Below are 58,952 nucleotides of genomic sequence, written 5' to 3'. Positions count from 1 at the left end.
CAGATTTGTTGTCCGACTGCCCGTTTTCAGTAATGCTGAAGAGTTAGGCGACTCCAAACCTTTGGCTATTTCTCGTCTTCTATCCATGGAAAGAAAATTTGATTTAGATAAAGAACTTGGTAGGCAATAATAGGAGTTCATGCAAGAATACGAAACTTTAAATCATATGGTTCCAGTTGTTGAGAATGAAGAAAATAAGCAAGTATATTATCTACCGCATCATGCTGTTGTTAAACCAAGTAGCTCTACCACTAAACTTCGTGTAGTATTTGACGGTTCATGTAAACCTAAAAATTCAGTTTCTTTGAACTCTGTTTTAGGGGTAGGTGCAACACTACAACGAGATATATTTTCAATATTGCTCAACTTTTGTATACATAAAATAGCTTTTTCTGCTGACATAGAAAAAATGTACCGCCAGATTTTAGTAGATAATGAGGATCAACATTTACAAAGAATTGTTTGGAGAGAATCTATTAATTCAAAAATGCAGACATATAAATTATGTACAGTTAGTTATGGCACTGCATCTGCACCATTTTTAGCAACACGCTGTTTGTGGCAAATTGCTTTGGATGCAGAACAGGATCATCCTCATGTATCCTCCGTTCTTAAAAATGATTTCTATGTAGATGATTGTTTATCTGGAGCAAACAGTTTAGAGGAAGCAGTTGACCTATGCTCTAAGCTTTCACAGCTATTACAGAAACGTGGATTTAATTTAAGGAAATGGAGGTCAAACTGCTCAAAGCTTCTCGAAAATTTATCCATTGATAATCATGAAGAAGATGACCTGGAAGTTCACTCAGATGAATGTGCCAAGGCTTTAGGGCTGTTTTGGAACTCTACAGAAGAAGTATTTTTATTTAACATTTCTATGGATTTTGGGACTGAAATTACTAAAAGAAGGTTCATTTCTCAATCTTCTAAAATCTTTGATCCTCTTGGCTTGCTATCACCATGTACAGTCAAGTTGAAAATGTTTTATCAGCAATTGTGGTTTTTAAAACTTGACTGGGATGCCCCACTGCCTAAAGAATGGGAAGAGAAGTTGCAGCGACTTCAAAAAGATCTTAAGGCTCTCAAAAATGTTAAAATTTCGAGGTGGCTTCAAACTACGTCTAACCACATCTATCTGCATGGTTTTTGTGACGCGTCAGAATCTCCTTACGCTGCTGTTATCTACTGTGTTCAACCAACATCTCACGACAGAAATGAAGTCAATTTGGTGGTTGCTAAAACCAAAGTTGCTCCCATTAAACAAGTGTCCATACCTAGACTGGAACTCCTAGGTGCATTGCTCCTTGCCAGATTAATCAAAGCTGTTCGTAAAGCCTTCTCCACCACTGAAATTTCCTTTCACGCTTGGACTGACTCTAAGGTTGTTCTCTGTTGGTTAGCAGCTCATCCTCTAAAATGGAAGCTTTTTGTGGCAAACAGGACTTCAGAAATATTAGATGCTGTTCCCTATCAACAGTGGAGCTATATTTCGTCGAAACAGAATCCTGCCGATCTTCCTTCTAGAGGAATCGATCCTAAAGTTCTACCGAACATATCCCTATGGTGGCATGGGCCATCATTCTTAGCGTTCGACAGTTCAAAGTGGCCTCTACAATGTTCTGTCAGTAATGAGACTAACAGCGATGCAACTGTCTTAACTGAACAAAGGACAAAATCATTTTTTTGTACAACAGCTTATTTGACTAATGACACTCTGGACAATTTATTTCAGAACTGTTCTTCTTTATCTAAAATAGTTAATGTAATTTCTTTTTGTTTAAGATTTATTTCTAGGAGCAAAGAACGGGTCTTTGGTTCTGAAGATAATAGGTTAAAAAGTCCTGCAGTAGTACCTTCATCTAATGAAAGGCAAGCAGTTGATATGAAGTTGATCATTAAATGGATCCAGTTTGTGCACTTCCATAAAGATATAAAGGATCTCAAAAATAATTCATCTTTAAGTCCTAAAAGTGTTTTAAGTTCACTTTTTCCTTTTCTAGATGATGATGGTGTTTTACGGGTGGGAGGTAGGCTGCAAAATTCTGACTTGTCATTCAATGCTAAGCATCCCATAATTATACCAGGTCAACACAGGATTGCTTTGTTGCTTGTTAAACAATATCATGTAACTTATATGCATGCAGGGCCCAGTTTACTAGCTAACATTTTAAAGCAAAGCTATTGGATTGTAAATGGTAAGAAACTTATTCAGTCCTTTATCCATAAATGTATTGTTTGTCACAGATATAAATTGTCATCTAATAATCAATTAATGGCAATATTAGAGTTGTTACAGTGAAAACTGTTAATGGTTATTTTAAAATACCCGTAGTAAAACTTTTACCGTTGCCATTGCATCGGGAATGATCTATGTTAATGCAATGGCAAGGGTGGGAGTTAATGTTGGATGCATATTTAATATTTGCTTTTCTTTTTTTTTTTTTTTTTTTGTATATTTTATTTCCTCACTGCTTAATTTTATGTTATGATTTTTGCAATAATCTTGTTACTGGCAACGTGCTTTATTTTACTATAAAGTTTGTGTGAATTGCAACAGTTGTTCATGTTTATGTTTCAGTAGAATAGCGTTCTTAGCCGCACTGCGCTGCAGGCAATATTTCTCTTAAAGAATTTTATGTTTTAGAATAAGAATAAAGTTTATTATACAAAACTGATGCTTTTTAGTTCAAGGCAACTAAACGGCAAATCACAATACTACGGGAAAACCCCAGCAGAATTATTTTTAGGACGAAAGTTAATTTCGCCATTAGATAAATTATTCTTTGTACAACAAAGAGAGCAAGAATTTAAACAGAAAGATGTGCAAACACTTATTGACCAGGCGGTTAAAAGATCGGATACGGCAAGAAATAGGCAAAAGTTATACTATGATGGAAAACGCCGTGAAGCAGATTTTAAAGTTGGAGATAAAGTGTTGAAGCGGAAATTTTCTTTATCAAGTGCCCCAGATAATTTTACTGCAAAGTTAGCTCCAAAATTTGAAGGCCCATATGTAATTCAGAAAATCAAGGGAGTCGTATTGTACCTTAAGAACGAGAGAGGGGAAATCTGTAAAGCAAGTCCCGACCAGGTGAAAAATATTATAATCAAAATGATTTTGAAATCCTTAGAAGTTTCTTGCAGGACTCAAGCGTAAATGAAGTAGAAGGTCCAGAAGTAACGTCACCCGTTCCACAACCCAAGAAGCAGAGAACTGAAGAGAAAGCTAGCCCTTCTATAAGTTATGCGGCGGTACCGAAAAGAAGAAATGAAAACGTCAGACTCCAGCATTTAAGAAATACAAGAAAGCAAAGCCGCCGCGTAAAGACACTTTGGTAAAGAGGAAAACACCACTTACAACTTATCGCAGTAGAAATTCTACATCGAGTAGAACGCTTCCAGGGCCAGAGAGTCAGGTGCAAACAAGGCCGCCGTTCCCGAGAACAAAAACACAGCAGGAGGAACGAAAAGACCACCACCAACAGAAGAAATCCAAGCACGATTCCAGACGGGAGGACGCCAAGACCAGCCGTCCAGGGGCAGAACGGAAAAGACAGCAAACCGACGACTACCACTCCAAGAGGCCAGCATGCTCAGGGCAAAAAAGAAGAAGCAACGTGGACGACACTCGAAGGACCCTAAGGAGACGACTGACGTCGATGAAATCTATAACGTGGGAGCAGTTCTGCCAGAAGAGGATGTCGGAGTTACAATCATCGAAAAATCAAAGATAAGTTAAAAATCTTCTATAACATTTTTTTCTTTTGTTATGCGTAAATACAAAGTTCTATGTTTTGACGGAAGTCAATGTGTCTCGGTTGAGATTTAGTTTTCTTTTCTTTATTTAGCTAAGGCAAAAGTATTATTTTCTTTAAGTATAAAATCTAGGAACAAGTAGTTTCTGTTGGTCGAAAGACTAATTCTGTTATTTTAAAGCCAAAATTTGGCCGAAGATAAAAATAACTTCGTATTCTTGTATTAATAACTACTTTAGTTTCAGTTCCTCCAGCTTGGCGAAGAATGAGTAAAGTAAAAATTTATTTTTCTCTTATTCATTTTATGGTAAATTGTAAAAATCATATTTATTAGAATTTTGTAAAGATACGTAAATGCTTGAAAGTTATGTAAAAGTAGAATTTAGTCTAGAAGCATAAAACTTTAAATGCTAAAAGTAAAGGCTCAATAGCAATGAATTCAAATTTAAGTATTAAACTGTAGATAAAATCATGCTTTAGAGCGAAAGCCTGCATGTCTAAGGATAAATGAGAGGGAAGTTAGAATGAATGTGCTTTGCAGGGTTCTCCACCTAGACTTGAATTTTAAGAATGTTAAAGTAGCTCATCGAGTTGTAGAATGTCGAGTAAGGTGTGTCTATTTGGTCGTTGAATTCTAACAAATCATTGTGGTTAGGAGAAGTGTTGCAATACTAAAACACGAATATTCTCGTTTGACACCACACATGGTGGAGAGCCAGGGTAAAGTTAAATTCATGTTTGAATACTTGAATGTATGTGCATTAAGCAGTAACTAAGGAAAATAAATCGTTCAAAAACAAAAACTTATTCAGTGTCAAGAAAGTATAAATTATAATGTATTTAGAAAGATACTGATACTTATTCCTTCCAGATACTGGAAGGAAGAGAACAGATTGATTGCTGAAGTCCAGGAAAGGTTGCTGTAAGAAGAGAGAATTAAATAAGTATCTACAGAAATTTGTTCTACCTTTTATGAGATAACAGATTTTTTTTTTATGTCAACGAGGCTCTTAAAATTTAGATCAGAATTGTGGAAACTTTCCAACAGGTCGTTTCTAGGACCTGCTTCCAAGTTTACCAAATTCTGGCAGCGGCAAATGTAGGGTTTATATTTATTTTAACTAACATTTATTTTAAGTTTAAACTATCTTTTCTGTTAAACCTTACTTTCCCCTGGAATTGCCAATGCCAGAGTATGTAAATTCTAGTAGAACGCTCAAAGGATTCGAATTGTCAGCGGAAGTAATCTGAGTTAAATAGAAGGGAAACGAGTTCGAAAGTGTGCTTTCTTGCTGCACGAGCGTGGAGGTGGCTAGTTAGAAATTGAAGAACCACGCGTTTAGGCCTGTGTGCTTGCCTCGGCAGATTGTTAATTTTTCAACGTAATATTCAGAAGTTTGCTGAATTATCAGCGGTATCTTAGAACGCGGTGAGGTTAGTTACGTTTAGATAGCCTCGTAGCTAGTCACTTGTTATTATTCTTTTTTTAGTTTCTTATTTTTATTTTACCTCCGGGTCGGCGTAGTTTGCGAGCGTCAAGAGCACGCATTTGTAATTTCTAAAGTTGAATGAAAAGGGATTTAAACCCTTCTCAAGAATTTGTCTACTTTCCAGTTCTTTGCAGTCACCACTATTGTTGCGTGCAGGTAGGAAGCGCGCAACATTACAAGGGATATCATTAATTATACTTTGCATTATCATTAATTATACTTTGCTTTCCAGAATTTTTTTTTTTTTTTTTTTTTTGTATTCTTTTGTGTTCTTTGTTGCTCATTTCACTGATTTTAAGATACTGAAAAGTTTTGAGTGATTTTTTTGGAAACAAAGTTCTTAACCTCCTTTATACCATTTGAGTTCTTAAGATTTTGCAAAGGGAAGTTGGTTAATTTATTTATTAGGATCATTAATATTTGAATTAAGGGATATTGCTTATTTCATGGTAATTTTGTTATACGTAATAACTTTTTTGATAGTGATTTGTAGAATAGTTTAGAGGGTTTCGGCAGTGAAGACGATGGTTATTTATATTTAGATGCAGCGTCTAACAGTTTCTCCCACCTCAGACAAGATCTCAGTCTGTGTGCTTGTTTCCCTCGTTTTGGAAGCATCTTTGATAAGCTGGGTTGGCGCTTTTTGCTTTTTGTACATTTAGAAAACATTATCATATTTATTTTTACAACCATGGGTACAAAGAAGAAGATGATGTCTATTGAATTACAGCGTGAAATCATAGAAAACCATGAGCAAGGAGTGCAAGTAATTGACTTGGCGATGATGTACGGTCGTAGCACATCAATGATATGTACTGTGCTTAAACAAAAGGAGTTGATAAAGGGTATAACGCCATCTAAGGCCGATAAAATAATGTCTAAACTCTGGACCTCTCTCCGTGAATAGATGGAGAAACTACTGATGGGGTGGGTGAGAGAGAAGCAGCTTCAAGGAGGAACCTTAACATAAAGCATCATATGTGAGAAGGCACGAGCAATTTACGGTTATTTGCTAAAGAAGATCCCACACACTTCTAAAAATGAGGAATCGGAAGACTTGTTTAAATCCAGTAGGGCTGGCTTGACATCTTTAGGAAAAGGACCGGCATTCACTCCGTCGTCAGACATGGTGAGGCAGCTGAGGTTTACATCAAAATGTTTTCCGAACTGATACTAGCCAAAGGATACATCCCCCCAGCAAGTCTTCAACTGCGACGAGACAGTGCTTTTCTGGAAAAGGATGGCGAATAGAACTTACATAACGGCAGAGGAGAAGACGATGCCAGGTCTCAAACCCATGAAGGATAGATTAACTCTAGCAATTTGCGCCAATGAGATTGGCGACTGTAAAATCAAGCCTCTGCTAGTATACCATTCGGAAAATCCCAGAGTCTTTAAGTCATATAACATTTCAAAAGAAAATCTGCCAGTTATGTGGAGGACAAATCCGAAGGCGTGGGTCACCAGGAAATTCTTTGCGGAGTGGATAAACCTGGTGTTTGGCCCTTCTGTTAAAAAATACCCACAGAAAAACAACCTACCCATGCAAGCCCTTCTCTTCCTCGACAATGCCCCTACTCACCCACCAAATCACGAAGTTGATTTACTCTAATAGTTCAAGTATATAAAAGTTCCCTACCTACCACCCAACACCACTCCTATCCTGCAGACGATGGATCAGCAGGTGATTTCTAATTTTAAGAAATTGTACACCAAGCACATTTTTTGGGGCTGCTTTGAGGTGACGGAGAACACAAACCTTACCCTTCGAGAGTTCTGGAAAGGCCACTTTAAGATCGTCATATGCCTAGGAATTATTGATCAGGCCTGGCTGGGTGTTACAACGAGGACCTTAACCTCTGCACGGAAGAAGCTGTGGCCTGAGGCTGTTGCTGAAAGGGCCTTCGAAGGATTGGAACCCAAAGTCGCATAGGTAGTGGAGCTTGTTTCTCTGGGAAAATCCATGAGTCTGGAGGTGGATGGGAGAGATATGAACGAACTCGTCGAACAACAGTCTCAGGAGCTGACAACCGATTAGTTACACGATCTGTATTTGCAGCAGCATACGTTGGGTTAACGAAAAATTAGTTTTGAAGAGGAGCTAGAGGTGGACAAGGTTATCCCTACAAGAGATATAAAACAGGTCTTGGGAATGTGGGAGAAAGTTGTAGAGTTCGTGGATAAACATCACCGCGAAAACGTTGCAACTAGTCGTGCATCCTTGACACGGAGGAAGAAACAAACTTCCTTGGAAAGTTTTTTTAAACGATCTGCGGGTGGAAATAAGCAGATCATGACGAAAAAAGCGAAGACCAGTGACAAAAATTAAGCTCTTCCGTAGGCACTTCACTTTTTCTTTTAATTATGTTTTTATAGAATATGTATTTGTTATTTATAAATAAATGTTTCTTCTTGTTTTTGATTCTTATTTAAAAACACTTAAAAAACAACTGAGGTCGTGTTTTGGGATCTGGAACGGATTAATGGCATTTCGATTAATTTCAATGTGGAAAATTGCTTTGAGATACGAGCAATTTGACATACGAGCAAGGTTACGAAACGAATTAAACACGTATGTCGAGGTACCACTGTACGTAATTATCTAATCGTTAGCAAGCAGAGAGTAATAAATAATTTTAAAAGTCTGATGCTATCAATATATAAATTCTGTTGACTAGTATAATTAATAAAAATTTACGCCTACATATAATAATAGGATGTATGTTACTACAGATACGTATTAATATATACATATATAAGTCTGTGCATATATATGAAATCATAATTCTATTTAAACAAGTAAACAGTTAGAATTACTGAACAACCATGAAAGATTCCCCAAAAAATGAAATATGGTGTAACAATGAACACTTAGTTTAGAAATTAGATTCTATTGTATATTGTTGTAAAAGCCATTGTAAGAGTGAAAATTCTTCATTCTGCCTTAATGCGATTTTTTGCGTTTAATGCGTTGTTTGGAGATTTTATGATCCCGAATTATATTGATGTGATATATTAATACTGCATTTGTAGACATACGTTTTCTGAGAAACGAGTCAAGGCGATTGATTTTTTGTAAAAATTTGGATTTATCCTTATTTTATTGACGTGCACCAGCACTGAATTGAGAATGGCTTGTGCTATGCTTCGATGGATGAAAAAGCGTTCGTAAGTAATGAATATTATGAAAGTTTCAGCATATTTAAATGAATAGTATTAAAAGTATATATTTATTAACATATATCAATAGTTTATGGTGAATATTTCATTATAAATCTCATGATAGTTTCATTTCTCATTCTATTGCATTTCTATTGCGGTACATAAATTTTTTGGTATACATATTGTAGATTGCATCAATTTTGCTGCGCAATTTATTCCTCGGTATGTTACTTGTAGTGTTATTAGAAATTCCATTATTTTTGTATTTTTTCTGCAATTTTTAGTATCTTATTAAGAAATTTATGTTTTATTTCAAGATGTATATGAAGTTGGTTATATCAAATGTTAAATAAACGTTGTTATTCAGGCAATAGCGTTAGCTTTATCCAGATAGATAAATGCATTTCTTAAATACTCAAGATATAAAGACACACTCGGATAGTAGATTCACTGACTTTACGTTTGTTAAGGGTTATATATATTCATTAAGGGCGTGTTCAAAACAACCATTGACGGGTAGTCTTGGCGTAATTCGGATTCATACCAAGCTTATCCATTTCTCAGGGCAATAATTTTCGTTATTTTTGCTAAACCATTTACGAAAATATAATTTTCCGAATGCTGAACTCTTATGCATGAAAAGACAGAAGTTAAGATATTTGTTTTGCAATTTGATGCAAAATTCTTATTATTAAAACACTGATGTATATGTTCTTAATTTAAAACTCTGCCAGTATATAACATTATATAACATTATTGTGTTATCACCATTTATAGATGTCGCTTGCTGCACAGCCTGCTGAATACATTTTACTTTCTAGCTATCTACAATTACATCATGTTGTTTCGGTATGAACAGGGGCGAAGTATTCATTACTTAATTACATTTAAAGATAATTAATTAAATTTTTCTGATTTTGATATCTATATTATATAGACAGGATTACTGATAAAAAATTTCAGAAAATTGTAAATGAAGAAGTAAATAGAAAAATTTCGTTCAGGTATTGTGAGATGCTAATATAAACTTCATACATTTTACTAGAGGGCTGTTGCCAAAGCAAAATCTTTACTATATATGTCTACGAGCTCTATGTATACAGTGTGTTGCTCAAAGTAAACTTCCTGCATTGTGAAGAGTACTACGTGTATGTCTTGATGCGTTCATGAGAAGCTTGTTCCCTCGTATACGCTCTGCCACTTCGAACAAAAATTGTCCGTAAACTGCAGCGTCTTGAGTTGTTTATATAGGTTCTTGAGCTGTTCTGTTATTTCCTGTCGAATCTGACGCTGACGCGGAGAGTCTTGTATCCTTCGTTTACTTGCTACTTCTTCTATTCATCGCGCATGGTCTGTTGACGTTCCACTTGCCTAATGGGCCTCCGTTTCCCTTCTGCTTCCCTTTCCGGAGCACGCAGTGTTTCTTGGTTTTCTGAATGTCTTTTGTGTTTTCTACTAGTTTCTGATACAGTTTGAGCACGCGAAGTTTCTTGAGTTGCTGCTTGTCTCCTGGAACTCCTATTCGTTTCTTCTTCAGTTTCTTGAATGAGTAAGCTGTCTTGTCACTATGCTTGCCTGCTGAGTTTCTAGTTGTGTCTTCATTCATTTTTGAAGCTCGCAAATTTTCTTGTACTTGCCTGTTGAGTCTCCTAGTGTTTTTTACTTCATTTTTCTGTAGCTCGCTGTACCATTTGTGCTCTCTTCTTGCGTTCAAACATTTTAGTAAATTGGAAAAAAAAAATTATTTAACTGTAGTAAAGTAACATTGCATCTAAAATACGTTAAATATCTACAGATGTTTAAACTTCTACTCAGAAAGTAAGTATACAATAAAAGAAATTAAATTTTTATAAATAAATTTAGAATAGCATAAAATGCATAGAAACATTTCATTATGAAGAAAATGTATTCATTCTTTCCAAGCAACCAGCGATTCGTAAATACATTTTTCTTGCCAACTCAGGAAACAAAGACCTTTGACACTTCAGGTAATACATTGGAGGTTATGATTTAAATTTATTTCAATATAACAAATTTTCAAAATCTCAATAAAGGAATTAACGTAGCGATAGCATATCGTGTCACGTATCCAAAGGTGAAACATAAAAGTTGCCAAAAGCAGCTATTCATTTAAAATACTGATATTAACGAAAGATTTTCGACATACAATGACGTTATATGGAATCACGTGCTTTCTTCAACTTCAGAATATAACCGTAAATAATAATAACAATAAGTTTCACGTTTGGCAATACTATTTATTTCATATTTTTTTTAACTTAAAAATATCTCTTAAACAAACTCTACGATTTGAAAGTGAGAAGGGCCAACATTTTTCCAAGTAAAGCATTTTGATGTCCAGTGCGCTAGACTTCGGCCACTTGGAAAAATAAATACGAAAAATTACCGTTTTCCGAAATTTTATATAATATCTCGAGTGATAGTCGTAGGAAGATAACAATAGTCGGAAAGTTTAACCAAGAAGTTTTGAAATCCGGGGATACCTCCTTCCAAACTCAAACTCCCCGTTCCGGAGATATGATGTTACGAAGAAAAAAACAAAGAGGCAAAAATCCACAGATATTTATATTGTTGATTCCTGTTTACAATATTCAATTTCCTTTAAAAACATTAAGCTTCATTTAAATAAAAGGAAATTAAATTCAGGCATTTTTATTACCTTTCAAGCTTTTATTGTATTTTTAAATATTCTTTTTGTCACAGTTGCGCAAGTTTTCCTCGGCATCATTAGGAGCCTTAGGTGGAAGACATTTAAGAATCATTGCTGTAAATAATGATCATATGATAAATTGCAATACATATGAAGGAAAGGAAAGTATACATATGAAGGAATAGGAAGTGTGCCATTTATAAAGCTTAAATGTTGCTAGATTTGCAGGTTTTTCGCGCTCGCATTTTACGTGCTTCTTAAGAATCTCTGGAAATAAAATGGGAACTTTCCATGACTTGTTGCCAATCTAATTGGAGAAAAAATTTATTCTTTATAGGGATACTTGCGGGAGGTAACCGTCGAGCAATCTTCTTGTATCTGCCTCGTCCCATCCTGTTTGTTATTTTATTAAAACGTGTTTGGAAATTATTTCCCTCATTGCAAGTTTTGATTTGAGATGATAGATGTCAATCAGACCTTATAATATAGCATCTTGAGCTGCTGGTCCCAGCAACTTTATTTCCTTTTATACCTGTATATCCTCATAATGGAATTTAGGCTAATAAGAGGAATATTCATTTCCATATTTATTGTTTTTAAAAGATTTTGAATAAGTAAAGATATTTTCTTCGTGGAACATTGAGCGTTTAGAAATCTTTGACAATCTGTAAAAATGTTCGCAAACTGTAACTTACTACTTTTGACAAAAAACGTATAAGTAATCATTTATTAAATTAATTAATTCAAACATATGAATATATATATTTAATGAAATAAAAATATTTCAGCGCAAATAATTATCGACGTATATTTGAAGAAGAAGAAGGAGAAGCAGGAATATACTACAGTGATCAACTACTAGAAGAATTGGATCCCCAATGTTTAAGATTGCAATACGTGTCGGAGACGTAAGTCTTTTCGGAAAAAATAATAAAACAAAACATAATGTTTCAGGTCCAGTTTAATTATACATTTAATAATTTTTTGACAAAAACGCTGGTCTGGAAAATAATACGTTTTCAGATTTATAATGCTTAAAGTTTTTTTCATTCCTTCATTACAAAAATAGATTATAAATGTTTAAAATGGAAAATTACATTGTGAAGAATTCATATTTATTGTAATACCTTTTGATTATAAGGAAACTTTATTGCATTAACTAATGAAATATCTAAACAGAAAGCTAATATACAAAATACACGTGTTTATACGGCCAGTTTGTAAAATTTGTGAATGAGAAGTAAATGTCAAATAGTTGATATAATTAGAGTAACAAAGACAAAAAAGACTTTATGTTTATAAATAATATGCATATATATATATATATATATGTGTAAAACAAATTAAATAAACACTGAAATCCATCCCATACTCTATTCGGAACAAATCTAATATAAATTGTTCTCCTCACATTCTTTCTGTTAGACTATATATTTCTAGATTTACAGAGATTTATGATATTATTTAGCTCGAGTTTTGACAATGTACTCATCAAACATAATAAAAATTTCGAGATTCTAACTTTTCATTGCAATTATTGTTTTTAATATGTAATATTAAATGATTTTGAATTAATAGCAAATTAAAAAATAAAAATTAATTAATTAAAATATATGTTTATGTAGATATATATATCCCCATCACATGATTTTTACATAAAGATGATGACTTAGCTAAGTGGGAATATAAAATTTCCTGAATCAAATATTTCTCTTACTAAACCACAATATTGTCGAACTATGCACATTTTTTCTATCTCTGTCACCGCTGACACGGCGTCGTACTACTTTATTCCTATTCCAACAATATGAGAAATATAAATATTCTAGAAATAGGTAAGTTTGGAATTTCAAATGAACTGGGGCCGCAAATGTGAATTGAAATAAATCTGAATATTTTATCTTATTCATCTTTCAAATTTGCTCTGTATTATAGATCAACATGTGCGATCAGAATTCCTAACATTAATTCACACACACACACACACACACACACACACACACACACACACACATATATATATATATACACGTTTATCGTATATATGTTACGGTGAAACACCGAAATCTGGAGAATGTCGACTTTCACCGGTGAATGTCAATATTCACATAGTCGCTTGTTGTATGTCCGAAATATTTTCAAATACTCTTATTTCTGACTTACACCGGTAAATGTCGACATTCAACATCTACTAATGGTACATATATATATATATATATATATACATATAATCGTTTATTGCAATGCATTGTCGGAAACGCTTTCAGGCGCCATAGTGACGAGAGACAACACAAGAAAAATAGGGTACGAACAGTGTAAAGATATTTGTTTGTTATTCTTAGCGCGGCGGAAACTAAGAAATAAGAACAAAAACATTGGATCGTCATCAAAAAAAGTATTCGAAAGTTCCTTCGGGAAGTATCCTAGACATGGGTTTGGTAGGGGTAGTCCAGTGCATTGTTCAGCAAGATCACGAGCCCTCACTTGCATTATCACTTTCTCTAGGGTACGTCAAAACATTAGTGCACGAAACCCCCGTTAGAACTCCAACAGGAACTTGTGGCACATATCCTGTCAGCTGCTGGGAAAGTCCTGGGGGTGCACGGTATTTTCCAGAACATCTTATGTTCGATGTGCGAGAGATGTGATACCTGCATCAGGGTTCAGGTCGTAATTTCGAAGAATTTCATTGAGGTCCATAAGTGTCTAATTTTGTTCCTATTTTTTAATTTCTCTTGTGCTAAGCATAACTGGTGTCCGTTCTTTCTTGTGTTTCGTGTTGTTTGTACCGACCAGGAAAGTGTTTTCGGTCATGTTTTGCCATTTCATTTTTCGTCGTCGTCGTCTCTCTCATATATGTGCATAATTACCTATGACTCAAGTGTTACTACTATATCATGAAATTTACAAACATAGTGTTTAAAATGCTACATATCCCCATCCGAAAATATCTTTTTTTTTTCTCTTGCCCTTCAAATAAGAAATGTGTGTCCTTCATTGTATAACCTCCTGGAACTTTAATTCTTCTTTTTTCGAGGACTATAGAAAATATTTCAGTATAGGCAGCTGTCAATATTCTAACATTACATTTTAAAAGCCATTAAAGTGTAGCCGAAACGCTCAGAAAGGCTTAATTCGCTTAGGATTTAGGAAATACATTTTGTAAGACTTCGCAAATTTTCCTTCAATAAATTTAATGGAACAGACAAAAGAAATTACAGGGAACAATAAATATAGGAGAAAACAGATATATCTTTTCGTAATTTATTTTGCTTTGTTTGATTTCTTTCATTCTTCCTGTATAAATAATTAAAACTTTAAGAATGCAACTGAAGAATGAGAATAAAATTTTCAATTGAAAACGAATGGTGGCAAAACTCCTAGTGCTCCTCTGCTGTACCACGAAATAGACCAGCAATATATTCCGAATTTGGAATAACGAGAAAAAATTTGAAACCTTTGCAACCAGCGATGCAAAGAGATTGATCTGACAGGAAGATGACTTAAATGAGGAAACTCGGAGATAATTTAATGAGGTGTCAGGTTACCTCTACTGGGATAATAATCAGAAAAGGTTAAAATACAAAATACGTAAGTAAATTATACAAAAATTGAAGAAATTTAATATATCTGGCATGCGTAAGAAATAGTAATTGATTCAAAAATGTAAATGAATCCAAAGCTTTCAAACTTATACTCGTTTAAATACAGATTTTGCTGATTCAGAAAGTACGTTACTTGTATATCTTCTAAAATGCTTTTTACATCCTTTGTTTGTAGTTGTTTCATTTTTCATTTCAGTTTAATTTTTTCTTCGTATTTTGCAATTTTCGCCATTCTTTCCCTCTGCTTTTAAGCCACCTGTTTATTATTACTATTATTATTATTACAACTTATGTAAAAATTAAGTAAGGAAAAGTAAGGCACTAAAACTTTGCAACTTATTACGCTCTACGTGAGATTCATGGTGGTGGCTTATTGCATACAAATCATGCCAAATGCTTTAACTCTTTCGCATCGAGGGACGACCGAATCTGTTTTCAATAAACATCGAAAACGCCCGTGTTTACGAATTTGTCTTGGAATAGTTTTCCTTTCCCCCTCCGGTTTCATCCATTGTGTGCAGTTTCACCTTAGGGCCGGTTTGCACCTGCGAGCGTCAATAGCTTTCCGTTTTTCTCCTTTTTACTTTCCGTTTTTCTCCCTTTTATAATTTATATTATTGTTTTTATTATTTTTATTTTTCGTTTTTCTCCTTTCCTTTATTATTTCTTCTCCTTTATTTTTTATTTCTCTTTTAGTTATATATTATTATTATTTTATTGCTTCAAAAGAATGATTGACATGTCTTTTAACAACTCGCGAAACCAATGAGCCATACACACTAACGTGGAGGGGAAAGAACTAGGTAGAAAATAAACGAGGCGTTGCGGCGGTTTGCTGTTGCCTGAATGCACGGGCGTTTCGGGCGACTTTATGCGAAAGAGTTAATTTCTCTGCTTGGCTTTAGGTCCTAACAACGAAAACTAAAAATTCGCCCTTTGTAGAAAAACATTCTATCAGGCAATGAATCTACGGTTAGATTTTTCCCTATGAAACTGAGCCAAAAGTGTTATATAGTATCTAAATATTAAAGTGTTGTACATGTTAAACGTGATCGTCGTTGCATTACTTTCACTTTTTTACTACTGAAATAAAGATATACTGATTATTTTGTAGATTGGAAAACCCTCCTTGTGATCATGAAATGGAGCAAAAACTGGAAACCGAGAGAGAACTAGAAAAGAAGCGAGAACCGGAAAAGATGCAAGAACTGGAAAAGAAACAAGAACTGAATAAAAAGGAAGAACCGGAAAAGAAGGAGAAACTGCAAAAGAAGGAGAAACTGGAAAAGAAGCAAGAACTGGAAAAGAAACAAGAACTGAATAAAAAGGAAGAACCGGAAAAGAAGGAGAAACTGGAAAAGAAGCAAGAACTGAAAAACAAGAAAAAACTGGAATTGACACAAAAACGAGAAAAGAAGCAAGAACTGAAAAAGAAGCAAAAGCTGGAAAAGATACAAAAACGAGAAAAGAAGCAAGAACCGGAAAAGATACAAGAATTGGAAAACATACAAGAATTGGAAAATAAGCAAGAACTGAAAAAGAATCAAGAGCAGGAAAAGAAGCAAAAACTTGAAAAGAAGCAAGAACTGAAAATGAAACAAGAGCAGAAAAACAAACAAAAACTGGAAAAGCAACAGAAACTAGAAAAGAAGCAAGAACTGAAAAAGAAGCAAACTCTGGAATGGATTCAAAAACTAGAAAAGAAAGAAGAACTAAAAATTCAGAAACAACTGGAAGAGATACAAAAACAAGTAAACAAAGAAGAACTGAAAAGGCAGAAGAAACTGGAAAAAATGCAAAAACTAAAAAACAAAGAAGAACTGAAAAAGAAGAAGAAACTGGAAAAAATGCAAAAAATAAAACACAAAGAAGAACTGAAAAAGAAGAAGAAACTGGAAAAAATGCAAATACAGGAAACGAAGCAAGAGCCGGAAAAGATGCCAGAACTGGAAAATATAGACGAGTCAGAAAAGACGCAATACCTGGAAAAGAAGCAAAAACGGAAAAGAATACAAATCTGAAAAACAAACTGGAACCGGAAAAGAACTGTCAAACCCGAAAAGGAAACCGGATGAACTGCGAAAAGAGCCAGAACTGGATAACGATTGTAGAACGATTGATTTAATGACCAAACGAAGCAAGAACCGGAAAAGAAAAATAGAACAAATCAATCATATACCACTGCAAGTAATAGCACTGCAAACATTAAATATCAACGTCAAAAAAGTAAACACCCTTCTTCAAGGGGGCTTTCCAATACACTGTCATAATCCAGAAGATATAGAAAAAAATCATTTATAACCTCATTGCCAAAACAGTTAAAAGAGCCAGAACTGGATAACGATTGTAGAACGATTGATTTAATGACCAAACGAAGCAAGAACCGGAAAAGAAAAATAGAACAAATCAATCATATACCACTGCAAGTAATAGCACTGCAAACATTAAATATCAACGTCAAAAAAGTAAACACCCTTCTTCAAGGGGGCTTTCCAATACACTGTCATAATCCAGAAGATATAGAAAAAAATCATTTATAACCTCATTGCCAAAACAGTTGCAAAAGATATAGTTAACATAAAATTTCCTGAAGCCAGAATACCAAAATGCACAATTCATAATATTCCAAAAAATTTCAACTCTGATGAACTGATTCAAATTATCGCCCGAGAAATATAATATTTCCGAGCTAAGACCTTTATTTAAACTGAATGATCAAAATAATAAATGGATCATAAAATGTCACGGTAAAACTTTCCAAAATTTTATGAGTAAAAAACAAATATATATTGGATGGCGCACCAATAAAATAACCGAGTTTATCGGTGTACGCAGATGTCAAATCTGCCAGGATTTCTCCCATAAGACAAACAAACCAAAATGCTCATTCTTCATCGGAAATTATCATGTTTCTTGCGTTCTTCCCAAAATCCGTACTGCATAAACTGCTGGATTAACAATGAAAAGTATGAAGCAAACTTTGAGTGTAAACATCCAGCTTTAGCTATTTCCTGGTCCACATATCAAACAGAAGTTAGACGAGTAAAATCCAATACATATTATCAACAATAATACAAGATCCTTCAGACTATATATAGACCATTTCCATCAATAAAAAGAATAATAATGTCATCCGCTTTCTCAAAATAAATCTTCAAAGAGAGAAGACCGTCACCGACCAACTAAGTCAGTATCAAGTAGATTATCTGGCAGATTTTATTATAACACAAGAATCTTATTGCATCACTGGCAGACTAGGAAAAATTCCAAATAACTGGACAATTATTCAACGTCATGCTTCAACCGGTGTTTTATCTCCTCGTACAGCCATATTCATTCCAAACAATAAATGGAATTCTACAATAATGATTAATACTCGAGATATAATCACAATTTTAATCAATACTAATGCATCTCAGCTTCTTATTACTAGTATCTATATATCTCCGTCAAAAATCCAAATCAAAACTTATCCATACTAAATGAAATCTTACAACAATAATAATAGTCGCATGTTATTAGTGGAGACTTTAACTCCCATAGTACTTAATGGGGATACTTACAAACCGATCAGAGGAGACCACAGAGGAGAAATACTTGAAGAATTTTTAAATGCAAACAATCTCATTCTACATAATCATTTTACTGACCGACCTACCTTTGATAATACCTACAATAAAGATTGGACTGATCTTCTTATTTCTACAACACATCTTGATAATAAAATTAACAACAGATCAATACTAGATGAACACTGAATCTGATAACAAATATATCTCTTTTGATATAACTGAATAAACGTCCTTTACTGCACTTACAAGATATAAAATCAATAATAACAAAGAAAAGAAATTTCAACAAAAGTTCAATTCAATTTCAAATGACTTTCTAAATTCTATTATTCTGTGTACAAAAAAAAAAAAAAAAAAAAAAAAAAAAAAAACAGAACTTAATAATATTACCAAGGAACTTATCAGAAAGTTTCAAGATACCTAAGAACGTACCTTCTTCAAAAGATCATCAATTCCCATTATAAAAATCAACTGGTGACGAAAGAACTCCGCAAAGAAACACACAAAACACGAGCATTACGAAGAAATCTCAAATCATCGCAAAATGATGAAGAACGACTAAACCGACTTCAAAAATACAAAAAACAAAAAGCCTCATATAAAAAGCAAATAATATCTGAAAACGTTAAGCATGGTGCAACTATTGTTCAAACAACCAGGATACGTATGGCTCATTGTACAAAATTGAAACCAACAAAATCTTCCACCCAACGCAACTTACAGTCACTAATACGGGAAATAATGATAAAAATGTTACAAAGATCACTTTAGAAAACATCCTAGATGTTATTCTACCAAACGAACGCATATATGATGATTCAACTGAACAAAGATTAATTCGTTTTAATCTACTTCCACGAAAATGATATCCCATTTACATCCATGAAACTCAATCGAATTATTGAAAAACTCAATAACAAAAATGCTCCTGGACCAGATAGAATCTGCATTCAAATTATACATAAAAGCTCTTGGAGAAATTCTTGAACGTTGTATTATAGGAAGACTTGAATACCAATTTCAACATCAAAATTTCATCAAGGAAAATCAGTATGGATTTAGGCAGCAAAAATCTACCATTCATGCAACCAGTGCAGTCCTAAATCAAATCGATGTTAATAAAATGTTAATAAAAGTAATTTAAAATTTAATAAATAGCTTTAAAACTCTTGCCAGTCACTGCTCATCTCAATGCATATAATAGCATTATAATTTTTTATAATAATAATGCATATTTTGTTTAATTTCATGAGGCTGAAGGAGACATTGTAAACTTATATTATGAATACGAGTCATATTTTGTAAAATTCGATGAAAGGCCATTCGAAAAACATGTATACATTGACAGAATTGCCGATATAAATAAAATATGTTATTAACAATATTAACTTCTTATTAATTAAGAAAAGGCTGCATTAAATATATTAAAAGGATCTTTTAAAATTTTTGCAGGAAATGAATTTAAGTTTCTCTTAAGTGAATGGATATTTTTATATCTTTATTACCGTATTTGCAGGCGCATAAGGCACATCCCCCTTTTTTTATACACATTTCATTATAATGAATTTACAGTATTTTAAATATAAATACAAAGTAATACTTTATACCCACAATTCATCTGGGGAAGAGCTTTTAATTTTCTTCATCAAAACCTAAACACTCATCACCATAGCTAAATGAAAAGTCACTTGAAACCTCTCCTAAATCAGCATTCGAGTCCTCATACAACAGATTGTCCTCTGCACCATCCAGTGTATTAATAATGCCACACTTCATACATGATTTAACCTCTGCCTCTGTTTTCACAGCATCCCAAGATGCTTTGACCCATTCACAAACTTTCCAAATGTTAGGCCTTCCCCTTCTTCTTGATGGTGTAACTTCAAAATTTGAAGCCTGCATCCAGCTTGCATGCTTTGTTACAGCAATTTCAACATTGTTTTTGAACCATAATTTGCCAACAAACTTAAGAAACACCAAACAGTTGAAATTTCCCACACTTAAAAGTCGTTCGCAAAAATTGCAGTTTTCATGCCAGATGCACATTTACTAAGCTCTCCGTAACTGTAATATTCCCACACATCGCAAGGAAACAAGAAAAAAATCACATAACTCCAAAAAAAGAGGAAATTTCCAGAAATTAATGCAATCAAAAACTGAGTATCGACATACAAGATGCACCTCCTTTTTTTCCCGACTTATTTTCAAAGAAAAAAAGTGCGTCTTATACACTAGAAAATTTGCTATTTAAAACTTTCTTACATTTATTGGAAAACAAATTGTTTTATATGCTTAATTTCATTCACATAACTATGCTCACTGTAGTTATTGGCTATACTAAATATTTGAATGAAGAAATGTAAGTTTTATTTGCACAAAAACTATTAGCATATGTTTTATAGCAATACACGCAAGTACACAAAAGTGATACACAAAAACTATGAGCATATAGTTTTATAGCAATTTATGAGAGCAAAGTTTTACATAAAAATGTTAATTAATCATAAACGCATCTGTTATATAATTTCAATACAATGAGATATAACAATAATCACTGAGGAAATCTGATATGATTGTGATGACTATATTCAATAATTAAAAAATTCCAAAGATTCCAGTAAGATTTTAATAACTGGAAGAGTAACTTCTTACTGGATCAATAAAACACTTTTCTGCTGTTATCAGTTTTACTGGAGGAGATGTCTGAAATACTGCTATTGCGACATTATACTGATTAAACTAATGTAACACTGTGCGACACCCACACAGATCTTTAAAGCAGCAATTCTCAACAGGTGGTACACAAGATAAAAAATAGGTGGTAGGCAAAGAAACAAAGTTCAAAAATTCTATGAAGAAAAAAAGAACAATTGTTAGAAAATTCCTGTGATTGCACTTCCACTGAAGATTTCATAAATAACAACTTTTGGCTACACCAAAAAAAAGAATTTAAAGGCATTTCAAATAAAGCTAAATTTTTATTGCCTTTTCGCACAACCTATTTGTGTGAACAAGGATTTTCTTCCATGTTTTATTTGAAAAATAAATACAGAATAAAATTAAAAGTGGATCACACTTAAAGCTAAGTGAAATAAGGCCAGACAAAGAAATTGATCTCTCTTAAACAGGCCCAAATTTTACACTAAATTTAAGTATATAACTTAAATTTTGATAATTAAAATGGTAACCAATTCTTAATTAATATTTTTTATGTGTGCCTATTTAATACAGATAGCCAATAGCTTGTGCAAATGGCAAAACATTTATTTTTTCTATTTGTATTGAGAAACTGAATAAGTATTATAAAATGTACAATAATTATACTGGTTGTACTAAGGTTTTTAAATTTTTGTTTAGATGGTATGTGTTAGTCAAAAGGTTGAGAACCGCTGCTTTAAAGCAATTAAATTTATGTCACTTTGTGAAGTTATACAAAAGTCGCAGTGTGACATTAACATCATTATCGCAGCATGACTTTACTACCATACTCAAAGACAAAGAAGCAACAATAACAAAAAAAAGAAGCCAAGAGAAAAAATTGGTATCTTACCTCTCAGCCTCCACATCCACAGGGCCTGTTTGCTCACATCCTCTTCTTGGGCGCTTCGCATTCCTATAATAAACAAAAATAGGTACAATTTTATTACCGAGACCATAATAAACCACAGTGACAGTACATGCATAAAAGCACCAAACTTGGCACACACATCCATTTAAATCATAAATTGACATCACATAAATTTAGATACTTCTAAATGCAAGTGAATTATGACTGCACATAAATTTAGATAGCTCTAAATTTTAATTTACCACTGAAATACTGGTATACTTTTTAAACTTTTTAAAAGTGCATCGAATCTATCTATTTAGAAATTGCCAGAGATGAAAAATTTGCAATAAAATTTTGACAAAGAAAAGGCATCATTCATGATTGTGTGTGATTATGACAAAGCCTCAAGGGCTATCTGCCTGTGCCTTTGTGGAGCACTTTCTAAGGGAAACTGGCTTGTATACACGTTACACATGGGGAAAACCACGAAAACGCCCAGCCCGTTCCTGGGATTCGAACCTCGGACCGACTACCAGCGTTCGGTGACTCCACCGCTCGGCCGCTGGTGGGCCTCATTCGTGATAGAAAATTAGGCTTAAACTATAGTCCAAGAACCATGAAATGAAACCATTTCATCGATAACTCAACAACTAAATGGCACCTTTAATCTTCTAGGTGTATCTACGGATTATTTCGTATTGAAAGATGGCTTTCCAAATCACGACACGCAGAATATTCTTGTCAGATTTTGATAAATACGAAATGGTTTCGAATGAATGCGGCAACTGGCAGTAGGGAAATAGCAATCAATAGAGAAAGATGTTACAGCACGAGGTTCATAAATAAAAACCTCGTATCCAGCCACACTATCTGCCGACCTGTAGGCGATTTTCGTGCCGAAACCGAAAAATACTAAGAAGCCTTCGACCGAAAGCTTTGTGTATGCAAAAAGTTTGTGAAACAAAATTTCTTCTATAAAATAAAATGCAATTTGCACTGAACCCATGAATTACTTTTAAAGAAATTAATATCACCTAATTTACAAATAATTTCTTTTAGCATGGAATAAATACTTAAACAGGTATCTTACAATTACATGAAATAACGTAATCTTTAAAGGCATTGATGTATACAATATAAATATTTGCTTGTTATTTTATGAAATAACAGTGTCTGGGAAGCCCACTCAAATATCCTGTAGAATTTTAACAAATTATTTTATAGGATACAAATATGCATCTGTTTTTTTATGAAATATGTGAAATTCATGCAAATAAAATTAAGGATTATGAAATTTATTTTAATATAAATAACTCTGCAAAAAGAAATATTCAGGAGACTTTATTCCCCTTATTTTCCTATTATTGTCATCATAAAAAAATAATAGCATTTATCTTAAAGATAATTAGCTTATTTAAAAAATACAATCTGTAAGCACTTTCTTTAACTCGATAAAAGATCCATTTATTTTAAATACTTTTCTAAAACTTTTTATAAAAAATAAGAAAATAATGTAAGCACAAACCTTGTGGTTGAAAAGTTATGCAAACCTTGGGTTCAGTACCCCTCAAATAAATAATGAAAACAATCTCAGATTTTATAGGATAAAAATTAGGTCCAAACGGGCAATTTTTTTCATTTACAGACAATCATTAGATGTTTGGGCTAATGCTACTTTGGACTAAAAGTATTTAAAAGCTACAATTTCAGACAGACTGTCTTGCACACTTAAAATACAAATGTTTTATTAATTACACTGCTTGCCTTAAAAATATGTTTCTTAATCAAAAATTTGCTAAATTTTTATAAAACATAAACTAATACTTATAAAAGAGCCTGAGGCAATTTGTTACAATTAATTAAATTGTTCAACGTTGTTTAATTAATTGTTTAGGCGGTCAGAGCCGGAACAGCTAATGAAGTTTATGAGACTGTGATATTACTTTCGGTTTTGTGAAATGAAGAATTACATAGGATACTTTCAGATTGAAGTTCTGTAGAAACAAAAAAGTAAGTACCATCCCTCTTTCTGAAGCTCTTTATTTGTTTATTGACTTTTGGTAATTAAAAGGTCACTAAAGGAGATATCAGCGAAAAAACATACATTGAAAACAAAGTTAAAACAAAACGTTGCCGACAAAAATATCCAAAGAAGTGATTTGGAAGTGCTGAAGAATAAGTTTAAAGTGTTCGAGACAAAGATAAATTCCAATTTCGATTCTTTGTTCGGGTTATGTATTGAAGAAAGTGCAGTCAAAAGTCTTTAATCCGGACATCCATAATCCGGAATGATCTATAATCCGGACCTCAAAGCTACAAATTTTCCGCGCATGCGTTTACGCATATGCATAATACGTTTACGCATGCGCGTTTAATGTATAACGGAGGGTATAAGCTAAGCTAAAATAATCTATTTCAGTTAATGTTGCAGATTGTGTTGTTCCTTAATCTTCTAATTGGATACGGCTTATTATTTTCTTTTAGACTATTAGAGCAATTTAATAAAAGTAAGTTGGAACTTTCGATTATGTCAAACACAATTTCCGATACTGGAGATGATGGTAATGTGAGTAGACGTTACAGCACAGGTCGCCCCAGAGTTACAGCGCCGAATAAGGACCGGTATTTGGCAGTTACTGCCAAAACAAACAGGTGGAGCACAGCCTGAGACCTGCCTCGTCAGCTCTCTTCAGCCACTGGTACGACAATTTTAAGGCAGACCGTGTACAGACGCTTAGGGCAGATTGGTTTATATGTTCGTAGACCTGTCAGATGCGTTCCACTTACTGCAACTCACTGTCGCCTGCGGTTAGCCTGGAGTAGAGAGCATGCACTGTGGACACCGCAACAGTGGGCTTGTGTGATGTTTTCCGACGAGTCCAGGTTTAGCTTGCAGTCTGATTCTCGCCGGACTTTCATATGGAGAGCTCCAGGTATTCGTTACCACCAAGAAAGCATCATTGAACGACACCGTTACGGTGGTGTAGGAGTGCTCGTTTGGGGTGGAATTATTCTGGGTTCCAGAACTGACCTTCATGTTCAAATTGGAATCATGACAAGCCATATCTATCGGGACGTCATTCTGGAACAACATGTACATTTGTTTCGGGGTGCCATGGGCACACAATTTGTTTATGGATGACAACGCCAGTCCTCACCGTGCAAATATCGTAAGCGAATGCCTTCAATCGGAGGATATCACCCGTACAGACTGGCCAGCATTCTCACCAGACTTGAACCAGTAGAACACGTGTGGGACATGCTTGGCCGACGAGTTGCAGCCCGTCAACCTCCTTCTACATGTCTACCGGAACTTCGGAGTGCATTGCTTTTTGAGTGATGTAATATCCCCCAAGATCAGATCGATAATTTGATACTCAGATGCCTAGGCGTTGTACGGACTGTATTGCATCGTCTGGGAGACATACAATGTATTAACAATCAAACCAACCATGTAATATTGGTTTTTTGTAAATAAGTTTTTTTTTTTTTTTTGGTAATTTGCTCCAGGGAGAAAAAAAAATCGCTAATTTTTTTAATAATATCAAACATATAGCATCTGTTTTTGCTCTTTACCTTTTGTTTAATAAATAAGCTTTACAAATAAGTCAAATTTGTTTTGCTTCTAACTTTTCCTTTGGATGATTTTGCATTATCCTTAATTTATGGACATGAGTGTATAACAGCGAGTACTTTTGTGTACAGAAGCTGTCTTGAAAGCTTAGAATCTAAAATTTTAAGTTTGTATTTGTTTTTACTGAATTGTAAGTATTATAAATTCATATGTTTGGAAGCGTCCGAGTTTCAAAAATAATAAAAGTATAAATGATAAATAATAAAGCTTCAAAATAGTAAATCAAACAATCATCAAAATGTTTAGTACCTATTTAAAAATTTGGAGCTTTCTTTCAATTTTAAAGTAATTTAAAATTTAATAAATAGCTTTAAAACTCTTGCCAGTCACTGCTCATCTCAATGCATATAATAGCATTATAATTTTTTATAATAATAATGCATATTTTGTTTAATTTCATGAGGCTGAAGGAGACATTGTAAACTTATATTATGAATACGAGTCATATTTTGTAAAATTCGATGAAAGGCCATTCGAAAAACATGTATACATTGACAGAATTGCCGATATAAATAAAATATGTTATTAACAATATTAACTTCTTATTAATTAAGAAAAGGCTGCATTAAATATATTAAAAGGATCTTTTAAAATTTTTGCAGGAAATGAATTTAAGTTTCTCTTAAGTGAATGGATATTTTTATATCTTTATTACCGTATTTGCAGGCGCATAAGGCACATCCCCCTTTTTTTATACACATTTCATTATAATGAATTTACAGTATTTTAAATATAAATACAAAGTAATACTTTATACCCACAATTCATCTGGGGAAGAGCTTTTAATTTTCTTCATCAAAACCTAAACACTCATCACCATAGCTAAATGAAAAGTCACTTGAAACCTCTCCTAAATCAGCATTCGAGTCCTCATACAACAGATTGTCCTCTGTACCATCCAGTGTATTAATAATGCCACACTTCATACATGATTTAACCTCTGCCTCTGTTTTCACAGCATCCCAAGATGCTTTGACCCATTCACAAACTTTCCAAATGTTAGGCCTTCCCCTTCTTCTTGATGGTGTAACCTCAAAATTTGAAGCCTGCATCCAGCTTGCATGCTTTGTTACAGCAATTTCAACATTGTTTTTGAACCATAATTTGCCAACAAACTTAAGAAACACCAAACAGTTGAAATTTCCCACACTTAAAAGTCGTTCGCAAAAATTGCAGTTTTCATGCCAGATGCACATTTACTAAGCTCTCCGTAACTGTAATATTCCCACACATCGCAAGGAAACAAGAAAAAAATCACATAACTCCAAAAAAAGAGGAAATTTCCAGAAATTAATGCAATCAAAAACTGAGTATCGACATACAAGATGCACCTCCTTTTTTTCCCGACTTATTTTCAAAGAAAAAAAGTGCGTCTTATACACTAGAAAATTTGCTATTTAAAACTTTCTTACATTTATTGGAAAACAAATTGTTTTATATGCTTAATTTCATTCACATAACTATGCTCACTGTAGTTATTGGCTATACTAAATATTTGAATGAAGAAATGTAAGTTTTATTTGCACAAAAACTATTAGCATATGTTTTATAGCAATACACGCAAGTACACAAAAGTGATACACAAAAACTATGAGCATATAGTTTTATAGCAATTTATGAGAGCAAAGTTTTACATAAAAATGTAAATTAATCATAAACGCATCTGTTATATAATTTCAATACAATGAGATATAACAATAATCACTGAGGAAATCTGATATGATTGTGATGACTATATTCAATAATTAAAAAATTCCAAAGATTCCAGTAAGATTTTAATAACTGGAAGAGTAACTTCTTACTGGATCAATAAAACACTTTTCTGCTGTTATCAGTTTTACTGGAGGAGATGTCTGAAATACTGCTATTGCGACATTATACTGATTAAACTAATGTAACACTGTGCGACACCCACACAGATCTTTAAAGCAGCAATTCTCAACAGGTGGTACACAAGATAAAAAATAGGTGGTAGGCAAAGAAACAAAGTTCAAAAATTCTATGAAGAAAAAAAGAACAATTGTTAGAAAATTCCTGTGATTGCACTTCCACTGAAGATTTCATAAATAACAACTTTTGGCTACACCGAAAAAAAGAATTTAAAGGCATTTCAAATAAAGCTAAATTTTTATTGCCTTTTCGCACAACCTATTTGTGTGAACAAGGATTTTCTTCCATGTTTTATTTGAAAAATAAATACAGAATAAAATTAAAAGTGGATCACACTTAAAGCTAAGTGAAATAAGGCCAGACAAAGAAATTGATCTCTCTTAAACAGGCCCAAATTTTACACTAAATTTAAGTATATAACTTAAATTTTGATAATTAAAATGGTAACCAATTCTTAATTAATATTTGTTATGTGTGCCTATTTAATACAGATAGCCAATAGCTTGTGCAAATGGCAAAACATTTATTTTTTCTATTTATATTGAGAAACTGAATAAGTATTATAAAATGTACAATAATTATACTGGTTGTACTAAGGTTTTTAAATTTTTGTTTAGATGGTATGTGTTAGTCAAAAGGTTGAGAACCGCTGCTTTAAAGCAATTAAATTTATGTCACTTTGTGAAGTTATACAAAAGTCGCAGTGTGACATTAACATCATTATCGCAGCATGACTTTACTACCATACTCAAAGACAAAGAAGCAACAATAACAAAAAAAAGAAGCCAAGAGAAAAAATTGGTATCTTACCTCTCAGCCTCCACATCCACAGGGCTTGTTTGCTCACATCCTCTTCTTGGGCGCTTCGCATTCCTATAATAAACAAAAATAGGTACAATTTTATTACCGAGACCATAATAAACCACAGTGACAGTACATGCATAAAAGCACCAAACTTGGCACACACATCCATTTAAATCATAAATTGACATCACATAAATTTAGATACTTCTAAATGCAAGTGAATTATGACTGCACATAAATTTAGATAGCTCTAAATTTTAATTTACCACTGAAATACTGGTATACTTTTTAAACTTTTTAAAAGTGCATCGAATCTATCTATTTAGAAATTGCCAGAGATGAAAAATTTGCAATAAAATTTTGACAAAGAAAAGGCATCATTCATGATTGTGTGTGATTATGACAAAGCCTCAAGGGCTATCTGCCTGTGCCTTTGTGGAGCACTTTCTAAGGGAAACTGGCTTGTATACACGTTACACATGGGGAAAACCAGGAAAACGCCCAGCCCGTTCCTGGGATTCGAACCTCGGACCGACTACCAGCGTTCGGTGACTCCACCGCTCGGCCGCTGGTGGGCCTCATTCGTGATAGAAAATTAGGCTTAAACTATAATCCAAGAACCATGAAATGAAACCATTTCATCGATAACTCAACAACTAAATGGCACCTTTAATCTTCTAGGTGTATCTACGGATTATTTCGTATTGAAAGATGGCTTTCCAAATCACGACACGCAGAATATTCTTGTCAGATTTTGATAAATACGAAATGGTTTCGAATGAATGCGGCAACTGGCAGTAGGGAAATAGCAATCAATAGAGAAAGATGTTACAGCGCGAGGTTCATAAATAAAAACCTCGTATCCAGCCACACTATCTGCCGACCTGTAGGCGATTTTCGTGCCGAAACCGAAAAATACTAAGAAGCCTTCGACCGAAAGCTTTGTGTATGCAAAAAGTTTGTGAAACAAAATTTCTTCTATAAAATAAAATGCAATTTGCACTGAACCCATGAATTACTTTTAAAGAAATTAATATCACCTAATTTACAAATAATTTCTTTTAGCGTGGAATAAATACTTAAACAGGTATCTTACAATTACATGAAATAACGTAATCTTTAAAGGCATTGATGTATACAATATAAATATTTGCTTGTTATTTTATGAAATAACAGTGTCTGGGAAGCCCACTCAAATATCCTGTAGAATTTTAACAAATTATTTTATAGGATACAAATATGCATCTGTTTTTTTATGAAATATGTGAAATTCATGCAAATAAAATTAAGGATTATGAAATTTATTTTAATATAAATAACTCTGCAAAAAGAAATATTCAGGAGACTTTATTCCCCTTATTTTCCTATTATTGTCATCATAAAAAAATAATAGCATTTATCTTAAAGATAATTAGCTTATTTAAAAAATACAATCTGTAAGCACTTTCTTTAACTCGATATAAGATCCATTTATTTTAAATACTTTTCTAAAACTTTTTATAAAAAATAAGAAAATAATGTAAGCACAAACCTTGTGGTTGAAAAGTTATGCAAACCTTGGGTTCAGTACCCCTCAAATAAATAATGAAAAGAATCTCAGATTTTATAGGATAAAAATTAGGTCCAAACGGGCAATTTTTTTCATTTACAGACAATCATTAGATGTTTGGGCTAATGCTACTTTGGACTAAAAGTATTTAAAAGCTACAATTTCAGACAGACTGTCTTGTACACTTAAAATACAAATGTTTTATTAATTACACTGCTTGACTTAAAAATATGTTTCTTAATCAAAAATTTGCTAAATTTTTATAAAACATAAACTAATACTTATAAAAGAGCCTGAGGCAATTTGTTACAATTAATTAAATTGTTCAACGTTGTTTAATTAATTGTTTAGGCGGTCAGAGCCGGAACAGCTAATGAAGTTTATGAGACTGTGATATTACTTTCGGTTTTGTGAAATGAAGAATTACATAGGATACTTTCAGATTGAAGTTCTGTAGAAACAAAAAAGTAAGTACCATCCCTCTTTCTGAAGCTCTTTATTTGTTTATTGACTTTTGGTAATTAAAAGGTCACTAAAGGAGATATCAGCGAAAAAACATACATTGAAAACAAAGTTAAAACAAAACGTTGCCGACAAAAATATCCAAAGAAGTGATTTGGAAGTGCTGAAGAATAAGTTTAAAGTGTTCGAGACAAAGATAAATTCCAATTTCGATTCTTTGTTCGGGTTATGTATTGAAGAAAGTGCAGTCAAAAGTCTTTAATCCGGACATCCATAATCCGGAATGATCTATAATCCGGACCTCAAAGCTACAAATTTTCCGCGCATGCGTTTACGCATATGCATAATACGTTTACGCATGCGCGTTTAATGTATAACGGAGGGTATAAGCTAAGCTAAAATAATCTATTTCAGTTAATGTTGCAGATTGTGTTGTTCCTTAATCTTCTAATTGGATACGGCTTATTATTTTCTTTTAGACTATTAGAGCAATTTAATAAAAGTAAGTTGGAACTTTCGATTATGTCAAACACAATTTCCGATACTGGAGATGATGGTAATGTGAGTAGACGTTACAGCACAGGTCGACCCAGAGTTACAGCGCCGAATAAGGACCGGTATTTGGCAGTTACTGCCAAAACAAACAGGTGGAGCACAGCCTGAGACCTGCCTCGTCAGCTCTCTTCAGCCACTGGTACGACAATTTCAAGGCAGACCGTGTACAGACGCTTAGGGCAGATTGGTTTATATGTTCGTAGACCTGTCAGATGCGTTCCACTTACTGCAACTCACTGTCGCCTGCGGTTAGCCTGGAGTAGAGAGCATGCACTGTGGACACCGCAACAGTGGGCTTGTGTGATGTTTTCCGACGAGTCCAGGTTTAGCTTGCAGTCTGATTCTCGCCGGACTTTCATATGGAGAGCTCCAGGTATTCGTTACCACCAAGAAAGCATCATTGAACGACACCGTTACGGTGGTGTAGGAGTGCTCGTTTGGGGTGGAATTATTCTGGGTTCCAGAACTGACCTTCATGTTCAAATTGGAATCATGACAAGACATATCTATCGGGACGTCATTCTGGAACAACATGTACATTTGTTTCGGGGTGCCATGGGCACACAATTTGTTTATGGATGACAACGCCAGTCCTCACCGTGCAAATATCGTAAGCGAATGCCTTCAATCGGAGGATATCACCCGTACAGACTGGCCAGCATTCTCACCAGACTTGAACCAGTAGAACACGTGTGGGACATGCTTGGCCGACGAGTTGCAGCCCGTCAACCTCCTTCTACATGTCTACCGGAACTTCGGAGTGCATTGCTTTTTGAGTGATGTAATATCCCCCAAGATCAGATCGATAATTTGATACTCAGATGCCTAGGCGTTGTACGGACTGTATTGCATCGTCTGGGAGACATACAATGTATTAACAATCAAACCAACCATGTAATATTGGTTTTTTGTAAATAAGTTTTTTTTTTTTTTTTGGTAATTTGCTCCAGGGAGAAAAAAAAATCGCTAATTTTTTTAATAATATCAAACATATAGCATCTGTTTTTGCTCTTTACCTTTTGTTTAATAAATAAGCTTTACAAATAAGTCAAATTTGTTTTGCTTCTAACTTTTCCTTTGCCTGATTTTGCATTATCCTTAATTTATGGACATGAGTGTATAACAGCGAGTACTTTTGTGTACAGAAGCTGTCTTGAAAGCTTAGAATCTAAAATTTTAAGTTTGTATTTGTTTTTACTGAATTGTAAGTATTATAAATTCATATGTTTGGAAGCGTCCGAGTTTCAAAAATAATAAAAGTATAAATGATAAATAATAAAGCTTCAAAATAGTAAATCAAACAATCATCAAAATGTTTAGTACCTATTTAAAAATTTGGAGCTTTCTTTCAATTTTAAAGTAATTTAAAATTTAATAAATAGCTTTAAAACTCTTGCCAGTCACTGCTCATCTCAATGCATATAATAGCATTATAATTTTTTATAATAATAATGCATATTTTGTTTAATTTCATGAGGCTGAAGGAGACATTGTAAACTTATATTATGAATACGAGTCATATTTTGTAAAATTCGATGAAAGGCCATTCGAAAAACATGTATACATTGACAGAATTGCCGATATAAATAAAATATGTTATTAACAATATTAACTTCTTATTAATTAAGAAAAGGCTGCATTAAATATATTAAAAGGATCTTTTAAAATTTTTGCAGGAAATGAATTTAAGTTTCTCTTAAGTGAATGGATATTTTTATATCTTTATTACCGTATTTGCAGGCGCATAAGGCACATCCCCCTTTTTTTATACACATTTCATTATAATGAATTTACAGTATTTTAAATATAAATACAAAGTAATACTTTATACCCACAATTCATCTGGGGAAGAGCTTTTAATTTTCTTCATCAAAACCTAAACACTCATCACCATAGCTAAATGAAAAGTCACTTGAAACCTCTCCTAAATCAGCATTCGAGTCCTCATACAACAGATTGTCCTCTGTACCATCCAGTGTATTAATAATGCCACACTTCATACATGATTTAACCTCTGCCTCTGTTTTCACAGCATCCCAAGATGCTTTGACCCATTCACAAACTTTCCAAATGTTAGGCCTTCCCCTTCTTCTTGATGGTGTAACCTCAAAATTTGAAGCCTGCATCCAGCTTGCATGCTTTGTTACAGCAATTTCAACATTGTTTTTGAACCATAATTTGCCAACAAACTTAAGAAACACCAAACAGTTGAAATTTCCCACACTTAAAAGTCGTTCGCAAAAATTGCAGTTTTCATGCCAGATGCACATTTACTAAGCTCTCCGTAACTGTAATATTCCCACACATCGCAAGGAAACAAGAAAAAAATCACATAACTCCAAAAAAAGAGGAAATTTCCAGAAATTAATGCAATCAAAAACTGAGTATCGACATACAAGATGCACCTCCTTTTTTTCCCGACTTATTTTCAAAGAAAAAATGTGCGTCTTATACACTAGAAAATTTGCTATTTAAAACTTTCTTACATTTATTGGAAAACAAATTGTTTTATATGCTTAATTTCATTCACATAACTATGCTCACTGTAGTTATTGGCTATACTAAATATTTGAATGAAGAAATGTAAGTTTTATTTGCACAAAAACTATTAGCATATGTTTTATAGCAATACACGCAAGTACACAAAAGTGATACACAAAAACTATGAGCATATAGTTTTATAGCAATTTATGAGAGCAAAGTTTTACATAAAAATGTAAATGAATCATAAACGCATCTGTTATATAATTTCAATACAATGAGATATAACAATAATCACTGAGGAAATCTGATATGATTGTGATGACTATATTCAATAATTAAAAAATTCCAAAGATTCCAGTAAGATTTTAATAACTGGAAGAGTAACTTCTTACTGGATCAATAAAACGCTTTTCTGCTGTTATCAGTTTTACTGGAGGAGATGTCTGAAATACTGCTATTGTGACATTATACTGATTAAACTAATGTAACACTGTGCGACACCCACACAGATCTTTAAAGCAGCAATTCTCAACAGGTGGTACACAAGATAAAAAATAGGTGGTAGGCAAAGAAACAAAGTTCAAAAATTCTATGAAGAAAAAAAGAACAATTGTTAGAAAATTCCTGTGATTGCACTTCCACTGAAGATTTCATAAATAACAACTTTTGGCTACACCGAAAAAAAGAATTTAAAGGCATTTCAAATAAAGCTAAATTTTTATTGCCTTTTCGCACAACCTATTTGTGTGAACAAGGATTTTCTTCCATGTTTTATTTGAAAAATAAATACAGAATAAAATTAAAAGTGGATCACACTTAAAGCTAAGTGAAATAAGGCCAGACAAAGAAATTGATCTCTCTTAAACAGGCCCAAATTTTACACTAAATTTAAGTATATAACTTAAATTTTGATAATTAAAATGGTAACCAATTCTTAATTAATATTTTTTATGTGTGCCTATTTAATACAGATAGCCAATAGCTTGTGCAAATGGCAAAACATTTATTTTTTCTATTTATATTGAGAAACTGAATAAGTATTATAAAATGTACAATAATTATACTGGTTGTACTAAGGTTTTTAAATTTTTGTTTAGATGGTATGTGTTAGTCAAAAGGTTGAGAACCGCTGCTTTAAAGCAATTAAATTTATGTCACTTTGTGAAGTTATACAAAAGTCGCAGTGTGACATTAACATCATTATCGCAGCATGACTTTACTACCATACTCAAAGACAAAGAAGCAACAATAACAAAAAAAAGAAGCCAAGAGAAAAAATTGGAATCTATAACATGGGAGCAGTTCTGCCAGAAGAGAATGTCGGAGTTACAATCATCGAAAACTCAAAGATAAGTTAAAATCTTCTATAACATTTTTTTTCTTTTGTTCCGAAATGTTATGCGTAAATACAAAGTTCTATGTTTTGACGAAAGTCAATGTGTTTCGGTTGAGATTTACTTTTATTTTACTTTATTTAGCTAATGCAAAAGTATTATTTTCTTTAAGTATAAAATCTAGGAACAAGCAGTTTCTGTTGGTCGAAAGACTAATTCTTTTATGTTAAAGCCAGAATTTGGCCGAAGATAAAAATAACTTCGTATTCTTGTATTAATAACAACTTTAGTTTCAGTGCCTCCAGCTTGGCGAAGAATGAGTAAAGTAAAAATTTATTTTTCTCTTATTCATTTTATGGTAAATTGTAAAAATCATATGTATTAGAATTTTGTAAATATACGTAAATGCTTGAAAGTTATGTAAAAGTAGAATTTAGTCTAGAAGCATAAAATTTTAGATGCTAAAAGTAAATGCTCAAAAGCAATGAATTCAAATTTAATTATTAAACTGTAGATAAAATCATGCTTTAGAGCGAAAGCCTGCATGTCTATAGATAAATGAGGGGGAATTTAGAATGAATGTGTTTTGTAATGTTCTCCACCTACACTTGAATTTTAAGAATGTTAAAGTAGCTCATCGACTTGTATAATGTCGAGTAAGGTGTGTCTATTTGGTCGTTGAATTCTAACAAATCATTGTGGTTAGGAGAAGTGTTGCAATACTAAAACACGAATATTCCCGTTTGACTCCTCACATGGTGGAGAGCCAGGGTAAAGTTAAATTCATGTTTGAATACTTGAATGAATGTGAATTAAGCAGTAACTAAGGAAAATAAATCGTTCAAAAACAAAAACTTATTCAGTGTCAAGAAAGTGTAAATTATAATGTATTTAGAAAGATACTGATACTTATTCCTTCCAGATACTGGAAGGAAGAGAACAGATTGATTGCTGAAGTCCGGGAAAGGTTGCTGTAAGAAGAGAGAATTAAATAAGTATCTACAGAAATTTGTTCTACCTTTTGTGAGATAACAGATTTTTTTTATGTCAACGAGGCTCTTAAAATTTAGATCAGAATTGTGGAAACTTTCCAATAGGTCGTTTCTAGGACCTGCTTCCAAGTTTTCCAAATTCTGGCAGCGGGAAATGTAGGGTTTATATTTATTTTAACTAATATTTATTTTAAGTTTAAACTATCTTTCCTGTTAAGCCTTACTTTCCCCTGGAATTGCCAATGCCAGAGTATGTAAATTTTAGTAGAACGCGCAAAGGATTCAAATTGTCAGCGGAAGTAATCTGAGTTAAATAGAAGGGAAACGAGTTCGAAAGTGTGTTTCTTGCTGCACGAGCGTGGAGGTGGCTAGTTAGAAATTGAAGAACCACGCGTTTAAGTTCTTGTTGTTAATTTTTCAACGTAATATTCAGAAGTTTGCTGAATTATCAGCGGTATCTTAGAACGCGGTGAGGTTAGTTACGTATAGAGAGCCTCGTAGTTAGTCACATGTTATTATTCTTTTTTTAGTTTTTTATTTTTATTTTACCGCCGGGTCGGCGTAGTTTGCGAGCGTCAAGAGCACGCATTTGTAATTTCTAAAGTTGAATAAAAAGGGATTTAAACCCTTCTCAAGAATTTGTCTACTTTCCAGTTGTTAGCAGTCACCACTATTGTTGCGTGCAGGTTGGAAGCGCGCAACATTACAAGGGATATCATTAATTATACTTTGCATTATCATTAATTATACTTTGCTTTCCAGAATTTTTTTGATTTTTGTATTCTTTTGTGTTCTTTGTTGCTCATTTCACTGATTTTAAGATACTGAAAAGTTTTGAGTGATTTTTTTAGGAAACAAAGTTCTTAACCTCCTTTATACCATTTGAGTTCTTAAGATTTTGCAAAGGGAAGTTGGTTAATTTATTTATTAAGATCATTAATATTTGTATTAAGGGATATTGCTTATTTCATGGTAATTTTGTTATACGTAATAACTTTTTTTTTATGAAGTCGTTCTGCAGAGTAAAATTCTACGCTGTTTTCAAGTTTAAAAATTGGTGTTTCTTTCAGCCATTTTCCCGGTACATTTAAAAGCCAGACGAAGGCTGGCAGCTAAGCTGCTGGTATTCTGTACAAGCTTGATATAAAACTTGTTTTATTAGATTTCCCTCCTTTCCCAGCAGCACAAAGTTTCGAGATCTGGACTCATCCGGTGGGCTAATAATTGATTTAGCCACTACAATATTATTACTACTTTCTAATGAACCTTTTTCTAGATTTCTTCATTTCTTCTATAACCCGTTCTCCCTTTTTGTCCTTCTCACTTAAAAACTAACTTCTAAATCTCTCTTTAAAGAACTAACAGTAGGATTCTTCCTCTTCTGGCCTTCCCTCCGTGCTGTATTCGGTTAGTTATTGGGATGTATACCTGTGCAATCTTTAATGAAGCTCCAACACTTTTACCTGTACATGTCTGTACCTAAATGAAACTGGTTCGTTTTGATGTTATACTAGCGAAACACCAAAAAAATCTTGATTTAAATGATGATGATTTAAATAATTTAGCTGGTATTTTAAGGATGAGGATTTATACTAACTGCTGATGATTTTTTATTTAAGTTATCGTGATTATATGTTATAGTGATGAAGAATGTGATTAAATGAGTATGATGGTAATAAAACTTTAGGTGATAGTACTTTGTATTCAGGTGATTTTATTATTTGACGACTTCAATGATGATGGTGTATATGATATATAGTTTCGATTGATTAGTATGGAATGATGATGTGATTTGTGTGATGGTGGTTTATTTTATTCTGACGATGGTGATAGAGATACGATGGTTTAAAATCATGATGTGTTTTGTGTGGTGAGGAATATTTAGATGATTTTGATGATGATATAGATTTGGCTAATGACGATTTTATAGCTGATATGATAGTGATTTATAGAATAGTTTAGAGGGTTTCGGCAGTGAAGACGATGGTTATTTATATTTAGATGCAGCGTCTAACAGTTTCTCCCACCTCAGACAAGATCTCAGTCTGTGTGCTTGTTTCCCTCGTTTTGGAAGCACATTTGATAAGCTGGGTTGGCGCTTTTTGCTTTTTGTACATTTAGAAAACATTATCATATTAATTTTTATAACCATGGGTACAAAGAATAAGATGATGTCTATTGAATTACAGCGTGAAATCATAGAAAACCATGAGCAAGGTGTGCGAGTAATTGACTTGGCGATGATGTACGGTCGTAGCACATCAATGATATGTACTGTGCTTAAAAAAAAGGAGTTGATAAAGGGTATAACGCCATCTAAGGCCGATAAAATAATGTCTAAACTCTGGACCTCTCTCCGTGAATAGATGGAGAAACTACTGATGGGGTGGGTGAGAGAGGAGCAGCTTCAAGGAGGAACCTTAACATAAAGCTTCATATGTGAGAAGGCACGAGCAATTTACGGTTATTTGCTAAAGAAGATCCCACACACTTCTAAAAATGAGGAATCGGAAGACTTGTTTAAATCCAGTAGGGCTGGCTTGACATCTTTAGGAAAAGGACCGGCATTCACTCCGTCCTCAGACATGGTGAGGCAGCAAGTTCCGATGTGAAGGCAGCTGAGGTTCACATCAAAATGTTTTCCGAACTGATACTAGCCAAAGCATACATCCCGCCAGCAAGTCTTTAACTGTGACGATACAGTATTTTTCTAGAAAAGGATGGCGAATAGAACTTACATAACGGCAGAGCAGAAGACGATGCCAGGTCACAAACCCATGAAGGATAGATTAACTCTAGTAATTTGCGCCAATGAGATTGGCGACTGTAAAATCAAGCCTCTGCTAGTATACCATTCGGAAAATCCTAGAGTCTTTAAGTCATATAATATTTCAAAAGAAAATCTGCCAGGTATGTGGATGACAAATCCGAAGGCTTGGGTCACCAGGAAATTCTTTGTGAAGTGGATAAACCTGGTGTTTGGCCCTTCTGTTAAAAAATACCCACAGAAAAACAACCTACCCATGCAAGCCCTTCTCTTCCTCGACAATGCCCCTACTCACCCACCAAATCACGAAGTTGATTTACTCTAATAGTTCAAGTATATAAAAGTTCCCTACCTACCACCCAACACCACTCCTATCCTGCAGACGATGGATCAGCAGGTGATTTCTAATTTTAAGAAATTGTACACCAAGCACATTTTTTGGGGCTGCTTTGAGGTGACGGAGAACACAAACCTTACCCTTCGAGAGTTCTGGAAAGGCCACTTTAAGATCGTCATATGCCTAGGAATTATTGATCAGGCCTGGCTGGGTGTTACAACGAGGACCTTAACCTCTGCACGGAAGAAGCTGTGGCCTGAGGCTGTTGCTGAAAGGGCCTTCGAAGGATTGGAACCCAAAGTCGCATAGGTAGAGGAGCTTGTTTCTCTGGGAAAATCCATGAGTCTGGAGGTGGATGGGAGAGATGTGAACGAACTCGTCGAACAACAGTCTCAGGAGCTGACAACCGAGGAGTTACACGATCTGTATTTGCAGCAGCATACGTTGTGTTAACGAAAAATTAGTTTTGAAGAGGAGCCAGAGGTGGAGGAGGTTATCGCTACAAGAGATATAAAACAGGTCTTGGGAATGTGGGAGAAAGTTGTAGAGTGCGTGGATAAAAATCACCGCGAAAACGTTGCAACTAGCCGTGTATCCTTGACACGGAAGAAGAAACAAACCTCCTTGGAAAGTTTTTTTAAATGATCTGCGGGTGGAAATAAGCAGATCATGACGAAAAAAGCGAAGACCAGTGACAAAAATTAAGCTCTTCCGTAGGCACTTCACTTTTTCTTTTAATTATGTTTTTATAGAATATGTATTTGTTATTTATAAATAAATGTTTCTTCTTGTTTTTGATTCTTACTTAAAAACACTTAACAAACAACTGAGGTCGTGTTTTGGGATCTGGAACGGATTAATGGGATTTCGATTAATTTCAATGTGGAAAATTGCTTTGAGATACGAGCAATTTGACATACGAGCAAAGTTACGAAACGAATTAAACACGTATGTCGAGGTACCACTGTGCGTAATTATATAATCGTTAGCAAGCAGATAGTAATAAATAATTTTAAAAGTCTGATGCTATCAATATATAAAATATGTTGACTAGTATAATTAATTTAGAATTATACGCCTACATATAATAATATGATGTATGTTACTACAGATACGTATTATTATATACATATATAAGTCTGTGCATATATATGAAATCATAATTCTATTTAAACAAGTTAACAGTTAGAATTACTGAACAACCATGAAAGATTCCCCAAAAATTAAATATGGTGTAACAATGAACACTTAATTTAGAAATTAGATTCTATTGTATATTGTTGTAAAAGCCATTGTAAGAGTGAAAATTCTTCATTCTGCCTTAATGCGATTTTTTGCGTTTAATGCGATTTTATGATCCCGAATTATATTGATGTGATATATTAATACTGCATTTGTAGACATACGTTTTCTGAGAAACGAGTCAAGGCGATTGATTTTTTGTAAAAATTTGGATTTATCCTTATTTTATTGACGTGCACCAGCACTGAATTGAGAATGGCTTGTGCTATGTTTCGATGGATGAAAAAGCGTTCGTAAGTAATGAATATTATGAAAGTTTCAGCATATTTAAATAAATAGTATTAAAAGCATATATTTATTAACATATATCAATAGTTTATGGTAAATTTTTCATTATAAATCTCATGATAGTTTCATTTCTCATTCTTTTGCATTTCTATTGCGGTACATAAATTTTTTGGTATATATATTGTAGATTGCATCAGTTTTGCTGCGCAATTTATTCCTCGGTATGTTACTTGTAGTGTTATTAGAAATTCCATTATTTTTGTATTTTTTCTGCAATTGGTAGTATCTGATTAGGAAATTTATGTTTTATTTCAAGATATATATGAAGTTGGTAATATCAAGTGTTAAATAAACGTTGTTATTCAGGCAATAGCGTTAGCTTTATCCAGATAGATAAATGCATTTCTTAAATACTCAAGATATAAAGACACACTCGGATAGTAGATTCACTCACTTTACGTTTTTTAAGGGTTATATATATTCATTAAGGGCGTGTTCAAAACAACCGTTGACGGGTAGTCTTGGCGTAATTCGGATTCATACCAAGCATATCCATTTCTCAGGGCAATAATTTTCGTTATTTTTGCTAAACCATTTACGAAAATATAATTTTCCGAATGCTGAACTCTTATGCATGAAAAGACAGAAGTTAAGATATTTGTTTTGCAATTTGATGCAAAATTCTTATTATTAAAACACTGATGTATATGTTCTTAATTTAAAACTCTGCCAGTATATAACATTATATAACATTATTGTTTTATCACCATTTATAGATGTCGCTTGCTGCACAGCCTGCTGAATACATTTTACTTTCTAGCTATCTACAATTACATCATGTTTTTTCGGTATGAACAGGGGCGAAGTATTCATTACTTAGATACATTTAAAGATAATTAATTAAATTTTTCTGATTTTGATATCTATATTATATAGACAGGATTACTCATAAAAAATTTCAGAAAATTGTAAATGAAGAAGTGAATAGAAAAATTTCGTTCAGGTATTGTGAGATGCTAATATAAACTTCATACATTTTACTAGAGGGCTGTTGCCAAAGCAAAATCTTTACTATATATGTCTACGAGCTCTATGTATACAGTGTGTTGCTCAAAGTAAACTTCCTGCATTGTGAAGAGTACTACGTGTATGTCTTGATGCGTTCATGAGAAGCTTGTTCCCTCGTATACGCTCTGCCACTTCGAACAAAAATTGTCCGTAAACTGCAGCGTCTTGAGTTGTTTATATAGGTTCTTGAGCTGTTCTGTTATTTCCTGTCGAATCTGACGCTGACGCGGAGAGTCTTGTATCCTTCGTTTACTTGCTACTTCTTCTATTCATCGCGCATGGTCTGTTGACGTTCCACTTGCCTAATGGGCCTCCGTTTCCCTTCTGCTTCCCTTTCCGGAGCACGCAGTGTTTCTTGGTTTTCTGAATGTCTTATGTGTTTTCTACTAGTTTCTGATACAGTTTGAGCACGCGAAGTTTCTTGAGTTGCTGCTTGTCTGCTGGAACTCCTATTCGTTTCTTCTTCAGTTTCTTGAATGAGTAAGCTGTCTTGTCACTATGCTTGCCTGCTGAGTTTCTAGTTGTGTCTTCATTCATTTTTGAAGCTCGCAAATTTTATTGTACTTGCCTGTTGAGTCTCCTAGTGTTTTTTACTTCATTTTTCTGTAGCTCGCTGTACCATTTGTGCTCTCTTCTTGCGTTCAGACATTTTAGTAAATTGGAAAAAAAATTTATTTAACTGTAGTAAAGTAACATTGCATCTAAAATACGTTAAATATCTACAGATGTTTAAACTTCTACTCAGAAAGTAAGTATACAATAAAAGAAATTAAATTTTTATAAATAAATTTAGAATAGCATAAAATGCATAGAAACATTTCATTATGAAGAAAATGTATTCATTCTTTCCAAGCAACCAGCGATTCGTAAATACATTTTTCTTGCCAACTCAGGAAACAAAGACCTTTGACCCTTCAGGTAATACATTGGAGGTTATGATTTAAATTTATTTCAATATAACAAATTTTCAAAATCTCAATAAAGGAATTAACGTAGCGATAGCATATCGTGTCACGTATCCAAAGGTGAAACATAAAAGTTGCCAAAAACAGCTATTCATTTAAAATACTGATATTAACGAAAGATTTTCGACATACAATGACGTTATATGGAATCACGTGCTTTCTTCAACTTCAGAATATGACCGTAAATAATAATAACAATAAGTTTCACGTTTGGCAATACTATTTATTTCATATTTTTTTTAACTTAAAAATATCTCTTAAACAAACTCTACGATTTGAAAGTGAGAACGGCCAACATTTTTCCAAGTAAAGCATTTTGATGTCCAGTGCGCTAGACTTCGGCTACTTGGAAAAATAAATACGAAAAATTACCGTTTTCCGAAATTTTATATAATATCTCGAGTGATAGTCGTAGGAAGATAACAATAGTCGGAAAGTTTTACCAAGAAGTTTTGAAATCCGGGGGTACCTCCTTCCAAACTCAAACTCCCCGTTCCGGAGATATGATGTTACGAATTAAAAAACAAGGAGGCAAAAATCCACAGATATTTATATTGTTGATTCGTGTGTACAATATTCAAATTCCTTCAAAACATTAAGCTTCATTTAAATAAAAGGAAATTAAATTCAGGCATTTTTATTACCTTTCAAGCTTTTATTGTATTTTTAAATATTCTTTTTGTCACATTTGCGCAAGTTTTCCTCGGCGTCATTAGGAGCCGTAGGTCGAAGACATTTAAGAATCATTGCTGTTAATAATGATCATATGATAAATTGCAATACATATTCGATTGTTTTGATGAGAATTTGAGTACAAATCTTTATACATCAGCTACTATGCCCCTTTATGTAACGACAAAGATTATTTTCGATGATTATCCGATGAGAATGATTCTTTACAATGATTATTCGATGACAATGATTATTTACAACGAATATTAAAAGCTGATGACTATGATTACTTAAATAGAATATGCATGTCATTCGATGACAGCGATTATTTCCAAAGAATCTTCGATCACGTCACTATTGTATACCGCTATACCCGTGGGGTTGGGGCCGGTTGTGAATTGTACTACGGCCCTGTAATTAAGCGTTTTAAATGACGTCAAATAGTCACTGATCCAGATATTTTTCTAGTAACTGCCGCGTATTGTGATCAAAACCGTTATTTAAATCTTCTAAATAAAATTTGGGATAATTCCTTTTACATCAGAGAATAAAGCAATTTGTAACACGAATTTCAACAAAACTACATGCATCGAATAACAAGAATTATATAAACGGAAGTCTCAGTACAACAAATCGCTCTTTGCAGCTCCGCTTTAGTCCGACACTTGTTTTTCAGCTATCGTATCTACCCATTTGAAGATACCATGTGAAGAATACTTTTTTTAAGTGTGTAAATTAATTACATGTATGTTATGTATATATATGGAGATATTTTTTGAATTAAGAAAGCACCAACTTTTTTTAACGAAAACAACCGAGACATTACCTCCAGTCCAATTTAATTTTTCATCTAAATCATTTCTTAATTACAAAAGTTAATATTAATTTTCTTTGCAAAGGAGACTAGGTGTTGCTGGAAACAAATGAAATACCAAACATTATTAAATTTATTGAAGTCAACAGCAGAAAACTGTTAAACATTTAATAGATCACTTCAATGAAATGTAGTTGCATTTAAACGTATTAAATTGTTTTCAGCAGATGTAATAATCAGGAACATAGGAAGATCCGAAGAGATATTGTGCGTTTAAATACTTTTTTTGTTTTCGCTAATTTTTTTATACATTTCAGTTAACGTGTAAATCTGTGTTTTGAACGCATGGCCCGTTAAGTGAAGAAGTCTGTAGGAAGGCAATTTTTAATCCTGTGCGGAAATTGTCCAAATGAATGATCAGTCATCGACTCAGCATACGCAGCCATCAGGTTGAGATCCCAAACATTGATTAATTGCGCTCGACTGGAAATTTCATCAGCATGGTCAACGGAAGCCACCGTTTAAAAAATTTTCTTGTTCTTAAATATATGCTTATTCACTTTTGTAATATTACTAGATACTTATAATCACGGTTCCTTCACTTTCAATAATATATTTCATAAATTGTTGAAGTGCAGACACATACTTCATATTGTAGAAAAACGTTTCTCTGGAATTTTTGATGCAAATCCTGGTTATCTTTTCTAAGAAGGGAAAGTAAGAAAGTGTGCCATTTATAAAGCTTAAGTTTTGCTAGATTTGCAGGTTTTTCGCGCTCGCATTTTACGTGCTTCTTAAGAATCTCTGGTAATAAAATGGGAACTTTCCATGACTTGTTGCCAATCTAATTGGAGAAAAAAATTTATTCTTTATAGGGATACTTGCGGGAGGTAACCGTCGAGCAATCTTCTTGTATCTGTCTCGTCCCATCCTGTTTGTTATTTTATTAAAACGTGTTTGGAAAATTTTTTCCTGATTGCATGGTTTGATTTGAGATGATAGATGTCAATCAGACCTTTTAATATGGCATCCTGAGCTGTTGGTGCCAGCAGCTTCATTTCCTATTATACCTGTATATTCTCATAATGGAATTTAGGCTAATAAGAGGAATATTCATTTCCATATTTATTGTTTTTAAAAGATTTTGAATACGTAAAGATATTTTCTTCGTGGAACATTGAGCGTTTAAAAATCTTTGACAATCTGTAAAAATGCTCGCAAACTGTAACTTACTACTTTTGACAAAAAACGTATAAGTAATCATTTATTAAATTAATGAATTCAAACATATGAACATATATATTTAATAAAATAAAAATATTTCAGCGCAAATAATTATCGACGTATATTTGAAGAAGAAGAAGGAGAAGCAGGATTATACTTCAGCGATCAACTACTAGAAGAATTGGATCCCCAATGTTTAAGATTGCAATACGTGTCGGAAACGTAAGTCTTTTCGGAAAAAATAATAAAACAAAACATAATGTTTCAGGTCCAGTTTAATTATACCTTTAATAATTTTTTGACAAAAACGCTGGTCTGGAAAATAATACGTTTTCAGATTTATAATGCTTAATGTTTTTTTCATTCCTTCATTACAAAAATATATTATAAATGTTTAAGATGGAAAATCCTATTGTGAAGAATTCAAATTTATTGTCATACCTTTTGATTATGAGGAAACGTTATTGCATTAACTAATGAAATATCTAAACAGAAAGCTAATATACAAAATACACGTGTTTAAACGGCCAGTTTGTAAAATTTGTGAATGAGAAGTTGTTATGAAGTTAGTTGTTGAATGTCAAATAGTTGATATAATTAGAGTAACAAAGACAAAAAGGACTTTATGTTTATAAATAATAATATATATGTATGTAAAACAAATTACGTAAACACTGAAATCCATCCTATACTCTATTCGGAACAAATCTAATATAAATTGTTCTCTTCATCTGTTTCTGTTAGACTATATATTTCTAGATTTACAGAGATTTAGAATATTATTTAGCTCGAGTTTAGAGAATGTACTCATCAAACATAATAAAAATTTCCAGATTCCAACTTTTCATTGTAATTATTTTTTAATATATAATATTAAATAATTTTGAATTAATAGAAAATTAAAAAATAAAAATTAATTAATTAAAATATATTTATGTAGATATATATATCCCCATCACATGATTTACATAAAGATGATGACCTAGCTAAGTGGGAATTTAAATTTCCTGAATCAAATATTTCTCTTACTAAGCCACAATATTGTCGAACTATGCACATTTTTTTCTATCTCTGTCACCGCTGACACGACGTCGTGCTACTTTCTTCCTATTCCAACAGTATGAGAAATATAAATATTCTAGAAATAGGTAGGTTTAGAATTTCAAATGAATTGGAGCCGCAAATATGAATTGAAATAAATCTGAATATTTTATCTTATTCATCTGCCAAATTTGCTCTGTATTATAGATCAATATGTGCGATCAGAATTCCTAACATTAATTCACACACACACACATTTACATATATATCTATATATATACGTTTATCGTATATATGTTATGGTGAAACGCCGAAATCTGGAGAATGTCGACTTTCACCGGTGAATGTCAACATTCACATAGTCACTTGTTGTATGTCCGAAATATTTTCCAAATACTCTTATTTCTGACTTACACCGGTAAATGTCAACATTCACCATCTACTAATGGTGAATGTTGAACACATAAGAATATTATATTTTCTCCGTAATTCGGTCACGAAAAAACGCACTTAAATTAAGAACTTAAGAATATAAGAACTTAAAACACACTGTACATTCAAAATGCGAAAGGAAAATAATAGAAGTTTAAAACTTACAAAATTACGTGATTCAAATCTTATTTATTGCAAAAACTTAAACTCTTATGACACTTTCAATTGCACAAGAGGCCCTTGCTTTTACGACAGCATTTATTTGTGGAACACTTCCTTTTGCAATGACAGCGTGTACATATACTCCTCTCTTTTCAACCTACACCAGAACACATCCGTGAGTGTCGACATACACCGGTGAGGGTCCGAATGTACAAGAATGTAATGCAATATTCGATCTTTCACCGACGTATTTGGTGAATGTTGACATTCTCCGGTGAAAGTCGACATTCTCCAATTTCGGTCTTTCACGGTAACATATATATATATATATATATATATAAAGATTTTATATATATATATATATATATATATGATTTTCCTTTTACAATTGAAATTTTATTCTTCATGATGATTTAACTCTAGTCCCCGTTAAAACATTATTAACATTTTGCTTTCAAATTACTTCAAAACATCTTTCGAAATATAACTTACCAGTATGGATTCACTCTTTTAAAATAATTCTACTTTAATTAAACTTAGGAGATAATATAATCAATTAATCAATATTGTTTAGGAAATAAATTATTATTAACTAACTTTGCAGCAATTGCGCAAGTAATTGTAACTTCTTTTCGCACTTAATGAATTTAAGATCATACAACATTGGATATGCTAAATAGCAGCTATTAGCGCTATTTATCGCTTGCCTAATGTACCCACTTTATATATTACCACCATTCTTCTTTCTTAATATTTTAATTTTTAAGTTTTATAAAGTTCTTATACAAAAACTTTACTGTATTGAAGGTTAGCAGCCTCCTTACTTTTATATCTTGCTAGTTTATCTGAAATTGAAATCATTTAATGTCATTCCACTAGATGAAAAACTTGAAAATTTAAGCCATGCCTGCTACAGATAAACCCAAAATACAATTTTTATGAAAAACATTTAACTGTATTTACATGATTACATGCGGCACTTGACATATAAAATATATAGGACAGACTAAAAACAATCTTAACTTTCGAATCAATAACCATAGAGCTTAAATCAAAACATTCAACGCACAAAAAATAGCATTAAAATAAGTACACCATCACAACTCAATACAGCAGAATTAGAGCACTTTAAACACCATGACTTCAACTCTATTCAACTTCAGATACTAGATATAATACCCAATCACAAAACACGAATTTTTCAGGAATCTCTCTATATACTAAAACAACGTTCACTTTATCCATATGGACTTAACACTTATATACATAGTCATAGAGATACTTCTAAGAAGTCTATTTTCAGCCAATTTAAGCACTACAGCAACAAAACGCAGAGAGGAATAAGAGGAAGCAAAATAAAAAATAATGCGAGATTTTTATCCACTTTGGATACATTTGCATTGAAAAAACAATTGAAATGTTTCTTTGACTCAGACAACTTTCCCAAGAAACCTCTCAACTGTTACACTCCTGTACTAATAAATTCCTTATCAAACTAAAAAAATTCATTCAATAAAGCTACGACGACACACAAATCATTAAAGACATGATTCTCGATTTTAGTTTTTTCGGACTCTCTAATAGTCTCACTCAACGCAAAATTTATTTTAAAGTCAATTTTCTACATCCGCAGTTTGACAATATTCATTTCTCAAGAATCATCAGAGATTGTAAAGATTACTTCCCCGCAGTTGATACATTAACTATGGTTGCATTTAAATATCAAAGGACCTTAAGCAACTTGCTGACTAACCACCATGAAATAGATGAAACAGCAGAATGACATTGTAAGACACCAATTTACAGCAATTACGTGGATTCTCATCACCAGCGCATAATTACTGGCAACCTGAATATCATACAGAACCATCAACTTAAAACACTAATGAGTTATGGTACAAAATTTAGACCAGTCAGAAACATGACTACAAATTTCTGTTACAAGACTTTCGAAAACAACATCAACAAAGTTATAGTTAAAGCAAGCTATCAACTGAATTTACCCATAGATACCTTATAAAAATGGAAAGCCAAAATTCTTCAACGCATATCCACCGAAATCAGTCACCTCAAGTTTAAAAGTACACTGAATTGGTCGCAACTTACATCAGATATTAAAAAATTAAAACAGCTCTTTACTATTACAAAAATAGTTAAACAACTAATAACTTTAGCATTATATGAAAACAATTCTACGCAGAAATTATTCATAAAGAACTTCTCAACGCGACTACTTATCAATTAGCCAACCTTACAGAAACATCTATAATAAACAGGTTTAAAACTTTTCATAAGAAACTCAATATTACTTTCAATGCAAACTACAACAGATTTACTAATCTTTATGCGATTCCCAAATTCCATAAAACACAATTAAAATTCAGATTTATTGCTAATGGAACTAATAAATTACAAGAAAAATGTAGACTATTATTTTTCAATTCAACTTAATAAAATCTGTAAATTTATTTTCAATGATTGTAACACTAATCATAACAATCCTGGATCATTCATAATAACACTCCTGTCATTAATACTATTCAAACCATTAACATCCAAAACATTAATTGCTATGACTTTGAAAACTTATATACCTCACTTCCTCTAGAAGAAATCTATACCAGTCTACTTGATCTAACTAAACTCTTCCCTGATATGCTCAATATCATGACTCTTGACAAATGGGAAACCTACCTAAAATGCACACTTTTTCATAACTACATCAAGTTTCAAAATCAAATTTTTAAACAAGTCAGAGGATTGCCAATGGGCTTACATTCCAGCACCTCGATCTGTAATATCTTTTTATTTGTCAAAGACTTTAACTTCGAAAAAAATCTACAACCACAAGAGTTAAATTACTACAAACACACCTACAGATATATTGATGACCTTATTACAATTAATAATTTTGATAAAATTGAACACTCCGAGATTTATCCGAATTGTCTTACACTTAATAAAACTAATAATTCACAAAATAGCATAGACTTTCTAGATCTTCAAATCATTAACTACAAAAAAATTTTACTTTTTGACAAAACAAGAAACTTCAATTTCAGTACTAACAAATTAATAAATTGGAACTCCAACATATCCAAAAAAGTAATTAACAATACTATAATTAATCAAATACAACGAATTAAAATTATATGGACAGATACAATAGATTTACAACGCGAAATTTTGCTCCTTATTAAAATTCTCAAAAATAATCTAATACCCATTCAATTTATCAACCATTGCCTTAAAAGAGCAGGCGTTAAATACTCACCCTAAATCATGTAACTGATAGGGATATGATAATTTGTTCCTAAACCTGAGAAGGCGGTATAAGTTGGATGACTATCAGTTGAAGGATTTGTATATAGTGTAATTACTCAATTGTATATATTGTAAAAACCTAATTGTCTTCAGACTCATGCTGTTACTATACTGTTACTAAAAAAATGGGCCTATTTCATGACTTTAGTCTGTCTAATAGCTCTTGGACAGTGAAAAATTCCTTTTTTCCTTTCTTAAATTCTTAATCATTGCGACACGACAATTAGCCAGAAATTAATTAATTTCCATTCACTAGTATTTTCAAAAAAATCTTAACAGACATTCTCCCTCAAATAAGAACTCCACATAATACATCCCTCAAGAATTCCGAGTCCAACCCACTACCATAAATTACTTCACCCAAGTCTTACCGACTGATATTATTCAAAGCCCCCACTGCCGCTAAGAATTTTCGGACACCCAACACTTATGAGTCAGACATGAAGAGAATACTTTGCCAACTCCCCCACTAGAAAGAATGTAAGTTACTTAATACCTTTTCTGGCCTTTATATCTTCATGTACATTCACTGTTCTTATTATATATTATTTTTTACATTTTTTTATATTACTTTATATTGTCTTTGATTTGTTTTTACAAACTTTGCATTATTTATCTTATTTTGTAATCTTCTATGTTTATTTCAACTTTACTTTGAATTCGATTTCATAATAACAATTTCCAATGTTTAATTTTTACAAATAATATAGAACTCAAAAGCATAAACATGAAGGAGTCGGGGACGGTTACTCGGGTTATATCGGCTTTCTCTACAGATTTTGCTTTTTACTCCAAATTGAATTTCCAATGTTTAATTTTTAAAAATAATATAGAACTCAAATGCATAAACATGAAGGTGTCGGGGACGGTTACTCGGGTTATATCGAATTTCTCTACAGATTTTGCTTTTTACTCCAAATTGAATTGACTAAATTGCTTCATAAGAATAAGTTCTTTGAGTATAAGCATTGGATCATAATCCCTTCTATTCGCGGAGATATTTGGCCTGACTAGAATTGCCGGTTCGGCTTTAACTTATAACTCGAGTAAAGACGAAACACCTTCGTATTTACGTATTTTTATCAATTATTGTTCGTTGAATGGGAGTTGGTTTGTTCCCATTGAAAAGTCAATTAATTTCCGATCAATGACAATGATTACATGGTTTTAATTTTCCTTTTACAATTGAAATTTTATTCTTCATGATGATTTAACTCTAGTCCCCATTATTAACATTTTGCATTTTGCTAAACATTATTAACATTATTAACCAAAAACATTATTAACATTTTGCTTTCAAATTACTTCAAAACATATTTCGAAATATAACTTACCAGTATGGATTCACTCTTTTAAAATAATTCTACTTTAATTAAACATAGGAGATAATATAATCAATTAATCAATATTGTTTAGGAAATAAATTATATATATATATAATCGTTTATTGCAATGCATGGTCGGAAACGCTTTCCTGGCGCTATAGTGACGAGAGACAACACAAGAAAAATAGGGTACGAACAGTGTAAAGATATTTCTTTATTATTCTTAGCGCAGCGAAAACTAAGAAATAAGAACAAAAACATTGGATTGTCATGAAAGAAAGTATTCGAAAGTTCCTTAGGAAAGTATCCTAAACATGGGTTTGGTAGGGGTAGTCCAGTGCATTGTTCAGCAAGATCACGAGACCTCACTTGCATTATCACTTCCGCTCGGGGCAATTCAACACATTCGTGCACGAAACCCCTGTTAGAAGTCCAACAGGAACTTGTGGCACATATCGTGGCAGCTGCTGGGAAAGTCCTGAGGATGCACAGTATTTTCCAGAACATCTTATGGTCGATGTGCGAGAGATGTGATACCTGCATCAGGGTGCAGGTCGTAATTTCGAACACCTTCTTTGAGGTCCATAAGTGTCTAATTTTGTTCCTATTTTTTAATTTCTCTTGTGCTAAGCATAATTGGTGTCCGTTCTTTCTTGTGTTTTGTGTTGTTTGTACCGGCCAGGAAAGTTGTTTCGGCCCTGTTTTGCCATTTCATTTTTCCTCGATGTCGTCTCTCTCATATATGTGCATAATTACTTATGACACAAGTGTTGCTACTATATGATGAAATTTACAAACACGGTGTTTACAATACTACATATTCCCATCCGAAAATATCTTATTTTTTCCTCTTGCCCTTCAAATAAGAAATGTGTGTCCTTCATTGTAAAATCTCCTGGAACTTTAATACTTCTTTTTTCGAGGACAATGGAGAAAATATTTCAGTATAGGCAGCTGTCAATATTCAAACATTACATTGTGAAAGCCATTAAAGTGATTTCGGCCATTAGCCGAAACGCTCAGAAAGGCTTAATTCGCATAAGGATTTAGGAAATACATTTTGAAAAACTTAGCAAATTTTCCTTCAATAAATTTAATGGAACAGGCAAAAGAAATTACAGGGAACAATAAATATAGGAGAAAACAGATATTTCTTTTCCTAATTTGTTTTACTGTGTTTGATTTCTTTCTTTCTTCCTGTATAAATAATTAAAACTTAAAGAATGTAACTGAAGAATGAGAATAAAATTTTCAATTGAAAACAAATGGTGGCAAAACTCCTAGTGCTGCTCTGCTGGACGACGAAATAGACCAGCAATATTTTCCGAATTTGGAATAACAAGAGAAAATTTGAAACCTGTGCAGCCAGCGATGCAAAGGGATTCTTCTGAGAGAAAGATGACTTAAATGAGGAAACTCGGAGATAATGTAATGATGTGTAAGGTTACCTCTACTGGGATAATAATAAGAAAAGGTTAAAATACAAAATACGTAAGTAAATTATACAAAAATTGAAGAAATTTAAAATATCTAGCAAGCGTAAGAAATAGTAATTGATTCAAAACCTAAATGAATCTAAAGCTCTCAAACTTATACTCGTTTAAATACAGGTTTTTCTGATTCAGAAAGAACGTTACGTGTATATCTTCTAAGATGCTTTTTCCATCCTTTTTTTTTTTTTTGTAGTTGTTTCATTTTTGATTTCAGTTTCCTTTTTTTCTCCTATTTTGCAATTTTCCCCATTGTTTCCCTCTGTTTTTAAGCCACCTGTTTATTATTACTATTATTATTATTACAACTTATGTAAAAATTAAGTAAGGAAAAGTAAGGCACTGAAACTTTGCAAATTATCACACTCTACGTGAGATTCATGGTGGTCGCTTATTGCATACAAATCACGCCAAATTCTTTAACTTCTCTGCTTGGCTTTAGGTCCTTATAACGAAAACAACCAATTCGCCCTTTGTAGAAAAATATTCTGTCAGGCAATAAATCTACGGGGAGATTTTTCCCTATGAAACTGAGCCCAAAGTGTTATATAGTATCTAAATATTAAAGTGTTGTACATGTTAAACGTGATCGTCGTTGCATTACTTTCACTTTTTTACTACTGAAATAAAGATATACTGATTATTTTGTAGATTGGAAAACCCTCCTTGTGATCATGAAAAGGAGCAAAAACTGGAAACCGAGAGAGAACTAGAAAAGAAGCGAGAACCGGAAAAGATGCAAGAACTGGAAAAGAAACAAGAACTGAATAAAAAGGAAGAACCGGAAAAGAAGGAGAAACTGCAAAAGAAGGAGAAACTGCAAAAGAAGCAAGAACTGGAAAAGAAACAAGAACTGAATAAAAAGGAAGAACCGGAAAAGAAGGAGAAACTGGAAAAGAAGCAAGAACTGAAAAACAAGAAAAAACTGGAATTGACACAAAAACTAGAAAAGAAGCAAAAGCTGGAAAAGATACAAAAACTAGAAAAGAAGCAAGAACCGGAGAAGATACAAGAACTGGAAAAGAAGCAAGAACTGAAAACGAAGCAAGAGCAGGAAGCGAAGCAAAAAATGGAAAAGAAGCAAGAACTGAAAATGAAACAAGAGCAGAAAAAGAAGCAAAAACTGGAAAAGAAGGAAGAACTGAAAAACAAACAAAAACTGGAGAAGCAACAGAAACTAGAAAAGAAGCAAGAACTGAAAAAGAAGCAAACACTGGAATGGATTCAAAAACTAGAAAAGAAAGAAGAACTGAAAAACAAGAAAAAACTGGAAGAGATACAAAAACTAGAAAAGAAAGAAGAACTGAAAATGGAGAAACTACTAGAAGAGATGCAAAAACAAGTGAACAAAGAAGAACTGAAAAGGCAGAAGGAACTGGAAAAAATGCAAAAACTAAAAAACAAAGAAGAACTGAAAAAGCAGAAAAAGAAGCAAAAACTGGAAAAAAAGGAAGAACTGAAAAACAAACAAAAACTGGAGAAGCAACAGAAACTAGAAAAGAAGCAAGAACTGAAAAAGAAGCAAACACTGGAATGGATTCAAAAACTAGAAAAGAAAGAAGAACTGAAAAACAAGAAAAAACTGGAAGAGATACAAAAACTAGAAAAGAAAGAAGAACTGAAAATAGAGAAACAACTGGAAGAGATACAAAAACAAGTGAACAAAGAAGAACTGAAAAGGCAGAAGAAACTGGAAAAAATGCAAAAACTAAAAAACAAAGAAGAACTGAAAAAGAAGAAGAAACTGGAAAAAATGCAAAAAATGGAAAAGAAGCAAGAGCCGGAAAAGATGCCAGAACTGGAAAGATAGATGAGTCAGAAAAGACGCAATACCTGGAAAAGAAGCAAAAAACGGAAAATAATCCAAATCTGCAAAACCAGCAGGAACCGGAAAAGAACTGTCAAACCCGAAAAGGAAACCGGATGAACTGCGAAAAGAGCCAGAACTGGATAACGACTGTAGAACGATTGATTTAATGACCAAACGAAGCAAGATCCGGAAAAGAAAAATAGAACAAATAAATCATATACCACTGCAAATAATACCACTGCAAGCATTAAATATCAACGTCAAAAGAATAAACACCTTTCTTCAAGGAAGCTTTGCAATACACTGTCATAAGCCAGAAGGTATAGAAAAAATCAGCTATAACCTCATTGCCAAAACAGTTGCAAAAGATATAGTTAACGTAAAACTTCCGGAAGCCACAATACCAAAATGCACAATTCATAATACTCCAAAAAATTTCAACTCTGATGAACTGATTCAAATTATAGCCCAAGAAACATAATCAAATATTTCCCACCTAAGGCCTTTATTTAAACTGAATTATCAAAATAATATCGATAAATGGATCATAAAATGTCACGGTCAAACTTTCCAAAATTTTATGAGTAAAAAACAAATATATATTGGATGGCGCACCAATAAAATAACCGAGTTTATCGGTGTACGCAGATGTCAAGTCTGTCAGGATTTCTCTCATAAGACAAACCAACCAAAATGCTCATTCTACGGCGGAAAATATGTTTCTTACTGTTATTCCCAAACTCCGTACTGCATAATCTGTTGGATTAACAATAAAAAGTATGAAACAAAATTTGACTGTAAACATCCAGCTTTAGCTATTTCCTGGTCCACATATCAAACAGAAGTTAGACGAGTAAAATCCAATACATATTATCAACAATAATGCAAGATCCTGCAGACTATCTATAGACACTTTCCATCAATAAAAAGAATAACAATGGCATCCGCTTTCTCAAAATAAATCTTCAAAGAGCAAAGACCGCCACCGACCAACTATGTCAGTATCAAGTAGATTATCTGGCAGATTTTATTATAAATCAAGAACATTATTGCATCACTGGCAAATTAGGAAGAAGTCCAAATAACTGGGCAATTATTCAACGTCATGCTTCAACGGGTGTTTTATCTCCTCGTACAGCCATATTCATTCCAAACAATAAATGGTATTCTACAATAATTATTAATACTCGAGATATAATCACAATTTCAATCAATACTAATGCATCTCAGCTTCTTATTACTAGTATCTATATATCTCCGTCAAAAATCCAAATCAAACCTTATCCATACTAAATGAAATCTTACAACAATAATAATAGTCCGCATGTTTTTTGTGGAGACTTTAACTCGCAAAGTACTTAATGAGGATACTTACAAACCGATCACAGAGGAAGAATACTTGAAGAATTTTTAAATGCAAATAATCTCATTCTACATAATCATTTTACTGACCGACCTACCTTTGATAATACCTACAATAATTATTGGACTGATCTTCTTATTTCTACAACACATCTTGATAATAAAATTAACAACAGATCAATACTAGATGAACATACCGAATCTTATAACAAATATATCTCTTTTGATATAAGTGAATATACGTCCTTTACTGCACTTACCAGATTTAAAATCAATAATAACAAAAAAAAAAAAAAGAAATTTCAACAAAAGTTCAATCCAATTTCAAATGACTTTCTAAATGCTATTATTCTGTGTACAACCAAAACAGAACTTAATAATATTACCAAGGAACTTATCAGAAAGTTTCAAGATACCTACGAACGTACCTTCTTCAAAAGATCATCAATACCCATTATAAAAATCAACTGGTGACGAAAGAACTCCGCTAAGTCAAACACAAAACACGAGTATTACGAAGAAAACTGAAATCATCGCAAACTAATGAAGAACGACTCAACCTACTTCAAAAATACAAAAAACGAAAAGCCCCATATAAAAAGCAAATAATGTCTGCAAAGCTTTAAGCATGGTGCAACTATTGTTCAAACAACCAGTATACGTATGGCTCATTGTACAAAATTGAAACCAACAAAATCTTCCACCCAACGCAACTTACAGTCACTAATAGGGGAAATAATGATAAAAATGTTACGAAGATCACTTTAGAAAACATTCTAGATGTTATTCTACCAAAAGAAAACATATATGATGATTTAACTGAACAAAGATTAATTCGTTGTAATCTACTTCCAAGAAAATGATAACACATTTACAGCCATGGAACTCAATCTATTTATTAAAAAACTCAATAACGAAAATGCTCCTGGACCAGATAGAATCTGCTATCAAATTATACATAAAAGTAATCCTAAGCTAATTCTAATCTGCAATAAATGTCTCGAACTTGGTATTTTTCAAGACTGCTATAAAACAAGACAAAACATACTCTTCCTCAAAAAGAACAAAGCTCATGAAAATCCTAATTCCTATCGGCCAATTAACCTTCTACCATCCCTTGGAGAAAATCTGAAAGTTGTATTATAGGAAGACTTGAATACCATTTTCACCATCATAAATTCATTAATGAAAATCAGTGTGGATTTAGGCAGCAAAAATCTACCATTCATGCAACCAGTGCAGTCCTAAACCAAATCCATGTTAATAAAATCAATAACCTACACTCCGCAATAATCAGCTTAGGTCTCAAATCAGCCTTTGATTCATTATGGCGGCCCTCAATTAAAGAAGCACTTAGAAATATTGAATGTACTTATAATATCTATTAAATTATCAATAATTTCCTTGATAATCGGCATAGTCTCATTTTATATAATAATTCTTTAATCAGAAGAAAACAAGTTCGTGGATGTTCACAAGGCGCATGTATAAGCGCAGAATTATGGAATATTACATTTAATAAAATTATAAAAAGTGCTTGGCTTCCTTTTGCTAAAATTACTGCTTTCGCCGATGATGTCGCATTTGTTATGAGTGGAAGGTCCCATTTAATCCTTCGAAGAAATTGTCAAGAAATAATAGCCATATTCCAGCAAGAATGCAAGAAAATTAAACTTGAAATTTCATCCTCCAAATCTAGAATCATGACAAATAATAAACCTGGACAAAATCTTACTAAGCAACTTTCTGTTAAAATAAATGGCGAAAAAAATCAAGCATACTAAATTCTTTTCTATTACTTTTAGATCTTCCCGTTGCTTCAAAAACTACCTTATATTCACCTAACTGATTTTCTCATCAATTCGTCGACACATTCTTTTGTGACTTTTAAAGGTCATAGATTTATTGTTAGGTAACAGAATTTCAAATTTAAAGGATGGTGGCAATTCATATCGGCCATCGGAAAGAAAATTTAATATCTCTTTGAATTGCTTAACTGTGTTGGTGTGAGCAAGTTCTAGTTTAACATCTTCGGTTGGGTCTGTTATGTCAATGGCATCTAAATTCCAGAGTTCGGTTACACAAGATTAGAGGAATGCAACGACACTATATTGTTGAACAAATTATTTTCCAGTAATGCTAGAATAGTAGCTGAAGTAGATTTTTCAGATAAGCTGTTTACTTTACCAATCACAGTGTATCCGAATTCAGTCGCCACTACAGACACACCCGAGTGCAGTTTCAGAGAGCTGCCAGCAATAATGTCCCCGATGGCATCTGCTCCTAAAAGTAATTCAATGTTATATTCCTTAGCTTGCAAATCAGACAAGGTGATATTTCTACCTTTTAATTTAGGGTATTGTGATCAACTATTTTTGGAACAGATTCGCATATTTTGTTATGAGTAAGTACTTCAAAGTTATGTTCATACGTTCCCTCAAAATTTCTTAAATTAACATCAAACACTAAATGGCAATTAGGACTTGTCTCTCTCTCCCCAAGAATGGTTTGTTTCTATTTGGGACGCAGTTTCAAAAACGTGATGACCCTTTCTGAAAGATAAGATTATGTGAACTACTGTCGAAAATCGTACGAACTGTAAGTTGTGTACCTTCGAAAACTATTTTTAAATCAAATGTTTGCAAAGACACATTTTTATTAACAGTTGGCTGATTAGACAATGCATTACTTGAAAAAACAGTACTTTCAGTTTCATTTCGCTTTACAGTTTCGCTATTAGAGCACATATTGGTATAGTGAAATTTATACACATGTTAAACATTTTACTTTTTTTCTGAAGGCCTGTGAGCTATGTCCAACTCGTAGGCGGCGAAAATAGACAGGCGTTTGCACCAAAGGCTTTAGTTTATCTTCTAAACACATTTTGCGAGCAGAAAAACATTCGGCAGAATTGTGGGATTTCTAACAAAAAATACAACCTAAATTCCGCCTACCTGTATTGCCTTGGAAATTTACGAAGGCAGCAGCTGTAGAGCAATAGGGAACATCAGAATGTGGACGTGAATGAGCAGAAAGGGAAGCTCCCGACCCGGCTACGTGCGAGCTTAATCCTTTCCTCCCTTTGCACTTGGTTTCGAAGAAAGCACAAACGTTTATCCA

The 58,952-nt window shown here is 33.1% G+C and overlaps 1 protein-coding gene across 2 annotated transcripts; it reads left to right on the top strand.

The window, feature by feature from the left end:
• Positions 1 to 30,038: 30,038 nt before the first annotated feature.
• On the top strand, positions 30,039 to 54,612 carry LOC146994838 (uncharacterized). 2 transcript variants are annotated; one of them, XM_085826224.1, is made up of 3 exons: positions 30,039 to 30,149; positions 44,989 to 45,108; positions 53,312 to 54,612. In XM_085826224.1, exon 3 carries the CDS (start codon positions 53,397 to 53,399, stop codon positions 54,468 to 54,470), a length of 1,074 nt encoding a protein of 357 aa, XP_085682350.1. In that variant the 5' UTR covers positions 30,039 to 30,149; positions 44,989 to 45,108; positions 53,312 to 53,396; the 3' UTR covers positions 54,471 to 54,612. The 2 variants fall into 2 exon arrangements, with proteins under 2 accessions (XP_085682350.1, XP_085682349.1); XM_085826223.1 differs by lacking the exon at positions 30,039 to 30,149 and having other exon boundaries at positions 43,881 to 45,108.
• The last annotated feature ends 4,340 nt before the right edge of the window (positions 54,613 to 58,952 follow it).

This window comes from Stegodyphus dumicola, chromosome 11, assembly GCF_044657685.1.
Source record: "Stegodyphus dumicola isolate Sdum_Otavi_A_Nest chromosome 11, ASM4465768v1".
NCBI classification, from domain to species: domain Eukaryota; kingdom Metazoa; phylum Arthropoda; class Arachnida; order Araneae; family Eresidae; genus Stegodyphus; species Stegodyphus dumicola.
This window is presented reverse-complemented; position numbering and strand designations above follow the sequence as displayed.

Bases quoted from the DNA above. Each gene is read 5' to 3' on its own strand.
- LOC146994838 (XM_085826224.1), top strand. From the start codon at position 53,397: ATGCAAGAACTGGAAAAGAAACAAGAACTGAATAAAAAGGAAGAACCG.